Here is a 72089-nt window from a genome sequence, read left to right as displayed (position 1 = left end):
TTTCTGACACAAACATGAGTGATACTGATCATTTTTACTTTTTCTCCTCTTATGGTGCGTGGTCTCAAATATATGTGGCGGATCTCATGAAGATTTAAAATGTTATTTTTTAAATTACACTCCCCACTATATAGACCCATCGTTTTCCTGTAACCTTAAGATGGGCGAAAGTAAAAACAATCCTTATCTCTCCCTCGAATGCTCTCAATCAACTCTTCTAGATGATATGATTCTCGAAGAATTATTTCAAATGGAAGAAGTGATTCTCCAATTGATAAGAGAACTTGAGATGGAAACAAGTTATCCATCGCAAGACGACGATCAAGGAGAATTATTGAGATCGCATTCGGAATATAACAACATCGTTGCTCCCAAAAGCACCTCTAACTATTGTGAGGACTTGAGCGATACTCGTCCCTGTGTCGATTGTGCCGTGAAGGACTCTCCATCGGTCTCCGCCGATGCATACATAGACCTGAGCGATTCGACATATACCTTCTTTAATGAGAGCCCGGATAAGGGAAATAAAGGTTGGTCTCGCCCACCGGTATTTAGCTTAGGATTCACCCTTCCCGATAACCTCTTGCGTTCTTGTCTAAAGCTAGGGCAATTAAGGTACCTCAGGCACTTCGGTGCTGTTCCGTCTAGTAAGGAACCGCCCAATCTGGATAAAATCCTTAAAAAGAGATAAAACTTCATAAAAACCTCTAGCCACAGGGCCGTGTCCAGGTCAACACGCCCCATTCCCACCTGAAGATTTGTGTCTTTGTCTGACCACGGGCCGTGGTCAGCGTGCTGTTTTTTTTACGTTTTCTATAAATGCAGCAAGATTCCTGCACACTTGGACTCATTCCAAAGACAAAGATCTGGTGGGATCTTCACATATACTCTATAAGGTATATTCTAAAGAAGGTTCTCAACAACCATCTTGTCTTTACTACTTTTGTCCATTGCCTTCTTCTTCACTAACTCCTCAAAACCTCCATTAAAGCTTGAAATCTCCATGTTTTCAAGCTTTATTATGATATTTGTTAGGTTTTTAATCAAGGAATCTTATCAAAAATAAGTTTTACAACACTGTTTTAAGTTATTTCTGCTCAGAAATGTTTCAAAAGCTAGAAAAATAATTTAAAACACTAAGATTCCTTGTTTCAAAAATCTGCAGATTAGTGGCCACGGGGCCGTGCTCAGCGAGCACGAGGCCGTGGGCGGTTTACTGTTTCATTAATTTGAAATTTTTTGACTTGTTTTCTTAGAATGTCAAGCCAGAATAGCGGAACCTCTTCAGCTCACTCAAGGAACAGTCGCAGAGAACGAAGGCCTTTGATCGAAGCAACCCTTGTGCGTTACGTAATGGCGCTAAGAGAGGCACTCGACGAGATGACATCCGTAGAAGAAGTCCTAATTGACCGTATCAACTATCTAACGGTGGGGCTAGAAAATAGCTTCCAAGAAATCAACCTTTTGCACCAAAGGTTGAACATTCTTGCGATGCCTCCTATGGAACCAATCTTCCCCCAAGAAGACTGGAACTTGGCACAAGAAGTTATTAATCCCACCGGATGGGATGACATCCCCTCGGAACCTCCTCTTGACACCTTACAAGAGGTTCCGGTGGAAGTTGCACCTTCTCCACATGAGGAAGCTAATGAGCCCAACTTCCTTCTCCTCCCGGGAGATAGAGGAATGGCTTAACGATGTGTGAGGGGCCCTTTCCGAAGAAGAAGTTCTACAAGCCTTTGCAACCGAAAGAATCATCTTTTCGGAAATTTTGATCTTATAATAAACATATCTAGGCTAGGACTTCTTTGTGGTTTAAGATTTCTTGCAATTCATGACCTACTTATCCAGTTTTAGTATGCACTTTTTATTTTCTAAGAAGTTATGTAATTCACTCTTAAATGAATGATGGTTTTTAAGTATTAAATGGTGTTTGGATGATGTTGTAATGGTTGAATACACTCGAAATGGTGGAGGTTACTAAGGGAACCTTGAACCCACACCCCATGCACAAATACAGAGCCTCCCAACGATTTTCCTTCATTACAACAAGTTCAGCACGGGGCCGTGCTCAGCCCAACACGCCCCTGTGCCCGAGGTTCTGCAGAAAATGCCCAGTACAGGTAACTGGACACGGGGCCGTGTTCACTAAATACGCCCCCGTGCCAAGCCTTCTGTTTAATTTGATACTAGCGATCTAAGCACGGGGCCGTGCCCGGACCAAAACGGGCCCGTGTCTAGACGCCCAGTAACATAAAACTTTGTTTTTAAACACCTTTTTACACATTCAGTCAACCTAAAAACTTATTTTTGGGACACATTGAGGACAATGTGTAATTTAAGTGTGGGGGATGCTAAAACCTTGAATTTTGCAAGTCCTAATAACAATCCTTACACAAAACTCTATTGGAACCGCTAATCACCCCAAATTTTTTCAAAAACTTTTTATTTTTTTTTACTTGTCTTGGTTCAATTTGGGAATAACAAGTTCTAAAAAGGTTATATTTTTACAAATTTACAACTGATAGCATCGTGATAAAAAGAACCAACATAAGAAAATTATGAAACGGCGTGACAAATTTAGTTAAAATTTGATTATATATACTTGATCACATTATAAACCCATTCCCACAATAAGTGAGTTTTGAGCCTTTATTGAGCATACAAGCATACATCTTTAAACTAAATCTCATTTTTCATTTCTTGTGTGAATAGCCGCTTGGTTCTTATGACTGTAGAACTTGCCACGACGATACATTCCCGGTCCTTACCAACTTAAACCCAAGTAAGTAAATGATGGAGGCATTAGGACTAACCCATTTTTCTTTCAACACCATTATTTTTCATTTTCTTTATCACCTACGCAAATTCCCCCTAGTTAACCCCTTTGAGCATAAACCTTTTCATTTCTAAACCCACAAAAACAAACACCCTTTACCCACCAAAACCTTTTTCTTTTTAACCCATTATTTTGGTAAAAAGCTCGGTCTTCTTGTGAAGTTTCTTTATAAAAAAAATGATGAATCTAGCAATAAACAAACAAAGTCCTCAAAGAAACGTTGTTTGAAAATGCTTAGTTTGAATAAAAGTCACAAAAACAAAAAGTTTTACGACGACCGACGCTTTTTACACTTTTAGCCCTTTTTACTAACCACCTACCTTTAACCCAAGCCTAACCCTTCCCCAAGTCCTCTTGATATTTACAAAGGTTTTTAGTTAAAAAGGAGGAAGATTGATTGCTTGGTAAGCATATGGTAGAAGTAACTTCCATATCGGTCTCGAGTGTTTCACAAAAATACATCTTCGGCGGAGTGTTGAGTGATCTCCCGTGTGGTATGTGAACTTGTGTATAAATGGAATTTTAAAAAGGCATGTTATGCCCAAATAAGCAATTTCTCTTATGAAAAGTTCTAAATAAATCATAACTAATAGGATTGTAAATAGTATAAAAATAAAACCCAATAAGGATCTTGGATTCCCGACACTCAAGACAAGCCCAAAACTTCTCTTCTACCCATTCCATTTGGGTGTGTAAGCCACATAATAAAGAGTTTTGCTTGAGGACAAGCAAAGATTCAAGTGTGGGGGTATTTGATGTGTGTAAAATGCAACATATAAATTACATCAAATAAGGCCTAAAACTAACCTTTTTAGTACTAATGTTGGAAAAGGTGTGCTTTTCTCTTCCTTTTGTATTTTCAAGACCAAACGAGCTTAAATGAACAAAAAGAACAAATATGCAGCAAAAACTAACATAAATACAAAGAAAAGGATTAAACGTGGCATGCCCGACCCCTCGACAGCATCTCCCCAAGCAAAAAAAAACAAGAAATAGAAGGCTGACCACGACCCGTGCCAAGTGGACACGAGGGCATGGTCAGGTGTCTGCAGAAATGGACAAAGCTATGGAAGCTTCTATTCCCAACACGGGGGCGTGTCCAGCTCAGCACGGGGCATGGTCAACGCTAAGATTCGCGGAATCTTGCAAATGTTGATAGTACAGATACGCTTCTGCACACGGGGCCGTGCCCAGCGAACACGGGGCCGTGTGGAGCCTAATGCAGACAATTGCAATTAATGAAGGAAGACAAAGAGGATGGCCACAGGGGGCGTGTCCAGCTTAGCACGGGGCATGGTCAACGCTAAGATTTGCAGAATCTTGCAAATCTTGATAGTACAGATACGCTTCTGCACACGGGGTCGTGCCCAGCGAACACGGGGCCGTGTGGAGCCTAATGCAGACAATTGCAATTAATGAAGGAAGACAAAGAGGATGGCCACGGGGGCGTGTCCAGCGGACATGGGGCCGTGGCCGGGCTTCTGTTCAGGCTATAAATAGGGGTGCTTGGCTCACTTTAAAGGCATCACTTGGCAAACCACCTCTCTCCCACTTTTCCACCACTCCACCACCACTACAACACCCACATCCACCACCATCATCCATCATCCACCTTAGAGTGTGTGTAGTAGTCTCGGGATCCAAGATTGATCGTAAGAGTTCTTGTCAATCAAAGGCCATGTTTGGCTAAGTCTCTTACATCACTTGGTGAAGACAAGCATTTAATGTATTACTTTTGATTTTTAATCTTTTCTCACTTTTTATTTGATTTTGTATTAATGACTTTAATAACTAGTTTCTTATGTTGAAGGTGAAACTTCCTTATCATTTGTCCGTGGTGTCTTGGCATTACTTTACTGTCTATATAAAGTAAAAGATTTTCACCATTCATATCTCTACGGTCTATATAGAGATATGTTGGCTACCTGGTCGGGGGTTAAGGGAATGGTTTGGTAAGGTTCTTGACTTGTTCAGTGTATAGATCCTGCAAGGACCTGGGTCAAGCTTACTAGGACCTCCTTCAATACCCACTGGTATTGGATGGCGGGGGTGCGAATGGCTTGATCCCCTCATATGTTAACTACTATTAATACATTAACCCGGCTACTTGGGATTGTATCCCTGCTGTCTCAAACCACTTAGCCGAGGGTAACGTCACCTTCAAAAGAGGGGCCTACCACTTTACGCATTAATAACTTAATTCATTGTCTTTCAATATTCCGACCCTTGGGATTGTATCCTTGCTGACTCAAACCACTGGGTTGAGGGTAACGTCACCTTCAAAAGAGGGGCCTACTACTATAACTAAGATAATCTCATAAAAAGTGCAAAAGTGTGGAAATCATCAAAGGATACATTAAAGGCGAGTCGGATGCAAGTGATTCATCTTGTATATCTGTTTTTATTTTTATTTTCAGCATTTTTCGTTTTTATTTTTCATGTTTAAAACCTTTTCTAAAAATTTTGATTTGATTAGACGTTGAGGATAAACCGGTACTAAAAGCTCTTGTGTCCTAGGACGACCTCGGTATCTTACCAACACTATACTACGCTCACGATGGGTGCACTTGCCCATGTGTGTGTTTAGTGTTAGTAGAATATCGTGTTTTATAAATTTAAAACTTGACTAATGTGTAAAATGGGCTTAAATTATCAATAAAAACATAACACACCTTACACACACCAAGACTCTTAACAAGAAAGCTGAAGAGATAGCATTGGAAAAGCAGAAGAAGCAAGATACAAAAGAAGCCAAGGCTTCCAGTTTGATAGATCAAGAAAAAGCTGAACAAATGAAAAAAAGAGGATCTTGGTACTTCAAAAAGAAGAAAGTCTTCAAGAAATGTTAGACATCCAATTTCCACCCCTCCTAAAACATTTGTTGAAGCTACAAAGGTTGTATCCCCTGCTAAACCTAAAACCACAGAACCTAAAGCCAAACCTTCACCACAAAAATTCCTCACCACAACAACCACTACAAAAGAACCAAAAAAAAGCTTCACCATCAGCATCACCAATTCACCCAACAGATGCTGATACAACAAATGTATCAGCAGATGTTAGCCAAACAGCTGCTGAGACACCAGTTGTTGTAGGATCGTTCTTCGACCTGTTTGAGTCGTTCAGAGAAGTTCGTATCCGAATTAAGAGGCGGAAACTAATAATTCGGTGCTATTGAAGCTGTATACACTTAAAACTTGCTGTTGTATTGATTTCAAACTCAGTTACAAGATCTGACAGCACTTCGGCAGCATACCGGAACAATACACCATCATCTATGTGTTGTGGATCGCTCCCCTATATATAGAGAATCTGGTCCGCTCATACGACATGTCCGTATGAGCGGTCCTACACTTTACCGTATAAGCGATCCATGTATATGACCTAATAAGCGATCCTAACAAACCATGACACATAAGCGATCCTAGACCTTGTACATATAAGCGATCCTATATAGACTACTATTTCTAGGATTCCGTGCCATGTCTAATCTGTTCAACTTCAAGACTCGATGTAAGACGTAGTCAGCAGACGTAGGTGCACTAACAGTTGTTTTAGCAGATTTTAGCCAAATCTCTGCGATGATCATTTTCACTACACCACCAACAATCCAACCACCTGCAACACCACAAAGATTTCCTACACATCCACATTCACCACCAAAACATCCTCCATCACCGCAAATCAAGTCCACATGCAAAAGAAAAACTCATGTTGTGTTAGAAGATGATGAGGAGATTAAATAACCAATCCCCTTATCATATGCACCCATTCAAGCCATACCACCCTCATCACTTCCACGCAAAAACCCACTTCATCCCTTCCAATTGCTACACAACCATCAATCATTCCCTTGGCAACTCAGTATCCTCTGGAGGTGCACACTGTTAAAGGTGAAACTGAATCATTCTTCACAACAGAGGATCCATCACAAAGATCCTTCCCATCTCTTTTTGGCTATAGACAGCCTAAAAATTTAGATGAGTATCTGAAACTAAAGGCAAAACAGGCTGAGTATATAGCAAAAGAGAATAGCAAAGGGTTGGATGATAGGAAGTATCAGAGCTTCTTATCACATGAGCTTAGCAAAGTCATAAAACTTGAAGACTTTGCTAAGGATCTGAGCAAATCCATGTCTGAGAAGCCAATAAATGTTGAACTTAACAAGGAATTAAGGGATGACTACATTGAACACATTATGGATCACAAACCATACAAGGCAACCAGAGCTCATTTCAAAGAATGGTCATCAGATACTCTCAGGGAAGAAATTGAAAGAATCACAAAAATGCTTAATGATCCTCTGGTGAAGCCAACTCCAACTGACTGGATGAAAGGCAAACAAGTGAATCCAGATAAGGCATTGAAGCTTAAAAGAATGAGAGCAGAGCTTGTGGCCTCTAGTTATGGTTCAGCTAGATCCATTGCCAGATGGTCTGAATCCAGCATAGTTGAGACCTACAAAAAGCTGGAACAGCTCAAAGCTAAAGATCCCAAAGTTCCTCAAAAGTCAGTCTATCCAACAACAGCTGCCATCTCTCAACAGACCCATACTCCAAAAAAGCTTCTCTCAGCATCCGCTTTATCTGCAAATGCCTTAAGCCAAGTAAAAAGGCAAAAGCAGACTGATGAGGAAGATGAGCAGAAGTATGAAGAAATCCGAAAAGAAGGGATTAAATGTCAGCTTGATTTCCACATAGATCCGGCTGCTGACCAACTTGCTGCTCAACTGAAAGAAACTCTTGCAAGGATGTTCAGCATGCCTCATTCACCAAACTCATCATTAATAAGTCTTGTCCCAAGAAAACCAACTGATCCAAAAATACTAAAGTGGAAGTCATCCTCAGACACCCACGTATTGACTTTGCTCAGATCAGATGGTAGTGTTGAGAAGCTTAAAATGGAGAGTGCATATGGTCTGGATGCATGTGATCTCCTAGATCTTTTGAACCTCGACTTAGAAAGGGATATTGATGACATGATCTCCTTGGACTTTGAACTACAATTCAAAGGGAAAATCCAGGAGATGTTGATGAGAAATAAAGATCAACAATAAAGATAGGTTTTGGGATCATCTGTTCTAAGGGGAGATCGTTGACTCATGTGGACCCCGTCAAAAGAACAGATGATAGAAAGCCAAAATGATCTGAAAACATCTGATCATCAATAATAGTGTTTGAAGATCATACTCCTCCCAATGGAAAAGGCATCAACATCTGCTACAACCAAAGGCCTGCTACAACTAAAGTCTGTTGAAGAACAAAGTCTGCTGGTTCACAAGGTCTGCCAAAGTAAACCACTAATGAAGATTAAAGTCTGTTGAAAGCAAAGGTCTGATCACCCTTTCATTGAAGAAGATAAAGTCTGATGAAGAAGGTCTGCTAAGGCTCAACAGAGGATAAGGCTCATCAGATGTTGAATCAACAGATGCAGTATAACAGAGTTTTTCAATTTAACAGTGTTTTAGTATTAGTAGATGTTAGAGGTTGTTAGATGTCATTGTCTAGGTGATGTCAGCTTATATTCCTCAGAGGTTTGCATTGTATCATAAATAGAACATTGTGTTGATGCATGGAATGTCTGTTGACTTCGTCTGCATTAAGTCTTAGGTCAAGATAGGTCAAGATAGGAGCTAGAAAGTCAAAATTAGGTTATTATGTTGTAGTTTCGCTTATATGTACATAGGTTATAAGTAGTTTCGCTTTTGTGTACATATGGTTCCGCTCATAGGGTATCAGGATGGTTCCGCTTATATGTCAACTTAGTAGTTCCGCTCATATTGCAGTCCATATGAGCGAAACCTGCTAGGCTATAAATACCTGATCAGTTCATTTGTATAGTGACGTTGAAGCGGAACTTGTGGATTGCTTTTGTAACGAAACTCTGTCAAATTTGTATTAGAAAGCAATAAAAGAAAAGGAATTGAATAGGAAAAGCTGTGTAACTTCATTTACGTTGATTCCGCCTTCATATGTGAAGATGAACGTTCTCAACAGACTGTTTAGGGTCGAAACACGGTCCAACAAGTGGTATCAGAGCTCAGCACGAGGAGTTCATACTACTACAGCTTGATTCTACCAAATTCTCTGATTTCTACTCACTTTCTCTTATACTTTTTCAAATTGAACTAGTTCCTACGGGTGAAATGGCCTGATTTTTGAGTATAACGTGCGAAACATAGTAATAACAAACCCTAGAAAGAATCGGATTAAAACACGGCTTAAAATGGTAAAATTTGGGTAAAAACATAGTTCCGCTTTTACGAACATCGAAGGTTTCGCTCGTAATACATTGGTTTCGCTCAAAAACAACCAGTGGTTTCGCTCATACGGGCTATAGTTGTTTTGCTTTTACAGACGTTCCGCTCGAACGGACAATTGACTTTCGCTCGAACGAACAATTGACTTTCGCTCATACGGACTTGAGAGTTTCGATCATACGAACAAGTTCTAGTTTCGCTTATTTGGACACTACTGGTTTCGCTTATCTGTCACAATAGTTGATAGTTTCGCTCATTTGTCACATTTTTAAAAAATTTCGAAAATTTTTCTAAGTGTTGGCTAATTTTGCAGGTATACTCAAGATGGATGATATATTCTTGAACCCGTTCAGTGATATGTACGCGTTTGCTGGAAATTCCGGAAATGATGATACTTCTTCAAGCAATACGAATGAGAATCTGCCAAATGCAAAGAAAAAGTTAACGGAAGCTTGGGAATCAGAAAGTGCCTTCGGAACATTCAATAAACCTCTAAAGCTAATAGCTATCGAGGAATACAGTCGGTGGTCAAGAAAGTTTGAAGATTGGTTTATGGCATTTGCATTTGCTAGCTGGAAGAGTCTGAAAAACGGTTATGAACATGGAAACAAAATGGTGAAACTTTAACATCCGCTGATGAGATTGAATCGTTTGTAGCTAAACAAAAATGCGTGGCTTTGTTATTTCAGTCTGTCCGGGAGGATATTATTTCTTTGATCGATTATTCGAACGCAAAAGATCTCTAGAAAAAGCTAGAAACGAAATGTCTAGGAAGTGCTAAAATTGTAAAAAGTAAAAAGAAACTTCTTAGGAAAGAATTTGATATGTTTAGCTGTTTAAAGAATGAGTCAATCTGTAAAATGATAGAAAGGTTTGGTCATCTAAAGCTAGAATTAGCAAGACATGATATCAGATTTCCTGATGAAGAGCTTATCGACAAACTGTTCGATTCATTACCTGACGAGATGGATTGGAGATATTATGCGCTGATGCTGAAAAACACTATCGAGCCTGCAAAGTTGACTGTGGATTTGGTGATTGAGAGACTTGAAAGTCACGAGCTGGAACTGAAAAAGACATACAAAGTCAATCACTCATCCTACCAGCAAAATTTGGATTTGTATTATCCAAAAAGCATGATGCCAAAAGCAACTTCTCCCAAAACTGCTTTTTCTGCTGAAAATGTGTCTACTTCAAGCAAAGAAAGTCAAAGTGGTCAAAACAGTAGAAATCACAGTGGTTATCATAGTGGATCTTCATCATCTGCAAGTCATTCTGATGCAAAGAATCGTTTTCAATGCAACATTGCAATAGATTTGAAGAATGCTCAGAATTTTGATGAGGAGTCGGCCAAACAGCAGATGATCTTCCTAGCATCGGTGTTGGAATCGTATGAAGGGTTAGTAGCTGGGAAGATAGGCAATACCAACTTAACAAAGGAAGATTATGATCAGATAGATCCTGAAGAAATGGAGCTGATCGATATTCGTTGGGCTATGGCCAGTGCTGTTCGTCGAGCACAGCGTTTTATGGAAATTACCGGCAGGAAGACAATTGGTGTTCCATCTACCAAGCTGGGGTTCGATAAATCCAAAGTGACATGCTTCAAGTGTAAGCAGAAAGGTCACTTCAAGCGTGAATGCAGAAACGCATATGCTGATGAGTCGGAGAACCCTTTTAGAGATGATTACTACAAGAAGGCGATTTATCACCAGAATAAATCTGAGCCACCTAGATTGAAGCAGGTTGAAGACAACAAAGAGAAGTCTAGAGCTCTTGCGGTTATTTATGATGATGAGGGGTATGATTGGAGTCAAGAGGTTCTACTAGAGAAAGATGCGGTTGGTTACGCATTTATGGCGAAAACTGAACCTATTCCGTGGAAAGATACTCGTACTGAAGAGCAGAAGTATAGATACAGAAAAATGATTGCTGAGAACAGAATCATTAGAATTTCTGGTATCTATCTGGAAGCGAGGAGAGCGAGAAGATGGGATCCGGACAGGGAGTGTTATCTTGATCAGGATGGAAGTATTGCGATCGATGACAAAACGCTTGATATCGAAGCCATAATCAAGGAGTTAAAGGAAGAAGATGAGTATTGGCAGAATAAATGGTGGGGAACTGGAGACGAGAAAGAGAAAGAAGAGAAAGAGAAAAAGGAGAAAGAAGAGATGGAAAAATCAAAGAAGATTGATACTGGAGTTATTGATACAACACAGGAGTTGACTGCTGAGAACCTGGGAAAAATGGCTGACAAAGTGCTAGCTGCTAAGGCACTTGAGGTAGACTCTAACTCCGTGTCTGAGTCAAAAAGCCAGGTCAGTTCAAACTTGTCAACAAATGCGTCAGGTAAACAAATTGACGAAAATGTTGATTGCAAAAATTGCAACAAAGAGTGCAAATTTTGTAATACAGTCACGTATCTCAACGGTAAGAAAGTTGAAGATCTGACAGCAAAGGTCAGAAGCGTTGAGAATCAAATTCTTGATCATGCCAAAACAGTTAAAGCTTCAACTGAACGGATAAGAGAATTAACTAGTCAAATTGAAAAAGATAAAATTGATCATGAAAAAGTTAAAAATGAAAATGAAAATGAAAAGTTAATTCTTGAAAACCGTCAGATTTCTGAAAAGTTTGAAAAACTCAAAAGCACAATGAAAGATTGTGATGATCGAAATGGTAAAACTCATAAAGAAAACGTTCATTTAAAAGCAGTGCTGAGAGTAAAAGGAGAATCAATCAACAAACAACTGGATGAAATCGCTAATCTGAAACTTAAATTTCAAGAGGCTGAAATTGAAAACGAGCGAATCCAGTTGAAGCTTAATAGTTACAGCTCCGCAAGCTTTGTTTTGCAACACATTGTTCCCAAACCCATCGGGAAAAACAAAGCTGGCGAAGACGTGTATTCTGATGGAACCGGGGTGGGTTTTCACAGAGTTCCACTGCCGATTTTGGATAATTACACGAAAAAGCAATCAGGGTTGGTTGAAATTGAGGAAGAAAGTGAAATTAAACTTCCGGAGAACATTGATATGATGTTCACATCTTCCAATGACGATAGTGTCCAAAATGATATTGTAAAAAGTGTTGTTGAAAATGTGCTAAAAACGGATAATGACACTACTGAGGAAGATGGATGTTTCTTGGACAAATACATTCCGAAACAAAAATCCAAGAACAACTCAGATGATGAACCTACTCTTGTCATGTACAAGATGTCGGGATCTGATAAGTTGTTTTCGGATTCAGAGTTTCCGATTGAGAATGTTAACATGAACAAATTAACAAATGTTTTCAAATTAGTTGAAGTTGACTTGTCAGAAGTGAACAATCTGAGTCAAAAGAAAAGTAAAATGAGGTTTGAGAAAGAAAAAGTTTACAACAAGAAATCTGTTAATCCACCGCGTGTTTATAATAACAACCGAAATAATTGGTCAGGTGGTTATCAGGGGGTAAGCCGTATCAGAAAAGAAATGTTCCAAAGAAGAGGTTTGTCGAGAAGAAAATGTTTGTGAACAGTTCGAGTTCACTTGCTGATGAAGAGAAAGAAATTTTTACAAAATCAAACAAAGAGTCCTTTGAGAAAAGAGCTTCTCAGGCTCAGTCTGAAGGCACAAGTCGAGTGGCTGATACTCGAACATGCTTCAGATGTAATCAAGTTGGTCACATTGCACGAAAGTGTACCAACGTGAAGCCTAAGACTGAACCTGTGAAGACTCAACAGAAGAAAGTTGATGTGAAGGGTAAAGCACCAATCGTTGTTGAGAAAAAGAGTGTGAAAAATGATAACATCAAAGTGAAAAATGAACCCGTAAAGAAGTCGGTAACTAAAAATGACAAATTTTACAAAAGGGTTGCATTATCTCAACAAGTTTGGAAACCGAAAACAGAGAAAAAGGTTTCACCTTTTGAGGATTCAATTCAAGTTGATTATGATGCGAATTTTCCACCTCTGAAGGCTGAAAACTTTAAAATTCAAGTTGTGAGAGTTAAAACGGTCAAGGTTACACCTAAGGCTGATGAGGCCTGGGTGGACACCATGTTTGACTAAGCAGTTTGAATTGCCGGAGCTTCCTTGATCGCGAAGCATGAATCGGCATCTTTATTGAAGTTGGTTAAGTCAAAGTTTGTTATGTGCAGGATCTTCCAAAACTTGTATCCAGATGGATCATGGATAGTGGAGCTTCAAGACATATGACAGGAAAGACTGCGTTGCTGTATGATGTCAGAAACATAAATGGAGCATACGTAGGTTTTGCGGGTAATCAAGGAGGAAGGATTATTGGTGAAGGAACGTTATCCAACGGGATTGTGACGTTTGAGAGAGTTAACTACATTGCTGAGCTCTAGAACAATCTGCTGAGTATCTCGCAGATCTGTGACAGGATGTATACCACTCACTTCACTGATAAAGAATGTTTGATCTTGAAACCAGGATTTGTTATCCCTGAGGAATGGATTATCATGAGGGCACCGAGAGTTAATGATCTGTATGTGTTGGATATGAGCGTAGCTACTACAACCACGGGTCAAGCTCACTGTTTCGTGTCCAGAGCAACTGAAAAAGAATCGAGATTGTGGCACCGGAAGATGGGGCATATACATCTTAGAAAAATGAATCATTTGGTGCATAACAATTTGGTTACAGGATTTCATGTCAAAGGTTTTCATCTGGAAGGGAGTGCATTAGTTGTGTTAAAGGCAAGCAGAAGAAAAAGTCACACCCTACAAAGCAAGTCAATTCAGTCTCAAGACCTCTGGAGAGACTTCACATGGATTTGTTTGGTCCGGTGAATGTCAAGAGTATTACGCGAGATAAATATTGTCTTGTGGTTACTGATGATTATTCCAGATTTTCATGGGTTTCTTTCTTGAAGACAAAAGACGAAACATTTGACAGTTTAATGGCATTGTTTAAGAAGATTGAGAATCTGTACCAAAGGCGTATCAAAAGAATTCGAAGTGATAATGGTACTGAATTCAAGAACGGCAGAATGGAAGAATTTTGTGATGAAAGAGGTATATTGCATGAGTTTAGTGCTCCGTACACTCCGCAGCAAAATGGAGTCGCAGAACGTAAAAACCGGACGCTAATCGAGACGGCTAGAACTATGCTCGCAGATTCAAAGTTACCAATTAATTTTTGGGCTGAAGCTATTTCCGCTGCATGCTATACGCTCAACAGAGTTCTCACTGTCAAGAAATTCAACAAAACATGCTTTGAGCTGATCAATAATCGCAAACCGAATTTGAAGTATCTAGAACCGTTCGGGTCACCCTGTACAGTTATAGAGCCTTATGGAAAGTTTGGTCCGAAGTGCATTGAGGGTATATTTGTTGGATATTCAAGTCCTACACGCCGTGTTTTCGTTCCAAGTGAGAAGCGGATTATTGAAGCTGCAAATGTTGAATGTCAAGGTTATACTATGCCACCACAAAGTCCAGGAGATTCATGGCGATATCATTACGACAAGTTGTGGGAATTGTTTGACATGATGGAAGAAGAAGAAGAAGATTTCTTTGATGAGTTGGATATTTTGCGTGAATACGAGTCATAGCAAAGGTTCCCAGCTGAGTATTCAAGACGACCTCGGGAAACTTCGAATGACAATGAAGCAGGTCCGAGTAATGCTGGTGAACACGATGATGTCCAACAGAATGAAGTTGCTCGAGATAATCAGTCAGATCAGAATTATAATCAAGAATCAGAGAACATGCCGATCTTTGATCATGGAGATTCAGATTCTGAGGGGGAGCAGATTCAGGTTTCAAGTCAAATAAACCAAGTTGGTGAACAAAGTGCAAATCAAAATGTGACTAATCTGGAAAGTGATGTAGATGTTCTAAGCGAAGTGATGCCGCGAACTCTTTCTTATCATCCAGAGGAGTTGATCATAGGAGAATTGCATTCAGGCGTTCGCACAAGATGTCAAATAGACCAGGGCTTAACATGTTTTTATTCTACAATAGCACCTTTACAAACTGAATTTTCATTAAGTTGTTTTATCTCGCAGATCGAACCGAGAACGTATAAAGAGGCGCTTACTGAAGACTCTTGGGTCATTGCAATGCAAGAAGAGTTGAGTCAGTTTGAAAAGTTGGGAGTGTGGAAGTTAGTGGATTTACCGGATGGTCAAAGGAAAATCAATACAAAATGAGTATTTAAGTGTAAGAGAGACGACAGAGGAGTTGTTGTAAGGAACAAAGCTCGACTCATTGTTCAGGGCTTTAGTCAACAGGAAGGGATTGATTTTACAGAAGTCTATGTTCCTGTGGCACGACTAGAGGCAATCAGAATTTTCCTAGCATTTGCGTCTTGGAAGAACTTCAAAGTTTATCAGTTGGATGTAAAATCGGCGTTTCTTTATGGGAAGTGTTGGGATTGAACCCTATCAGAGGAACAGATAATTAAAGCCAAAACTGGATCAGAACAGTGGATTCTGAATAAGCAGATGCTGATATACAAATCTCTCCCCTTGAAAGTGATTACAACTACTGATGACCTCCTATCTGCTGATCTTACCAAACTGCTGACTCATAACTGCTGCTCAACTAAAGATCTGATGGAAGACTAAAGTCCTGCTGATTCAATCTACTGCCTTGAGTCAAGCACTGCTGATCCGGACAAGTGCTGCTGGGTTCACAGCAGTAGAAGGTTGCAGCAGCTGTTCTAAAGTCTATTTTGTAATAGAATGTATTAGCAATAGTTAAAACAAGCAGTGTCTGTATAGATCAAAGGTTAGAGTTTGTTAGGAGGTTAGATGTCACTTTCATGGTGACGTCAGCAAAGATGCTCAGTAGTTTGCAAGTGCCTATAAATAGTTCAGTACTTTGTACTGTTCTATTAGCTCTTCACATCATTCGTCTTCTTTGCATGAACAAACTACTGAGCTCGGGCTGAGGGGGAGTTTGCATTCATACATCTATCTTTGTAATCGTTGTTGAAATTAAATTCAATCATTCGGTTCATTGTGTAAAAGATGTTTGATTAAAGTATTACTCTCATTTGATTGTATGCAAAGTTTGTTTTCATTTTAATTCCGCTGCACAACTCATCCATTTTCATCTTAACTTCAAACACAAAATACATTCAAAAAGAAACTCAGATCCAACAATTGGTATCAGAGCTTGGACAATCAAATTTGATTTAACAATCATTTTGACGTAAATAGTTCAGCTCAAAACAGTTGATACTGATCGTTTGTTCGTCGTTGAAAAACAGAGTAAGGATTAATCACCACTAAAGTTGATTTCTCAGTACCTGTAAAACAACAAGAATGACGTCACAATCTCAGGACGATAAAAACAACATTGGTTCTCTCTTTAAACCACTTATGCTAAAAAGAAATGAGTACAACATCTGGCAGAGGAGGATGGGTCACATCCTCGCTCAACAAAGCACAGGTTGTTGGAAGTCTGTCATCTTTGGTCCTCATGTTCCTACAGTGCCAAGCGCTGAAGATGCTAAAAAACAAGTTCCAAAACCTATTGAAAATTATACTGAAACGGATTATCAAAAGTTTGAACTAGATGCTAAAGCATTTAGTATCATAGCATCAGCGCTGCCCAACGAAATATATGCTGGATTGTTACATTGTGACAATGCCAAAGAGTTGTGGGACGCGCTTAAGGAACAGTTTGGAGGTACCGAAGAGGTCATAGAAAACAATAGGGAAATCCTGAACCAACAGTATGAAACATTTTGTCATGTTAAAGGTGAATCACTGACGCAACAATTTGAGCGGTTCAGTTGTCTCATCAGTGAACTGAGGCTTGTTAAAACCACTTTTACAAACTCAACTCAAAGCAGCAGGTTCCTCAGGTCACTGCCAGATAAATGGGACACAATAGCGTTTGTCACCCGAAATTCACCTGAGTTCAAGGATCTGACCTTGACCCAACTCCATGGTCGACTCCTGACCTACGAAAGGGAATTGAACCAGAAAAGGAAGTTACAAGAGTCAGGGAAAACCGTTGATGATTATTCATTCGGTAACACTGCTCTTTTGGGTCAAGAAGAATCTGGTGGTAGTGGTAAGGATCAGGGTTATGATCACTTCATTGACATAACTGCTGGTGCAAATTTTATCAACCCTGATCCTCACTCTACAGGTTATGCATTCACTGCAAATGAAAACCAGATGTCAGACAATTTAAGCTTTGAACTAAATGATTTACAGCATTTTGACCCCACTGATCTAGTGGAAATGGACATCTTGCATCAACTGGCCTTGCTAAGTGTTAGAACTAGCAAGTTTTATAATAGAACAGGGCGAAAATTCCCAGGGTTGCATGGGAATCTAAGGGTTGGGTTGGATAAATCAAAAATCAAGTGCTATAAGTGTAACAGGTTAGGACATTTTGCTAGAGAGTGTAGGAGTCAAACAACTGGTCCCATAATCACTCACCCTAGTTCAAATCCTAGACCTCAAAATCAAAACATTGTGCACTATGCCCAATATGCCCCAGCAGCACATGTGAACACTGCTCACTATGTTGTTGCTCCTGTGCCAGTGCATTATGTCCAAACAGCTGCTCCACAGATTCAATATGTTCAAACCCCTGCTCCCCAGGCACAAGTGCAACCTGCACCACAAACCACTGCTCCAGTAGCAACACAACCAGATCAACAAAGTTTCTTTACTCAATAGTTTGTTGACTGGAGCAGTATGCGTGAAAACCTTAGTGATGAAAACTTTGCACTCTATGCTTGTAATGTTTCTTCTCATGATGAATTTTGTTTGATGGCATTAGAGTCAATACAGGAGGGTGTTGAATCTGAAGAGAAACAGCTGGTCTCTGAAACAGTGGATGAGGTGATTGAAGCAGTGGTTACTGCTGTGGCTAATGAAGTACTGTTGGAAGAAAGTTCAGGTACCCTGATTGAACCACTGACAGATCTATGGTCTGAAGAAGATAAGAAAGAAGAAAAGGCAGGTGAAAAAGAAGAGAGAGCTGGTGATGAAGAGAATACTCAGTGTGATTGTGCAATGATGGTTGCTGCCAAGGTATCACCTCAAGTTCTAGAAAAACTATGTTCTGACAATTGCATTATTGCTTTTGCTAACATCAAAGAGGTGAATGAAAACCTTAGGAACAAAATCTTAACTGATGAAGTCAAATTTGAAAGATCTTTAAAAGAACTTAAAAACAAATTGGCTGAAAAAGAGAAAGAGATTAGCAGCATGAAAGAAGAGCAAAGCATAACCAAAACCCACTCCAAACTATGGTAGAAAAATACCAAGTTTGCAAAAAGGAGTTAGAATCCACCCAGATCACATGTGAGAAATGGGTGGAATCATGCAAAGGGTATGAGGTTATGCTTGAGAAACAGATAAAAAGCAATGTGAAATTTGGGGTTGGTTATAGAAAACATGATGATGATAACACTTCTTTTGAAAAATCTGTTTCAACCACTGATGTAACTGCTGAGTACATCCCCACAAACAAGAATGGCCAAGAAGTGAAAATCACTGACAAAGTTGGTAACAAAATCACACTTGACAGACCAATGGGCCCCTCTGTTTTTGAGGAGATTGAAAATCATCAATTTAAACCAAAATGGTCTGATGAGTGTGATATTCTTGAAAATTTCAAGCCAATGGACTTTACATCAACTGATGGTGTTAAAGCTCCAAAAGCTAAAGTCATTCCTCTTAAGGACATCCCAGCAGTGGTTAAAACCTCTGCTACAAAGGAGTCTGAAAAGAGGAAGAAGAAAGAAAAAATTGATAACTTGTTTTGTGAATTTTGTGAGAAAAGGAACCATCTAACAAAAGATTGTTTCCACTTAAAAGCTTATGATATAAACAAAACAAGTGTCATAGTTTCAGCTGAAAGCTGCATTGTTTGTGGTAAAACAAACCACAAAACTCAAGCATGTGTGTATCTCAAAAACTTTGACATCAAAAAGAATGAGTACCTTGCTAAAACATCCTTGAGTCCATCAGCATCACCATCTGTCAAATTCACAAAGAAACAACCACTGTTTGTGCCAGTTCAAACAGCTGTCACAAAACAGCTGAACCAAACATCTGTTAAAAGATATGTTCAGGTTACTGATGCACCTCCTGCCAATCAGTTCAGAAAAGGCAAGGAAAAACAGTCCTACCAAAGGATTCCACACGTTTATGAGGTCTACAAAAAGCCCTCTAAACCCAGAGTGAATAGGCATCCTTTCGGTTACCAGCAGGTGATTGGGCAAGACCCTCAACAGTGGTTAGCAAGGAACAGTACTAAAACTGTCCAAACCCCTGACTTAACCACTGTCCATCACACTGCATCCATACCAGACACTGTTGAGACTCCATCCAAAGCCCTGTTGGCTTTGGAGTCCTTAATGAACTAATCCTTTTACTTCATGTGCAGGGAGCTTCTGCATGCTTTGATAGTCTTTGGTATGTAGATACTGGAGGCTCCAGGCACATGACAGGATGTAAAGCCCTCCTCAAAGACTTTAAAATCCATGGTGGGGGTGATATATCCTTTGGAAATAATAGTAAAGGAAAGGTTCTGGGGTCTGGAACAGTGCAATCTGGCAATGTAAAATTTGAAAATGTCAATCTAATAGACAATCTAAAATTCAACCTTCTGAGTGTATCTCAAATGAGTGACAAAGGGTTTGGGTCATTCTTCACAAAAGATTGTTGTAGGATTGTTGGACCAGAAATGGTCAAAAATATTGAAGCAATAATCAAAAATTGTCAAACTAAACTTGTTGCTCAAAGAAGTGGCAATGTTTATGTTGTTGACATGTCAAAAGAGTGTCCCAAAGCTGATGCCTATCTTTTCTCAGCTGCCTCTAACAAAGAGACAGAACTTTGGCACAAAAGACTGGGGCACACAAATCTTAAGACAATAACAGAAATTTCAAAAAATGGTTTGGTGAGAGGCCTACCACAAAAATTGTTTTCATGTCCTGAACATTGCGTTTCCTGTTTAAAAGGAAAACAGCATAAAAGTTCCTACAAGTCCATTGAAGAGTCCAAAACAACCCAGTGTTTGCAAATGCTACACATGGATTTGTTTGGCCCAGTTCAAGTCATGAGCCTTAAAAAGAAAAGATATTGTTTGGTTATAGTTGATGACTTTTCTAGGTTTACATGGACTTTCTTTTTGCACTCTAAAGATGAAACTGCAGGCATTTTGCAAGACTTTGTGACACAGGTTGAAAAGCAATTTGACCTTCCAGTGAAAAGCTTTAGGAGTGACAATGGCACAGAATTTAAAAATAGGGAGTTGGATGCCTTCTGTGTGAAGAAAGGGATTGTAAGGCAGTACAGCATCCCTAGAACACCAGAGCAAAATGGGGTTGTTGAAAGAAAGAACAGAACTTTGATTGAGGCTGCCAGAACCATGCTTGCAGATTCAGGTTTGCCATTAACTTTCTGGGCAGAGGCAGTAAACACTGCTTGCTATGTCCAGAACAGAGTTTTAATAAACCCCAGGCACAAAAAGACTGCCTATGAAATTCTGTATAAAATCAAACCACTGATCTCATACTTCAAAGTGTTTGGCTGCACAAGCTTTTATGGATTTAATGATAAGTCTCCTAAAATAATCATAATTTTTCTTATCCGTTTAGTATTATAAATAAAATCCACAAACCGGCTGAAAATCTGATGTTGAGTTGAAACTGCTGAAAGTTTGTGTTAATATGCAAGAGCGTATCTAATTGGTTTTGCAAAGTGTCCTTGGAATGTATAACCTGAATAAATGTCATTGAACATATATATGTGAATATATGAAATGTGTATACATGAAACTTGCTCTTCATCTTGTTGTAGAATAATTTGTATGGTAGCATACGTGTGTAACATGAAAACTGGTTTAAGTGTGTACCTGCGTGTGATATAAACACCTACATCAAACCACATCGTTAAATCCTTATAACTTAACTAAAAACAACATGGTAAACATATATTGATGTGTTTGACCCATAACTTCTCTTAGCTATTTTACTATTACCGAGCAAATCTATGGTGAGTGTCACTCCTTTCCTAAAGCATGTATCCCTACTTTGGGACTACATTTATTCCTGGGAGGAATACTTTTTCTCTTAATGCCTTAGTTGAATTTCATGTCTATAGTGGACTAAACAAACATCAATCTTGAAAGTCCCTACTTTATACCAAATTAGTTGCCGGGGGCAAACAGAGTATTAGTTGATAGCGCTATTAGGTTTGACGAACCTCACACTGTGCTGGGAGCCGGTTGTGAACTTTTGACTCTTTCTTTACATCAATGTTGAGATACAATGATGTGGGGCAAAGCACTTAATCAATCAGTTTTCAGAACTTCATGTTTAGTCTCTTAACTGTGGGTTAGCTACCCATGACATGCTTTTATAACTTTTGCCTTTACATGTACTTTCGGTAAATTAAACTAGTGAATTTGTCAACTTTGTGTTGATACTTTTAAGCATGCTTTTTGCAGGTCGCTAGGTATATGGTACGTTAGGGCATGCATTTGGAGTTGCACGATTAAATGTTTAGACCATGCACTTACTGTAAGACCCTTAGTATTAAATAACGATTTTCGTATAAATTACGAAAATAAACTTGTGATTATATGCACATATTGTTGAGTAAAACGGGTAAATTAAAACTTTTACAATTTGAAAATAATACAATATAATATGTACGGATTCGTCGTTTAAAATGACGATGAAACTACATGCGGAAGCTTCATCTTGATGTGTTCGGTTCTCGTACGTTGCTTGATCTTCATCCGGAAACTCTTGACATTCACCTATGACTAAAACCAACTTAAAAGTTAGTTTTGATGGTTAAATAACAAATTCAAACAAGTTATATGGGTCGAACAAACCAAATAAAACATAATGCCAGCTTTTACAGCTCTCGCGGGCCGCGAGAGCTTACTCCATGATTGGTCGCGGGCCGCGAATCTTATCGCATGACGCGATGGTTTTAAGCGTTTGCTGTCTCGCGACGTGACAACCCATTTTCGACAGAAAGGTTACCTGGCTGATGCTGCACATGCCCAGCTCCCATTTTTTACCATTAATCAAACTTAAAACATACATAACTTTCGATTTACAACTCCATTTTACACCATTCTTTTTCCTATGCGTTCGTAATTTAATTCTCCATCGTATAGAGTTATGACCCGACATCTGATCTCATAAGGTATTGGATTTCAAGCCCTCGGGCTTGAAATTACTTTATAAAAACTTTTGACCCGCTCAAGTTTAAAACCACCAACTTGTTACTAAATAATCATATTACATACACCTATGTATTTAACTCAAAGTCCTTAGCTCGGGTTTGAAATTTTATTATGCATTACGTGTCTAGTACACAAGCAATGCGCATAAATCCATTTTGACCCGTTTAAGGGATTTTTATACTTTTAAGCATCCACTCACTCTTCCCATATCTAAATAACTACTTGTAATCCACCCCAACTATTTTTGTGGTGGATTATCATAATGAACCCATTACCCCAAAATTTACCCCGCGACTAGTCATTTTTCGTAAATGACCATTTTTTTGGCATTGCCTAAAACTTTTAAATGTATCTAAGGATTTCAAGATCAATATACAAGTTCCTATACAACCTCTAAGGGTCGTTTATCCGGTTCACCCATCAAGGGCTTTTTTGTAAACTTTTAGTCCCTCATTTTACTACGAAGGACTCACTGATTATTTGACCAAAAAACTCACTCTTAACTATAATCCTATTTATGCGTACCTGGCTCGGGTCACACTGTTGAGCCGTTTTAATACCTTGCTTTAATAAATTGCTACTTAATAGCAAATGCAAAATTCCATACGCTAATCATTCCTGTGAGCATAAAACTCGACAAGCTTTTGTTAGTCGTTATTGTCAAATGGTGTTAAGTTCACCGTTTGACCCGTTTAGACGAAATGACCAAATATTTCGCATTTATAGTAGAATGGTATTTATTTACCATTTCACTCAATTTACTTACCTCAGACTTCCACCATAAGGTCATATTTCCTTAAATCTTTTTCATACTTATTTAACCCATCTTGGCTTACGCCGTAGGGTATCTTTTAAACTTTAACTTACGTTTTTCGACACATGACTAGATTACCATTTTACCCCTATCCTTATGAGTTACCTCATAAGGTAACATTTCAAAAACCCATAGTATGTTCGTCATTGTCACACCCCGATATTTCCACATATTACCGGTGGGCCCAGTGGGGAGTATCGTGACGTAGTTGATATCATCTTAGTCAAACAACACAATTTAAATGCACAGCGGAAGCAAAAGATGAATCACATTACAAACCGAATAAAAAGTAATATCAAAGTATTACGAACGGACTGTAAAGGATCCATAGGCGAATCAAAAGATAAAAAGATCATTGTTCAACAGACTTTAACATCTTAAGCTTGCAAGACTCTTTAGTGATGCTAGGAGTAGCCAGCCTATTCCGTATAGTACCTGCACTTAGCCTTTTTGGAAAATACGTCAGTTTACACTAGTAAATACAATTAACTGACTCATTTTGAAAAGAGTTTAAGAAAATTGATTTGAATGCATAAGGCACAAAAGTTCTTTTTATAACTTGGGATAATTATTTATATATAAACTTGTAAAAGAATTACATGTTTGTTATGCGTTCAGTAGCCCGGGCTGAATACCGGCTTAAAGATTAATAGACACACCACATGATATAGTCCCGAGGCGAGTTATTCTCAAACCGGCGGTTATACCTTTTTGTATATATATATGCACTGGCAGGTGTATGCCTACACCCCGTGCTTAAGACGTGGCCATTTTATTATAATGATGTCAAGGATATCCGGGACATGGTCGTTAACCCCCCAAAGGCTTTAAGCAAACAAAACAATTTAAACGGGTCATCTCAATGAATTAACCTTATCATGATTAACAGTTCAATGCCCGACCAAGTGGTATTTTATATACCGTACCCCAAGCCCGTATAAGGGAAAATAAGTTAAAAGTATTTACCTGAGCAAATATTCAATTTATCTCAACCGTATTCAATTAGCAAGTGCAGATAGCTTTTACTAGGCTTCTAAATCTGGAACGAAGGTTTTTATAACCTATTAGATTCCTAACGGGTCTTAATTAAGCCTAGACTTAGACCGGTTAGTTTTAAAAAGAAGATACGGTTCAATACGCACGATTAAGCGAAAACCGGAATAGAATGTGATTTAGACCCGACAAGTTTGAAGACTTGTATAATATGGGTGAACTAATCACATTCTGGATTCTGAGATAAAAATGATAAGGTTTGACCCGTTTCGGTCAATTTATGCAAACTAGTTACATAAACCGAACCGAACGCGAAAAATGCATAACGGGTAACCATAAGAGTCATATACAGGTCTCCTAAGTTAATATGCCTTAAATATGTTGTGATATCAGTAGGATACCTTCCATTATGCCCAAAATGAATTTAAACTCAAATTATGCCCCGTAGGGGTATTTTGGTCATTTTAAAGCTTATAAAAGAGTTTAATTATCAATCTGAGTTTTAGGTCTGATATAATCAGAAAAAATATTTATTTTTAGAAATCATAATAGTAGGGTATTGCATATATGTGAAATTTATCATTTATAACCAAACTATGCACCTTAGGGGCATTTTGGTAATTTCACATAAGCTTAAAAGGTCAAATCTGGAAATCTGAATTTAAAACTTTTGTTCACTGTTAAAGTATAAAAATTTATTAAAAATATCAGTAGGTATTAAGTCTTATGTGATGAAAATGGTGTTAACTTATACTATGCGTTAAAAACGCGTAAAAGTCGGTTTTAAGCGATTTTTGGGTTAAAACAGGAAATCTGAGTTTTTGGTTAGTTTATAAAGTTCAAAATATTTTATTTATCATATAAAATCAGTAGCAAAAGGTTTGGTATCAAAATGTTATGTAAAACTCATTTTATAGGCCAAAAGGGCAAAACCGGCAATTACCGAATCAAATCTAGAACCCTATGTTATGCTCAGCCTAAAAATAAATAAAAATCTTCAAAAATCCCAAAATATCATTTTACATCAGTAGGTAAAAAGTTTGGTATCAAAAATTGGGTTTAGATAGGCTTTATGCTAATTACGCCGTTTAATTAATAAAAAGCTTTCTAATTACGCTATTGAGCATAACTCCTAATCTAGACCTCAAACTGATTTCAAAATTTAAGGACAAGTTTATAAATCAGTAATAAAGATTATTGTCCTCTCACATTTTCAAAATTCTTGTTTTAAGGTCAAAAGGACATAATGGTCAACAATTAAGCATATAACGGAAACATGCAAATGAATCGGATAACTAAAGAACCAAGTTATATAATCACAGAGGGTTATACTAACATGTAACCTGGTCCTAATAAAGCTCTAAGGCATTTCTAAACTATGCTCTAATGGGTCAGAACTGAAAGTCAAAGCAAAAGTCTACTTTTGCGACTTTCGGTTACGAACCGAGCTTAAACTGAAAATTGTCGTGTTGAACATGTTTAGACATGTTCTTACATTAATTACCAAGTTATACAAGTGATAAAATAGGTTTCATGGCTGCTACATCGTTAATTATATGTTTATTTGAAAAATAGTTTTTTGTTGACTTTTTCTAATCAAGTTTGACCCGACAATTAACCTAGTTAGAGTGGGAATCAGAGGGTGCCCTTTTAAGGGTTTATTACCCACATAATTACCAACTCAAAACTACTCTTAATTCGAGAATTGACTGGACCATTAGTGATTAATCTGTAGGATCGTTTTGTAACCTATATGAGTCGTTCAGAGTCAAATTTAAGTCGTTATAGAGGCGGAAACACTATAACAACTGAGAATCGGTGATAGAAAGGTGCAGAAACAGAGATTTATACTTAAAACAGGTTTCTCATTGATATTCAATTTCAATACACGGAGAGAAACTGGCAGCACCTCGTTACACACTTCTCTATTTCGTACCAAATGAAAAACTAACACCTCCTATTTATAGGAGAACTGATTTCGCACGAAATGGTAACAAACCATTTCGTACGAAATGACAAAGCTTCATTTCGTACGAAATGGCTAAATACTATTTCGTGCGAAATGAATACATAACATACATAACTTTACATTTCGACACTTTTAACCCTATTACAGTACCGACATGACCTAGACTGTTGACGTAGGCTATAGACATTATGCACCAACAAACTCCCCCTTGGATATTGCCGGAGTCTTCAGTCAGGTCTTCAGCACAATCTCTACAGGGACTTGAACTTTTCTTCCCTCTGCTTAGGCTTTTTCAGTAACCGTTTCCTAAGCTTTTCATTTTCTTCGACCGCTCGCTTTTCTTCCTCAGCCATCCTTTGCACAAGAGTATGTCTTAACATGTTGTTTTTTTCTTCACGTGCCTTTCGTTCTTTCTCAGCCTTCCGGGCTTCCTCTTTCTCAATCTTCCTCCACTTAGACGACCATGTGTTTTCAGAGTTAATTCCTTTCTGAAAACAAATAGTTACAACCTTCTGAAACTACATTTCCTGCTCTTTGTCTTTAGCTTTGAAACAGATCTTGTTAACAAACAAACATTCTATGTCTTTCGCTGAGCAATTTACCAACCACAATGGATCATACACATATATGTGTCTAACTTCATTTTCCATTTTATAGGTGATCACAGCTTCAGTTGACAAACAGTTGTATACCCAACATAAAAACCCTTTATGGAAATCTTGCTCCATTTTCGGCACAGGAATGTTCTTTATAACTCTGGGCTTCTTTATCTGTAAGATTGTCTCTTCAACACCAGTGACTGGATCCAGTCTCTTCACTTTCTTTGGATAATGAGGTTTCCAGTGTTTGAAATCTTTGAAAGCTTCATACTTCATTAGACTCCAAATAGGCACATCATTTTTTTCTGACAGGATAACCCAACGTTCTGACTTTTGGAAGTTCTTCAACGTCCCACCATGGTAAGGACATGATATCCTGGATATAAGCAAAATACTGAACACCATACTCTCGACGAATTGCATAGGCGTTCACTTGCGGCAAAAATCCCCAACTTATAATATCACCCAAGGACACTTCCCTGTCTCTCTTGTAAAACTTCAATGGCCTTTTAAACTTTCTTTCAGTATTTTTTCTAAACCACTTCTTGCGTTCTTCGCCTCGTTCATCTTTCGATGTCCCATCAAAATTCTTATTCTTTAAACATTCTTCAACTTTTCTTCTCAATTCATCAATGTTCTCTTGACTGAAAAATTCAACCAGTGTTTGAAAGTTTAAAGTATCAACATTCGCAGACGATTCTTCATCACTTCAATCTTTAACTTCAACCCTATCATAGATATCAGCTTCCTCCACATACTTGTACTGATAATCGGGCTGTTGATATATATCAAACTAATTCAATTCTTCTTCAAAATCGAACTTGAAGTTAATATCATCAATATGCGTCATCTTGATAATCTCATCCATCGTATAAGTATGCCTGATTTCACCTTCCTCAACATCAGGTTCAAGACGCAGAATCAATCTCTTACTATCATCAACATTATGATCATCAACATTCTCCCCCTCACCTTCAGCATTATCAGGCTCTTCATTGGCATCGTCATGAAGATAATCATCGACATTCTCTTCGGTTGACGCTTCAGTAATCTTGATACCTGAAGTACCTTGATCATTGTCATCATTACCATCATCGTCATCATGACTATTAGCAGAAAATACATCATCTGCATCATCTTTTTCAACTTCATCATCTTCTTCTTCTTCATCATCTTCCTCAACATCTTCCTCATCATCATTAACATCATCAATTAACACATCTTCTTCAAATATACCAGAAACAGCAGAGATAGGACGAGGATTTTGAACAAGTGACTCAAGTACATTTGATGGAATGATTGCTCTCTCAGTAACTTCAGAAACACCTTCAACATTTTTACCCTTATTCTTCATCTCAGCATCAATCGTAGCTTGACGACGAGCTCTCACCTCTGCAACTTGAATTTCTTCAAACTTTTGTTCAACAGATTTTCCAAGCAAATTCTCTAACACTTCGTTCATCATATACATCTCGTGTTCTTTCTTTGCATTGGCAGCCTCTAACTCTTTGTTCTTTAACTTGAAATACTCGTTTTGCTCATCTCTGCGAGCCTTTTCTTCTTCCAACTCAGCAATTCTAACTTTGAGAATATCAATGTCAGTCTGATCAGCTTCAACTCTCTTCAACAATGACGAGTTTTCAGCTTCAACTGTTTTGACACGCTTTTCAAGTTTCTTTTCACGATCTACCAACTTTTTTGTTCTCAACTAACACTTCCTCTACCTTCTTTTCCAACTTCTTCAACTGCTCATCATTCACGAAACCAAAATCTCCAATATCATCAAGAGCAATATTCTCCAGAACACGTGGAAATTCTTTGAATCCAGAAGAACCGGGAGTTGTTTGTACTTGTGGTTGGGTGGATGGAGGTGTTTGTAGAATATGTTGTGAGGTGATAACAGGTTGTTCTTGAATTGGTGATTGATGTGGTGATGATAGATGTGGTGATGATAGATGTGGTGGTGTAGGCTGTTTTGGTGGTGATGAAATAGGATCAGGTTGTTGTGGTGGTGGTGATTGATGTAGTGGTGATTGATGTGGTGGTGATTGATGTGGTGATGGTTGTTGTTGTGGTTCAGGTGGTGGTGAAGGTGGTTTACTTGGTTCCTGGATTGGTTTATTCTTCAGCAAGATCTTTAATTTTCGAGCTGTAGGAGTTTTAACATGTTTCCTTGCATTGGATTTCTTTCTACCTCCGGATGATGGTGGTGTTTGAGCATCCTGAACATGTTCTGGAGATGGAATATACAAAGTATCATGTTTTTCCTCCCTAGTTTTTCTCTTTAACTGTTTTTCTTTTTCTACTTCAGCTCTAATTCTTTTCAATCGTTCAGATTCATCAATCTCTGATTCAGATGAGCTTGATGAACTTTTCTCTTCATTGCCACCTTCTTCACCAGCTGCCTTCTCTGTTTCCAACCCATAATCAATATCTTTCAACACTTGTTCAATATCAGAAGATACTGGATCTTGTTATTTTTCAGCAACAGTTTCTGGATCTTCTTCCTCTGATTCATCTACCAACATTGTCTCGACAACCTTCTTTTGACGTTTCTTCTTTGGTTGTGAAGATGAACCCTCTTCTGCTTGATCTTTAGGAGTTCTCTTGCCTCCTCTTTTCTTCTTTTCTTTTTCTTCCTTCAAGAACCATTCATTTCTTGTGTTTTTGAATTCTGCCAACTTTTTAAGTTCATCAGCTGCACTTGTTTCCTTCATCTCTTTATCATTCCCCCACTTGAGATGATCAACTGGATCTGGATCTTGATAATCTTTATCCTTGATAAAGCCAAAGAATTCTGTCTTTGTTGTTGATTCTGGATGTTTTTTGTGATACCTGGCTAATACCTTTAAAGTTTCATTATCCATGTGGAACAACACCAACAAATCATTATTTTCATCTTTCTCAAGATCTGGATAAGCATGATCCAATATCATCTGTACAAATCTTGGATAGATCCATGTTTCGCTTTTTGATATAATGTTCTCCTTCATGTAATGAAAAATAATTCTCAAAAAATTATACTTCTTGTTTAACACAAGTGCCGTCACCATGTTCATCTGATAATCGTGCATCACGTCATAACCACCCTTCCTGTGACTCAATGCATGAACAATTGAATGAATAAAGAACTTGTAAGGCTTTGAAAAATTTGCTTTCAAGTAGTTAGCACTATTCAGTGGTCCACTATATCGCATCATTAGCATACAACCCTTCACCATCCTTTCTGGAAACTTTGTTGGAGAGTTTTCATCGTCAGGAAAGTCCAACACTTCTCGAACAAGTTGTTCTGTAATGATGATCGGTTTATCTTTACCATTCAAACTCACAATCGAAGTTATTGTTTTGCTTTCTTCGTCATATTTTGCATTCTTCCAGAAATGCTCAATGTGTAACTCAAAAACAAGATGTTGATTTGTTAAGGCCTTCTGAATAGGTAACCTCTTTATGAATTCCAAAATCCCCTTGAATGCGTCCATCTTTGGAAGTTTCTCATCGTACACACAACAGATGTTGTGTAATGGATCAAACTGTACGTTCGAAGCCTGAAAAATACAACATACATTCAAGTTAAACACTTAGAATAATTTTCAAAACAAACATCATTCAAACGAAATGAACATTTCATGCGAAATGTCATTTCAAACGAAATAGTCAGTTCAAATGAAATGATGTTATCAAATGAAATGTCCAATCAAGCGAAATAGCCATTTGAAACGAAATGACTATTTGATGTGAAATGACTGTTTGAAGCGAAATGGCCATTTGACACGAAATACCTATTTCATGCGAAATACATCATCATTTCGTTTGAAATTCCAGTTCATGAACAAATTTCATGAAATCTTGTCTGATGATGAAATTGAAACCCTTAGTTTGTTCTATGATGGACTCCGAGTTCAGGGGTGTGATTTATTCTCATTTTAACCCACAAAATCGACCTAGATCTATGTTCAAAGTTCAGTTCATATGGGTTCAATCGATTCAAGACTATCTAGTGTAAAATTGAAACCCTAAATCTAAACAATAACATATTCCGAACACACTGGTATGATTTTTGTTGATTTTTGTCCAATATAAAACCCTAGATCTAAGTTTCAACAAACTGGTCATCGACGTTCATCAAATCTGGGTTAATCCAACAACATCCTTACCTTTCCCATGATTATAAGTTGAGTAAACCAACTTAAAATTAGATTATGATCAACAAACGGGCAAGAGTTTGGCTAGAAATCGATGAAACTATGTGTTTCATTTTTCAAGCGCTTGAGACAAGACTTTGAAGCGAAATGACAATAATGAACCGTTCAAGCGAAATGTCGTCCCTATTTATAGACGAGCTCATTTCGTTCGAAATGAGCTTTTGACATTTTCAAGCGAAATCATCAGTAGAAACGAAATGGCTATTTCGTGCGAAATAGTCATTTCGTTTGAAATTACAACTTTTCAAACTTTTTCAAATTTTTAACTTTTTGACATTTTACCATCACACCCAGTTAACCATGTCCAAGTTAATGACCCTGGTCAACTGTTTAGCCTGCCAAGTCCAAGTTAATGACCTTGGCTGACCAATTTATGAAGCTGCTGATTTTCTGAAACAGATTGAAGTTCAAATTAATGAACTTTTAAACTTTCAATCAATTACCAACACCTTTTCATATCTTTTGCTTATCCAACCCTCATGATCCAAACTTGTTCAGCACTTTGAGACTTTGATCATCAGATCCCCAACGTCCGTTGTCGAAAATAAGATGAAAATCAAATCTTTTTGGATTTTTGATAAACAATAAACTGTACACACAATATTTTTGGTGAGCGTGTAAGGGGATCATATCAGCTGCTGACAAGATACAAATACCGTTAAGCTTTGATTTCATACTAAGCATTAAACAATTCGCGTTGATTGCCGATATACTAATCCTCTTAAATTTTCACACAAATTTCAATCTGTTCGGGATACAGATTTAGTGTTTTAAGGTCTTAACTTTTACGCATGTACCACCTCAGAATATACTCCCGTATCCAGATCATAATATTCAGTCTTACAGGTGAGTGTACACTAATGATATCTGTATTAGGTGAATGCGAGACCATGAGAGCTCAGGCTAGAACTTCCGTTCAATCAGAGAGATGATGGCTCGACTTTCGGTGGGTTCCCTTTGGGAATCTTTTTTTACAACAGCACATGACTTAGCATTTTGCAATGTTTCATCATTTTTTATGCTGAGGGGAGGCTTTATGAATAAAGCTGTGCGGAGTATTATACGAGGACTTGGCTATTGCTTCCGCAAAATCAGAAGTCCTGGTATAATACCCCAGATATCATCACGCACAAAGACCTATTATGTCAAAAATAGGATCTTTCAAACGAAATTTCAGGGGTTACCTATATATCCGAGAGATGTTCCCCACGTAAAAGTAAGTTATGATTTTATGTTTATATCCCAAACAAATCTACTAAATGTGTAAAAACGTATCGACACATCATCAACGAGACTGTTTAACGCATTTTTTACTATACATATCTTTAGCGTACTGTACCTGTCTAGCTGATGTACTATCATATCCCCTTTTTACACAAACTCTTTTTTCATTTTTCAATGTTTTTGGAACCATTTAATTATAAAAGATAGTTAAATCTCGTTCTATCAAACGGTTTTGTGTAAAAATCAGCCCTCTGATCATCGGTGTGTATTTGTTCAATTCGAATCAATTTCTTCTCGTGACAATCACGGATGAAATGATGTCGAATTTCAATATATTTCGTTTTAGAGTGGTGTACCGGGTTTTAGTTATGTTTATTGCTGCCTCATTATCCACATATATGGGTGTGTCCAAGAACTGCAAACCAAAGTCCCTCATCTGCTGCTGGATCTAGAGGATCTATGAGCAACAGCTGGAGGCCGAAACGTATTCAACCTCGCACGTAGAGAGAGCGATTGAGGTTTGTTTCTTGCACTGCCGGGTGACCAGTCGAGTTCCAAAAAACTAACAGCCTGCAGTGGTGGACTTTGCATTTTGCTTGCAGCTTCCAAAATCAGAATCAGCATAACCGGTAAGATAAAATCCACCAAACTTAGGATACCATAAGTCGGTGCTTGGGCAGCTTTTAAGATACCGTAAGATTCGTTTCACAATCGTCAGGTGTGACTGTCTTGGGCTGGACTGATATCTGGCGCATAAACAAGTCGGATACATGATGTCCGGTCTGGACACAATCAGATACATCAAAGATCCAATGATTGACCGGTAATACTTCTCGTCCACTTTTTCACCGGTTCCGTCTGGACATATCCCATGATTCTGAGCCAGGGGGTTGATGTTGGAGTAGATTCAGACATGTTGAACTTTTCCAGAACATCGATCACGTATTTTATTTGGTTAATGAAGATTCCTTCGGGCATTTGCTCCACCTGAAGCCCTAGGAAGAACTTCATCTCCCCCATCGAACACATCTCAAACTTTTTCTTCATAACCTTCTCAAACTCTTTGCACAATTCATCATTTATCGATCCGAAGATTATGTCATCAACGTAAATCTGCACGATTAATAGATGCCCTGCAACCTCTTTTGTAAACAAAGTGCTATCGACCGTCCCTCTAATGAACCCGTTGGCCACCAGATGTTGGGAAAGCGTCTTATACCAGGCTCTCGGGGCCTGGTGTAGTCTGTAAAGCGCTTTGTCGAGAAGATAGACTTTGTTTTTGTGCACTGGATCTGTAATCCCTGCGGTTGTCCAACGTACACTTCTTCTTTGATTTTGCCATAAAGGAATGCAGACTTCACATCTAATTGGCAGACTTTTAATCCTTTCCAAGACGCAAATGCCAAGAAGATTCTAATTGCCTCGTGTCTAGCAACAGGCGCATACACTTCGGTAAAATCAATGCCTTCTTGCTGACTGAAACCCTGTACTACCAAACGTGCTTTATTTCTCACAATCACCCCTCTATCATCCCACTTACACTTGAATACCCATTTGGTTTTGATCAGTTTTTGATTTTCTCGGAGATCCACCAATCTCCATACTCCCAACTTCTCAAACTACTGCAGCTCTTCCTGCATAGCATTAACCCAGCTTTCTTCAGTTAAAGCTTCTTTATAAGTTCTTGGTTCAACCTGCGAGATGAAACATTTTAGTGAGAAATCAACTTGTAAAGGAGCAACAGACGAATAAAAACATGTAAGAGCTTTGTTGATTTGCTCTCACGTTTTCACTCCACTATGAAGATCGCCAATTATTTGTTCCGAAGGATGATAAGACAAGGTTCTCGGCATGACAATGTCAGGCACGCTCACTTCCGATTGCAAGTTTGTGATGTCCTGATCACCGGTGTGATCAACAGCTTCTGTCGTTCCAATATTTGGTTCCTCGTCAAAAATCGGACCATCTTCCGATTCTGAGTCGTTGGAGTTATCAAATACTGGAGCTGGTTCTACTGGGGTTTCGTGTACTGTTCCACTTGGACCTGCGTCGTGATCGTTTGCACCCTTGGTGGGTGGAGAAACTACCAACAGTCTTGGCACTTGATCTTGTGTCATAGATTGCTGATGTTGGTATAAGTAAGCTAGTTCCTCTTCACTTGGCTCAGTCGGCAATTGGAAAGACTCCCAGAGTTTGTCATAATGGAACAGCAATCTTTTTCCGGGAAGTTGAGGTGGAGCAGTATGCTTCTGACAATCAACATGCTGAACTTGAATAATCTACCCCAGGCATGGAACGAATACCCTCTTCAGTGGACTCGCATAACCTACAAAGAAACCTTCATTACTTTTTGCACCAAACTTACCATCAGGATCAATAAAAGTACAAGGTGATCCAAATGGTTCTAAAAATATCAAATTTGGCTTATAACGATGAAGAAGTTCAAAGCAGGTTTTCTTGTATTTCTTCACTGTGAGAACACGATTCAACGTATAACATGCTACTGCAACTGCTTCACTCCAGAAGAATATCGGCAATTTGGAATCAGCTAGCATCGTTCGAGCTGTTTCAATTAGTGTGCGATTCTTTCCTTCTGCTACACCATTTTGTTGTGGAGTGTACGGTGCACTAAATTCATGAAGAATGCCTTTCTCATTGCAATACTCGAGCATGCGATTGTTCTTAAACTCCGTTCCGTTGTCGCTCCAAATTCTTCTGATCGGCAATTTGTACAGTGTCTCCATTTTCTTGAATAGAATCATCAATGAATCAAATGTTTGATCTTTTCTTTCCAAACACATCACCCATGTAAATCTAGTGAAGTCGTCAGTGACCACCAGACAGTACAAATCTCCACTAACACTCTGCACATTAACTGGTCCAAAGAGATCCATGTGGAGTCTCTCGAGCGGTGGGTGTGTCTTCTTTGTTTGCTTTCCCTTCTTGCATTCTACACAATCATCATTCAAATGAAAATTTTTCAGATTTACTCCTTCAACAAGATCATTGTGTACAAGGAAATTCATTTTTCTCACATGAATGTGGCCCATCTTACGATGCCACATTCTTGACTCTTTTTCAGTTGCTTTTGTTTTTGTAACAAAACATTATTTCTTTTGATTTGTTGTTGTTGCGATGCTCATATCAAGGACATACAAATCGTTTTCCCCCGGAGCTCGCATCAACACCATATCCTCTGGTATTTTAAAACCAGGTTTAATTATCAAACATTCATTTTTCGTAAAGTGAACCGTGAAAGATTTGTCACAAATCTGTGATATACTCAAAAGATTGTTTTCAAGTTCAATGATATAGTTCACTTTATCAAGCGTTACTACTCCATTTGTCAGAGTTCCTTCGCCAACTATTCTTCCTCCCTGATTTCCTGCAAATCCAACATATCCTCCGCTGATTGATTTGACATCATAGAGCAAAGCTAACATTCCGGTCATATGCCTTGAGGTGCCGCTGTCCATTATCCACTTGGAAATTATCGACCTCGGAAGCCCCTGCATACATCACAAACATTTTAGTTGAACAATGATGCCCACGATTTCTTCACATTCGGAACACTTCCAAAAACTAGATCACAAGACACATCAACTTTCGAAATGTTAAAGATAACATTTGGAACAACGAGTTTTGGTTTTGATTTAAGATCTTCCTTCTTAATTGGTGGAAATTCCTCAATCAGTTTGTCTAATTCAAATTCAAATTTCTCAACATTGTTTGCAAAAACTTTTGTTTCAGATTTTAACTCATTCTCCATTTTCTTTTCTTCAACTGATTGTTTTGGTTTTGCCACCCATGATTGATTTTGCAAAATTTTTGTCTTCGGATAAATCTTTGAAGTCTTTTGAGTTTTCGAAGATTCACCAATTTCAAATGTTGATTTCAGCTTGTCCTCGGACTTGAAAGATTCTCCTCTTTTCAAAATACGAATGGGGGAAATCACTGGTGTTTTACCCTTAACATCAGTTGAAGTTTTAGGTTTGGATTTATGGAAAACAGGTTTTTCAATCTTTTTCACACACTGCTTGGCCATGTGACCAATTTCGTTGCAGCGATAACAGATTTTTTTTTTCATACTAGACAAAAGTTGATCTGTTGGTCTCTTCTCTCAACTTTTTAGCTGCATTGAAATCGTCAACAGCTTTTTGACTGAAGATATAATCCTTTTCATCAACTATGTTCTTACCCGCAACAAACACATCACACAACTTTTCCTTTGGCTTAACCTCCTTTTTAGCCATTTTCTTTTCAAAACCGACACCCTGCTTTTTAAAGTTGTTACCATGTCTTTTGTTGTGACCGTTGTTACCCACCCATTCTTTCTTCCCTGGGTTGTTTGGTTGCTGTTTTACAAAAGACTTTTTCGATTTTGACAAAAATGCATTGTTGTTAACCTCAAAAATGTCAATTTCTACAAGTTTGAACACTTTTTCAACATTTTCCAATCTGGCATTTTGAATTGGATACTCAAAATCAGAATAGAGTTTGTCAGTTCCGGTCATTGTGTAAACCACAATGATCGAATCCTCATTCACAACTTTATCTGATTTTGGTATGAACTTGTCCAAAAAGTTACCATCATCTTCAGAATCAGAATTTGAATTCTCCAAATGAGTTTTCACTGTACCAAAATCTGAGTTATCACTTTCTTCATCTAACACTTGGTCAACAACAGTTTTAAAAAACTTGTGAATCGTTGTCAGTGTTGTATAGAGAAAATGTAACATCGATGTCCTCCGGTAATTCATTTTCCACAGTTCTCAACTTGAGATTCAAAGCAACTTCCACCCCATCTGGATACTTTTGTGTATAGTGATTCCACATTGGGGGTGGAACACTTTTGAAGACAGGTTTATCATCAGGTTGTTATGGAACAATTTGATCAATGACATAAGATGAAGCAACATAACTGATCAATTTTTTATCAATTCTTTCATTTTCAATTCTCATTAATTCAAGTTCCTTTTTTAATGATGCAATTTTGTCCAAAAGGATGTTAATTTCCATTTGCTTATCCATGACTGTAGATTTTAGCAAAAGTGTAGCTTTATCATTTTCAAAACTTTCCTTTTGAATCATTTTGATTGATCTTGCTAAAGTGTCATATTCTTCTTTTACTTCACTGAGATCATATTTCACTTCATCGGTATATTTCTTCAATTCTTGAAATTGTTTGTCTTTTTCAAGACAATCCATGCAGGGTTTTGAACAGTTTTTGCATGGAGTTTCAGGAATTGAATCATCTTTTTCAGAAACCTTTTCATCATTATCAGTTTTAAGATCCTTTTTACCAAACCCGTCAGACTCAGACTCTGACTTTTCTCTTGATTTAATCTCCTCATTTTCTGATTTCTCGTTAGACTCCTTTTCAACTGACTCCGTTTTGACAGACACAGTTTCAACTGACTATGTTTCGACAGACTCCATTTCAATAGATTCTGTTTCTACCTCTTTCAGCTTGCCCATCAATGCCTTGTCAGCAATCTCTGTTAGAGTCTCTTCATTCTTAGTAGTTAATATTAGTTTTATTAATAGTAATAATATATTAGTGGTAGTAGTGTTAGTATTATTTTTAGGTACTAGGGTTATTGTCAGGGGCGGGTATTGGGTAGCCTAGCCTTAGTTAGGCATGGACTGATCAACCATGCTTAAACAAGGTAGGGTTAACCAATATCCAACCAAGATAATGACTAGTTAGGTGTACCATTACCTAACTTAGGATTATGTAAATTGTGTCAGGACCTTGAGATAGTACCTGATCATACTAGCAATTGTATCAACGGTTAGCTACTAGCAAGAGGTGAGTTTTATGAATGCTTTTCAAATGTGAACATGCTTGTCCTAAACTGTAATAATATGGCATGACTGTTGTACGCATGTATATAACCTGAGCATGACATACACATGATATTTGTGGTCCCTTATACGTGCCGCTACGGCGGGATTTGTCGGTACTACATCTGTGGTGTAGTGGGCATTAACTGTATGGTTATGTAAGTTATGTGGTAACGTTGGGTTAGGATAACATGGGCGGGTACAAGTCATGATTAAATAATGTGAATTGTAAATTATGTATATTCATAAACTCACCAGTGTAATATCTGACGTCTTTTAAGCATGTGTCACAGGAAATGATGGTTAGTCTTGGGCGGGTTGTTTATCTCGGATAGACGTGACTAGTGAAATAAAGTATCTCAAACTTTCTTATCTGGTGGAAATTTTGCGTGATCAGCTAATAGTAGTTTGACCAATCTTTGTACCTTTAAGTTTCCAACTTTTGTACATTACCGTTTGTATCAATAACGTAAGTGTTTACTGGTAAGTTGGTATCAATTGTGTATGGTGCATCCTTATCTGGGTGTGGTGTCACAGTTGGTATCAGAGCCAAAGGTTTTAGCGAATTAGGTATTTGGTATGGATACATAGGCTTCAACCTAAGAGAACACGCCAGCTTATGTAATTTTTAGGATGCTCTGGCTGACTTTGAAATACGAATAATAGATAAATCCGGGTATGAACTTACTAAGGATATAGAGTCATTAGAAAATACCCATAGTAATAATTACAACCTATAAATCCTCATTTCGTTACCACTTTGTACACACTGCCCTTAACAATAATTACTCGTAAATCTTGTCTTCTTTACTCGTTAGGAGAAAATAATAGTAATAATAATAATAATAATAATAATAATAATAATAATAATAATAATAATAATAATAATAATAAAATCTAAAAGATAAAATGTAATACGTATATGTTGTATACATGAAGTGCATATATATAATGATACTTGTGTATTATTTGAGTAAGTAATATTTCTTCTCAATCAAGTATCATAGAGTAAAAAAAAAAATATGAAGGCGGCCAATAGCGTAGGTCATTGTTAATATAAATAGATGTCAACCTCCTTCATACAAATCATACACAACCTTCTCTCGCACATAAAGCACATGAGCAGAAAATGTCGGCAGAACCTTCGGTTAACAACAATCGTCAACCTAAGCCATCAGTTAATCCTGCTCGTCATAGCGAACCTGTAAACTTAGGAGATGACATGATCGATCGGATTGCCGTCCGAGTTGCGCAAATCCTTGCCAACGCACAGGGACGCGAACGTCAGAATACAGAACGATCAGGGCAATCTGAGGGAAGCACTGCACCTACACCTACACCAACTCCACGAGAAGAACCTCGCCCGGAAAAGAAGGTAGATGATACGAAAGTATCTAAAGCTATAGAAACAGAAATCTCTAAAGAATGTAATTACAAGACTTTCATTTCATGTAATCCTCCTTCATTCGACGGGAAGAAAGGTGCTATTGAGGCACATGAATGGCTAAGTGAGGTAGAAGCCATTCTAGACGTCAGTGATTGCCATGAAAGAAATGTTAGGTTTGCTGTTCATTTGTTTAAATCCGAAGCCTTATTTTGGTGGAGGATACAAAAGCAAACTAGAGGTGATGATCTGGCACATCGCCTGAGTTGGAAGGAGTTTTCAGAACTGTTTACAAATTACTTCTGTCCACCAAGCGAAACTGACAGAATAGAAAAGGAATTTTTGCATCTTGAACTCGGGAATAAGACATACCGGGAATATGTCACCAAATTCAATGAAATGTCTCGAATAGTGTCTTACTTGGTGAACCATGAAGAAAATCGTATTCGAAGATTCATGTGGCGACTCCCCACAGAATATCGCATGTTTATCAAGTCTACCAAACCAACTACCTATCATGATGCGGTAGAGGCTGGGGCAACTATCGCCACTGAGATCCAACAAAAGAAAACCCCAGAAACTATCCCGAAAAGGAAATTGGAAAACTACCAGAACAAAAGAAACCCAATTACAGAGATTTCAAGAGGCAACGAGGACCCCCACCTAGGTGCCCAACTTGTGGAAAAGGACATTCCGATCCATGTAACCAGTTAGTCTGTAGAAACTGTAAGAAACCTGGACACAACTATCGTGATTGTAGAGAGCCACGTAAGTGTTTTAAATGTGGAGAGACGGGCCACTATAGTGATAGCTGTCCTAAGAGGAATGAGGAACCTAATAAAGCAAGAGGGAGAGTTTTTGTTCTGAATACTGAAGAGGCTCGTAGGAACCCTAATGTCATAACAGGTACATTTCTCCTTAACAACTTTTATGCTAAAATACTATTTGATACTGGTGCTGATAGAAGTTTTATATCTGAGCACTTTAGAGTTTTGATTAATCAGACTCCTTGTAAGCTAGATAAGCCATTTATAGTAGAACTAGCATATGGGAGGGAAGAAGAAATTGTGAGTGTGGTAAAGGATTGTACCATCCAGATTAGTAAGACCCCAATATCCATAGACTTACTACCACTGAAACTTGGAGAGTTCGACGTAATAATAGGAATGGATTGGTTATCTAGTCACCAAGCTCAAATATTGTGTGATAAGAAGCAAATTCAAATTAAGGACCCAAAAGGGGGAACTGTAACAATTGATGGGGAAAGACCTAGTAAACCCATAAGTTTTATTTCCATGATAAAAGTATCCAAGTGTATTCAAAAGGGTCATTTAGCTTACCTAGTATATGCACTAGAGGCAAAGGAAGAAAAGAAACTAGAAGAGGTAGCAGTAGTGGCTGAATTCCCTGAAGTATTCCCTGAAGATCTTCCCGGATTACCACCTGACAGACAAATTGAGTTTAGAATCGACTTGATCCCAGGAGCAACCCCTATTGTCAAAGCCCCGTACCGCCTTGCCCCGACTGAAATGAAAGAGTTGAGAAACCAACTCCAGGAGTTACTGGACAAAGGATTCATACGTCCTAGCACGTCACCATGGGGAGTGTCGATTCTCTTTGTCAAGAAGAAAGATGGCTCAATGAAGATGTGTATTGATTATAGAGACCTGAATAAGATCACTATAAAGAATCGATCCCACTCCCAAGAATCGATGATCTTTTTGATCAATTACAAGGCGCAAGGTACTTCTCGAAGATAGACCTAAGATCTGGGTATCATCAACTAAAGGTTAGAGAAGAAGATATACCCAAGACTGCCTTTAGGACAAGGTATGGTCACTACGAGTTCCTAGTGATGCCTTTCGGCCTCACTAATGCACCAGCTGCCTTCATGGACCTTATGAACCAAGTCTGCAAACCATACTTGGATCAATTTGTAATCGTCTTCATAGATGGTATCCTAATCTACTCTAAGAGTAGAGAAACACACGAGGGTCATCTCCGTGCCATTCTTAAGTTACTAAAAGAAGAAAAGCATTATGCCAAGTTCAGTAAGTGTGAATTCTGGACTAGGGAAGTCCAATTTTTAGGACATGTTGTTAATGAAAAAGGCATATAAGTGGACCCTACAAAGATTGAAGTAGTTAAGAATTGGGAGGCACCAAGAAATCCCACAGAAATTCGACGTTTCCTAGGGCTAGCAGGGTATTATAGAAGGTTCATTCAAGATTTCTCTAAGATAGCGATGCCTCTAACGACACTGACTCAGAAAAATACCCCATTTGTCTGGGGCAGCCAACAAGAAGAAGCTTTTAATCGTTTGAAAACAAAGTTATCCAGTGCCCCAGTACTTGCATTACCTGAGGGTACCGAAGATTTTGTAGTATATTGTGATGCTTCTCATTATGGACTAGGGTGTGCGTTGATGCAAATAGGCAAAGTTATCGCCTATGCATCTCGACAGTTAAAGATACATGAAAGAAATTACACCACCCATGATCTAGAACTCGGAGCAGTAGTATTTGCCCTCAAGATATGGAGGCATTACTTATATGGAACTAAGTGTGTGATCTACACTGATCACCAAAGCCTAAAGTATATATTTGAGCAAAAGATGATGAACATGAGACAGAGGAGATGGATGGAGTTGTTGAATGACTATGATTGTGAAATTCGTTACCATCCAGGAAAAGCTAATGTAGTAGCAGATGCCCTTAGTCGGAAGGACAAAGTTAAACCTTTAAGAATACGTGCATCTAGAATTTAAGTGAAAATAGGTTTACTAGAACGAATTAAGGATGCACAGACACATGCCCTGAAAGTTGAGCAGATTAACAAAGAAAGGATGGTGGGAAAACAAGAACTACTTGTTAAAGGAGAAGATGGAATACTAAGACTCCACAATAGGATTTGGATACCTATTGTGGGAGGACTCAGGGATATGGTGATGGAAGAAGCACATAGATCAAAGTATACAATGCATCCTGGCAGTACGAAGATGTACAAGAATATTCGAGATGAATATTGGTGGCCAGGGATGAAGCAATCAATCAATGAATATGTGGAAAAATGCATGACGTGTTCACAGGTCAAAACAGAACATCAGAAGCCTGCAGGATGTTTATTCCAACCCGAGATCCCTGAATGGAAATGGGAGATGATAACCGTGGATTTCATTACTAAACTTCCACGAACTAAGAATGGTCACGATACTATTTGGGTTATAGTAGATCGTTTAACTAAGTCTGCTCATTTCTTGCCAATACGAGAAGATTATAAAATGGATAAATTAGCAAGAATTTATGTCAAAGAAATTGTCACCCGTCATGGAGTACCTATCTCCATTATATCAGATAGAGATAGCCGTTTTACGTCCAGATTTTGGCAAAGCTTCCAAAAGGAATTGGGAACAAAAGTAAATTTAAGTACGGCTTATCACCCACAGACAGATGGCAAAAGTGAAAGAACCATACAAACACTGGAAGACATGCTTAGGGCATGTGTGATAGACTTTGGAGGAAACTGGGATGAGCATTTACCTCTAATAGAGTTTGCATACAATAACAGTTATCACGCAAGCATCAAGGCGGCTCCGTTTGAAGCACTATATGGAAGGAAGTGTCGTACCCCAGTTTGTTGGACTGAGATTGGTAGAAATCCATTAGCTGTACCCGAAATTATTGAAGAAACTACCAATAAAATCATACAAATCCGAGAAAGAATGAAGACTGCTAGAGATAGACAGAAAAGTTATGCCGACAGACGAAGAAGACCCTTAGAATTTCAAGTTGGCGACAAGGTATTACTTAAGGTCTCGCCTTGGAAAGGTATTATTCGTTTCAGGAAGAAAGGAAAACTAAGTCCGCGCTATATTGGACCATTTGAGATAATCGAAAGAGTTGGTCCTGTAGCATATAGGTTAAAATTGCCAACAGAATTACAAGGAATTCATGACACGTTTCACGTGTCAAATTTAAGAAAGTGTCTAGCGGACGAGTCACTTAAGATACCCTGGCAGGAGATCCAGATCAATGACAAGTTGAACTTCACAGAGCGCCCCATTCAGATCATAGATCGACGCATAAAGAAATTAAGAAACAGGGAGTTTCCTCTAGTACGAGTCAAATGGGATGCAAGGAGAGGACCTGAAGAGACATGGGAAAAAGAAGACGAGATGAAACAAAAATATCCACATCTCTTTGCTTAAATTTCGCGGACGAAATTTCTATAAGGTGGGGAGAGATGTAACATCCTGTTTTGTGAACCAACAAAATTATATTTAAAATTTATAATTTATATATTGTTGAACGACTAAGTAACGAGTAAAATGGTTAGTTGAAATATGAGATATCTGTACAAGCCCTGGCTATTATAAGAGACCGTTTAATATTAATAATTAAATATATTATTTTATTTACCTTACTCCGTTTTTAATGAAACTTAGGTTAAAACGTAGATAAAAATATGCTCGTTCTAATGACATATTCGTCGTTTTATAAAACGTCATATTTTAAAAGTTATACAAGAAAAACGAGTGAAGCAGCTGAATTAATATAACTAAGCTAGCTAGCTAGCACGTCAAGCTAGCTAGCAAGCACGTCAATGTCCCACATGAAAGGAATTGAGGTGCCTGCTTGCTTCATATATATATAGGAGTTAAATTGTAGGATTTTAGATACACCAAAATTTTAACGGGAACGCTCTAGTATTGAGAATCCCGCGTATACGATACCTCGTTGGGGTGTTGTTAGTAGTCGTTTTTGGAGCACGAGTAGGAGCAAAACTCTACATCAACGTGCCGTAGATAGTCTTGAGGTATACTCTCGTTTAAGTTTATGTTTAGTTATTTATTATCTATTTTTAGTAGTTAATATTAGTTTTATTATTAGTAATAATATATTAGTGGTAGTAGTGTTAGTATTATTTTTAGGTACTAGGGTTATTGTCAGAGGCGGGTATTGTGTAGCCTAGCCTTAGTTAGGCATGGACTGATCAACCATGCTTAAACAAGGTAGGGTTAACCAATATCCAACCATGATAATGACTAGTTAGGTGTACCATTACCTAACTTAGGATTATGTAAATTGTGTCAGGACCTTGAGATAGTACCTGATCATACTAGCAATTGTATCAACGGTTAGCCACTAGCAAGAGGTGAGTTTTATGAATGCTTTTCAAATGTGAACATGCTTGTCCTAAACTGTAATAATATGGCATGACTGTTGTACGCATGTATATAACCTGAGCATGACATACACATGATATTTGTGGTCCCTTATACGTGCCGCTACGGCGGGATTTGTCGGTACTACATCTGTGGTGTAGTGGGCATTAACTGTATGGTTATGTAAGTTACGTGGTAACGTTGGGTTATGATAACATGGGCGGGTACAAGTCATGATTAAATAATGTGAATTGTAAATTGTGTATATTCGTAAACTCACCAGTGTAATATCTGACGTCTTTTAAGCATGTGTCACAGGAAATGATGGTTAGTCTTGGGCGGGTTGTTTATCTCGGATAGGCGTGACTAGTGAAATAAAGTATCTCAAACTTTCTTATCTGGTGGAAATTTTGCGTGATCAGCTAATAGTAGTTTGACCAAACTTTGTACCTTTAAGTTTCCAACTTTTGTACATTACTGTTTGTATCAATAACGTAAGTGTTTACTGGTAAGTTGGTATCAATTGTGTATGGTGCATCCTTATCTGGGTGTGGTGTCACACCTAACGAGTCAATCTGAGTAGTTCAGCATCAAATACAAAGGAGGAATGAATGTAAATGATGTCAAACAACTTGTTTTCCTTTAATTTTCTCCTTATGTTGATTTCCTAAGCTTTTACAAACAATTCTGACAAAAATTCGGCAGCACCTCAGCTTTCACACCCACTAATTCCGTATGAAATGAATCAGGGGCATCAGGTATTTATAGGCAACATAATTCCGCACAAAACTTGTTCACCCGAAATTACAATTTCATGCGGTATTACTAATTTCGTGCGGAATTAGTAATCTCGTGTGAAATGTCTATTTCCGTGCGAAATTACATTAGTGTAATTTCGTGCGGAATTACCCTAAAACACAGTTTCTCGATTTCCGTGCCCTGATCTATCTAGAACAATACAAGACTCAATAAAGACGAAGTTAACAGACATCAGTGCACTAACAGACTCCCCCTTGGATGTTGACGAAGTCTTTAGCATCCTGTCTTCAGTCTTTAGTCTTTAGTCTTGTTCTATAGTTCTCTGCCCTAAATTGTCTTGAACTTGTAAAGCATTCTTCAATCTACTATCTTCAAACTCTTACCTTCAATCTCCCCTTTAAATGTTGATCCAGAATTCTGACTCCCCCTTTCACAAACTCCCCCTCTCGATCAGCTGGGACTTGAATTCTGGTTCAAACTTTGACATTTTTGTTGCCATGGGGATTTTGATTCCTGTTACTCAAACATATAACAATACAATCAATTCAATCTAAAACACCCTTTAAATGTTCATCAGTTTAAAAATCCACTCAAGTATTCAGGTCCAAGTTAATGACCCTGATTACTCAATTTATCTACCAAGTCCAACTTAATGACCTTGGTTGATCTGTGACAAAAACAAACTGATTTTTGTTCAACATTTTCAAACTTTTTCTGAAAATTTACAAGTGTCAATTTAATGAACTTGTTTTGACTTTCCATTTCCTCAATTATCATATTAAGCTCCCAACTCATCATCCAGCTCAGAATCTTTCTGCATCTGCTCCAACCTTCTGAATCTGAAGATCAACTCTCCACTTTGGTTTGTCGGAAAATAAAGCAGAAATGAAAAATCTTTTTGGATTTTTAATAAAGAAGTTTCTAAACTAAAAAATGAATTATAGGAATTAAAATGCAGAATGTAAACTATTTACAAACATATTTTTGATGAGCGTGTTAGGGAATCATATCAGCTAATGACAAATTACTAGTACCATTAAGCTTGATAACATACTAAGCCTTAAACAATTCACTTAGATTGTCAATATGCTGATCCTCTTAAATTTTCATACAAACTTCAATCTGTTCAGGATACGATTTAGGTGAACTAAATACTTAAACTTATATGTGTGTCCCACCTTTTGAATATACTCCCGTATCCAGATCCCAATATTCAGTCTTACAGGTGAGTATACCTAGATGATATCTGTAAAAGGGTTAAATGCAAAACTGTGAGAGCTCAGGTCAGAACTTCCGTTCAGCAAAGAGATGACGGTTCGACTTTGGGTGTGTTCCCTTTCGAGAATCTTTTCTTCAACAGCACATGATTAACATTTTTCAATGTTTCATCATTTTTTGTACTGAGGGCGATGCTGTATTTCAAGCAATGCAGAAAGTATTATTCGGGGACTAGGCCATTGCTTCCGCAAAATCAGAAGTCCCAGGATAATACCCCAGATATCACTAAGTATAAAGACCTAGTATCTCAGAAAAAGGGACATTTCAAACAATATTTCAGGGGTTACCTATATATCCAAGATTTGTTCCCCACAAAATAAGCAAGTTTGAATTTAAGGTTTATATCCCAAACAAGATTTACTGAATGTATAAAAACCTATCGTCATATCATCAGCGAGACTGTTTAACGCTTTATTCATTACAAATCTTTAGCGTACTGTAACTGTCAAGCCAATGTACTATCATTTACCCTTTTTACACAAGCTCTTTTTCAGTTTTCTATTGTTTTTGGATTTTAAAATTTTCTCATGTTTTGGATTTTTGAATTTTTTACTGTTTTTGTATTTTCTGAAAATACCCCCTAAATACCAAAACATGTAAAAAATCGACAAACCATTACAGATTGTTTCTCAACATCATCATCAACAATGTTATCCTCATCAACGCCAATAATTCCATCCGACACCGATAGAAGCTTCATACCGTTCAGTTTTAAAAGATATTTAAAACGAGTTTTGTCAAAAGCTTTGGTATGTAAATCAGCTTTCTGTTCGTCAGTGTGGATTTTCTCAATTCGTATCAACTTCTTCTCGAAGCAATCTCGGATGAAGTGATGACGAATTTCGATATGTTTCATTTTAGCATGATGTACTGGATTTTTCGTAATATTATTCGCTGCCTCATTATCAACAAAGATAGGGGTGTTAAGAAATTGCAAACCATAGTCGCGCATCTGTTGCTGGATCCACAAGATCTGAGAGCAGCAACTGCTAGCAGAAACATACTCAGCTTCACATGTGGATAGAGCCACAGAGGTCTGCTTCTTACATTGCCAGGTGACCAAACGTGATCCAAAGAACTGACAACCCGCTGTTGTTGATTTTGCGTTAACTTTGCAGCTTCCGTAGTCGGAATCAGAATACCATTCGAGCGTGAAATCGCCTATTTTTGGATACCACAACCCCAATGATGGAGTTCCTTTCAGGTAGCGTAATATCCGTTTCACAATCACCATATGTGAAGCTCTAGGGCTTGACTGAAACCGTGCTGCAAGGCACGTTGGATACATGATATCGGGTCTTGAAGCAGTTAAGTACATCAACGATCCGATCATGGAACGATATGTCGTTTCATCGACCCTGTCTCCGGTGAGATCTGGGTTTATCCCATGATTCGTCGTTAAAGGGGTTGACGCTGGAGTAGATCCAGACATCCTAAATTTCTCTAAGATATCATGAACATACTTCGTCTGGTGTATGAAAATTCCCTCAGGTAGTTGTTCAACTTGAAGTCCCAAGAAGAATTTCATCTCCCCCATCGATGACATTTCAAACTTTTGCTTCATAACTGATTCAAAACCTTTGCACAAGCATTCATTTGTTGACCCAAATATGATGTCGTCCACTATATCTGAACTATCAGAAGATGTCCGTCGACCTCTTTGGTGAAGAGAGTGGAATCCACTTTCCCACGGATGAAGCTGTTGGCTAGAAGGTGTTGAGACAATGTCTCGTACCAAGCTCTCGGGGCCTGGTGTAAACCATACAGCGCTTTATCCAGTAAGTAGACCTTGTCTTTGTGGATTGGGTCGGTGAAGCCCGGTGACTGTCTGACATATACCTCCTCTTTTACCTTCCCGTAGAGAAACGCCGATTTAACATCCAACTGAAAAACTTTAAATCCCTTCCATGATGCAAATGCCAGAAAGATTCTAATTGCTTCTAGTCGAGCCACAAGAGCATATACTTTGGTGAAATCTATACCCTCATGCTGACTAAAGCCCTGGACTACGAGTCGAGCTTTGTTTCGTATAATATGTAACACCCCGTGTTTTCCCAAAAGTCAAAGTCAAAGTCAAGAGTCGACTGTTATTGGAATTAAAGATCAATAAAGATTAATTCTATTTTAGTTTCATTGTGATTTTCATATTATGTGGAGTAAGTGTTGTATAATCAAACTAATCGGCCGATAATCGAACTGTGAATCAACGACCGACTGTGAATGATAGGAAGTAACAATGCAATAAAGCTAGTCAATCAATAATCAAGCTAATCAAATCAATCATCGAACTCAAGTGTGGATAATTTTAATGCTTTTATACGTGTGTGTGTGTCTTACGTGTTACTTGTGCATGCTTACTTTATGTTAAATTGTGTGGTGAATCAATCAAAATCAATCAAGAATCGAAGGATAATCAAACTCAATCGAAACCGACTTTGAAAATAGATTGTAAGGATGCTTGTATGTTGGATATAGTAGTTGGGACTGAAAGTAATTTGAATAGAAACTCTATCCTACTCTACTCCTCAACTATCGAACTCGAAATATCAAAAATCGTCGCGAAACACTCAAAACCAGGCAAGCCGATCGAACAGGGCAACCGGATCGAACAGGCTTGCCGATCGAACAGGCTGTTCGATCGGGCAGCCGCTCGATCAGGGATGCTGTTCGATCAGCCAACCCTTTCCACTTTTGGAAGCCTATAAATAGGGCTGTCCTTGTCAAGCTTTCCACTTTTGGAAAGGCTCTGACCGACCAGCCTTCTATTCTCGCCATTTCTCAGATTTCTCTCAAACCTGTAAGTATTTCACTCCAATCTTTGTACAATCTTGTTCATTAATCGATTCTCCATCTTTCTATCTTTCAAAATCTGAATTCCAACCGTGAAATCACCAAGATCTAGGTGTTCTTGGGTGATGTCATCATGGTGTTCTTCAAGAACACTAAGTTTGGCATCATTCCACCATGAATAACTTAGATCTAACCGATTTCCACATGAACAACCTAAAATCTACCAAAGATCTTAACGTTTCACGGTGGAAAAGGATTGGAAGATGGGTTTTCATCTATCTTTCAACTCTTTTACACTCAAAACGGTGAAAACGAGACTTGAACCGATTTATAAATCAATCTAAACAAACACATGGTTCAAGATTCGGGTTCTACCGAGGGATATACCGATTTCGGGTTAAACGTTAAACTTAGGTTCCAAACCGTCTCTGACCGAGTTTGGGTGATTCCTGCTCGAGTCAGTGGGCTAAGTGGGGACTTCAGTTTTGTGGTTCAACTCGTAGTCAAACTATCTCCAAATCACACCAAGTAACGGGAATAACCAAGTGTTAAGAGATAGGCTAACCAGGTCAGAATGCTGGCCGAACGGTTAGGCTGTCCGATCGGACAGCTCAACCAATCGAGCAACACCAGCCGATCGACCGGGCTAACCGATCGACTAGCACTTAGACCCACCAACACACAAAAGTGTAGTATTGACGAGGTACTGTTCGATCGACTACGCCACTCGATTGAACATTACTGCTCGAATCATGAGATACTATACTTCAACACTTAACCTTTTCGAAACATTGGAATGTCACCCGATCGAGCATGCCACCCGATCGAGTGACACTTTGCCAAACCTCAGCTGCTAACCGATCGGTTGGACCAACCGATCGAACAGCCCGTTCGATCGGCCAACTTGAAAGGTAATGCTGCAAAAACTTCAAAAATACAAACCATCATACACAAACACATCCTTCTCATTAAAGGAAGAAACAATCCACTTGAAAGAACCAGCCGATCGAGCCAGCCGGCCGATCGAACGGGACGTTCGAACGGACTTTAACCCAATCGAACAGCCCACTCGATCGAACAGCCGTCCGATCGAATGGTCTATCCGATCCAGTTTCCACTGTTCACTTTTCCGCATTACTCATTGTATTGTTATCGAACCATTCAGGCTAACCTATTCTCAGTGCTCCTTTCAATCCACAACCAACCACTGTGAGTATACTCGATCCCTTTTTGCTTTCAGCACTTTTGGGTGTTACATACGAAATCTATCAAATTCACAAACGACACAAACTATTTGAACGCTAACCTACTTGCATGTAATACTTGACTAAATGATTGCTGTTTATTATGTTTACACGTGGAGTGCTATCTGCCTGCTTTAGCAACGTAGTACTATAGTTTGGACTCAGCACCCGTTCACACGGGGGTTGCTAAGGACAATTACTTGCATGGATTACAGTGGTAATCATGTATTGCGAACTGTCTCGGACAGTCAACTCGAAGTCGTTGGTATCGATGGTCCCATGTTGATAATTTACATGCATCGTTTGCCCTTGTGTACGTGCTTGGTTATGCGTAAACTTTTCGAACTTTATATGCTATATCAAACTTGTGTACTCACCTTTACATTATATGTATTGACTTTTATTTTAACGTATGTGACAGGTGTTTAAGCTACTAGCGTGCTAGGGAAGCGAGGCAATAATAAGCTTCTAGGAGCCTGTGACCTTAGAACAGTGTCCACATACCTGCTCCAGGGCCATAGTTCTCTGTAGATCTTGTATTGGCACCTGTAGTCAGTAAGATCTACCGTTAGCCGTCTAGAAGTCTTAAAACAATATTTAAATTCGGTCTGTAATAATTAAGAATCTGAGTTGTCGGAACAGTTCCCATATTGTTTAGTTGATTTCTATGATAACTTGTTATTGTTTGGGACACGGTATGGGACGTGTTATATAACTGAATTGTATGATAGTTGTTGTGGAAACTTCTGAACAATCTGTTTCGCTCAGTGCCGCGCCCCGATGATTCCGCCATCGGTTGGGGTGTGACAGATTGGTATCAGAGCCATAACTATAGGGAATTAGGTTAGACACGATCTAGTCCGGATCGCTGTCTTAGAGACCTAGACTATAGCTAGAAACCAAGAGACCAAGTTTATGTGCTTATTTTATGTTGTTTCCTTCTATTCTATCATTACATCCGAACTCCGAGCCAAATTTCGTAATTTGGACGGGATTAGGAGTGAAACCCGCGAATTCCTGCCTAAATTACAAATTTTTGCCAATTATTTTGTGCGATTTTCTATCAACAAACGGGGGAGAATTGTACCAAATCAGGGCTGAAACCCGTAATTTGATGAAAACTTTCCTCTAAATTTTCTTAAAACAAGGAAGAAATTTCTGAGCTAGGGGTGAAACCCTAACCTTGGCAGTTATTCCGACTTTATTTTATCTCGCCAAGGCAATTGACGGACTCCAACGACCTGAACTCACGAGTATGGCCTAGAATGCGCATGCATAATGCCCAAGAATCGAGGCAGAAACATGTCCCCTAGAGTCGAAAGTGACGACAAGTCAACTGTGAATAGTTAAATTGCCATGGTTAGTCAAAGTCTAGTAGCCGCAGACAATCCATTTTCCGATTTTGAGTGTTGCTTCATTGATTTTATATGATCTACCTGTTTACGTGTTTTAAGATTTGTTGGTTACTCCATTTGTTATCAATCTGCGTGACCTTGTTGCTATCCTATCTCGATTCAAATCCCCGTTGATGTGATCTAAACGAAACCAGTGTGCTATGCTACGCTATACGACTAAGTTAGACGCTACAATGTGATGCTATCCGATATGCAAAACGAACGACACTCGACTTGTGGTTATAGGTTTCTGTTTTCTGACAGCCTCTGTGATAAAAGTGCGTACGTGTTTAGGAAATTAAGTGCTCTATTTGCTTAATTGCTTATGTGCCTCTATGATTATGTGCTTATGTGATTATATGTGCTACGTGACGTAAGATGTGACGTGATTCTAAGCTTTAGTAAACTAAGACGAGTGAGATTCGAATTCGTTGTGTTGAGCCCTATGGCGATGTCTATTGCAGACCATGTCGTCATCATCAAGAACTCGCCAAAACCTTTCCCGTCAGGAAAAGAGAGACCGACGTCTCGCCAAGCTCATCTCAAGGTCTGTAGCGAAAGCTGTCAGTGAGGTGTACGAAAACACCAGCAAGTCGTCGGAAGAATCCCGAACCCTCACTGAATCCAGCAAAGCTCCGTTCAGTTTCAAGCAATTTAAGGCGTGTGGACCGAAGGAGTTCACCGGTGAAGAGGGCCCTACAGGCTTATTTCACTGGTTTGACTCTGTGGAAGTTACCCTTCGTCAAAGCGGATGCCCGGATCATCTTCGAACTCTCAATGCTACCGGTGTCTTCCAGTCGCGGGCATTGGACTGGTGGACAGCCGAAAGGAATAAGCGCGGGAACGACGCTGCCTACGAGCTGACGTGGGAGGAACTGAAGGCTATCATGCTGGACGAGTTCTGTCCTCCCCACGAACGCCAAAAGTTGGAGGATGAGTTCTGGACCATCAAGCAGAAGGAGGGCGACAACGCTGGTCTCACCGCCCGTTTCAAACAACTGAGCATTATCTGTCCAGACCAGGTCAAGACTCCCGAGATGACCATCAAGAAATACATCCGTGCTCTTCCGGATTGTGTTGCAGATTTCGTGTTCGCCGCCAAACCCGCATCAATCGAAGAAACCTACCTACTCGCTGCCGAGATTAACGACAAGCGAGTTAAGGCTGGTGTCTAGGATAAGCCATCCAAGTCGTTGCATCAAGTGACTGCCGCATCAACCGACAACCCTACTGCTCAAGCCTCCAAGTCCTCGAGAAGAAGAAAGAAGAACAAGAGTTGCGCCGCCGCAACCAATGCTGCTCCTCTTCAGTCAGTACCGCCACAACAGCAACAACCACAGCGCACTGCGCCAGTGATCAATGCGCCGCCGGCTAAGCGTGCGTACACCGGCCCCCACCCACTCTGTGCTACATGTTCTTATCATCACCCGGTGGGTGTGGCCTGCCGTTACTGTGCCCACTGCAACGTTTACGGGCATTTCACTGCGAATTGCCGCTATGGTCCTCGTCAAACGCAAGCTCAAGCCGCTGTTAACCAAGCCCTGCTACCTGCTCCTCAAGCTCCTCAAGCTGCACAGGCCCCGGCAAACAATGTTCGGACCTGCTTTGCATGTGGTGACCCTAACCACTTCGCAAACCGGTGCCCGAACAGAGTGGTGAAACAAGAAGCCCAACAACCCCAGCAACAACAACAGCAGCCTCAACAACAAGCCGCTCACGCCAGAACTTTCAACATCAACGCACGCCAGGCTCAAGCTGATAACAACGTGGTCAATGGTACGTTCCTTGTGAATGGTATATATGCATCATGTTTGTTTGATACTGGAGCCGATAACTGCTTTGTGTCATTTGAATTTGAGAAGCTTCTTAGACGTAAGCGCTCTTATCTTTCGTCACCCTTCGAAGTAGAAGTCGCTACCGGAAGAACCATTGCTGTCAATTCTGTGCTCCGTGATTGTACTCTCGAGCTCAACAACCATATATTCCCGATTAATCTCATTCCAATGCAGCTCGGAAGTTTCGATGTCATAGTAGGCATGGACTTTCTTCGTGAAAACCATGCTGAAGTTGTGTGCTCCGATAAGATGATTCGTTTTGTGCTAGCTAGTGGTGATATTCTATGTGTTTATGGTGAAACTACTGCAAAAGATCTCAAGCTCATGTCATGTCTTCAAGCTCGCAAATATCTCCGCAAGGAATATCGAGCCTTCTTGGCCAACATTGTTGTAGCAGAGACGGACAAGAAAAGGAAAGTTGAAGTCAAGGATGTTCCCGTTGTCCGAGAATTTCCTCAGGTGTTCCCTGATGATCTTCCTGGATTACCTCCAAGTCGTGATATCGACTTTCGAATCGACCTTATTCCAGGAGCCAACCCAGTGGCCAAAGCTCCGTACCGACTCGCTCCATCTGAGATGCGAGAACTCTCAAACCAACTCCAAGAGTTACTTGAAAAAGGCTTCATTCGCCCGAGCACTTCCCCATGGGGTGCACCAGTCCTTTTCGTCAAAAAGAAGGACGGGTCGTTCCGAATGTGCATCGATTACCGGGAATTGAACAAGCTGACCATCAAGAACCGATACCCCTTACCAAGAATCGATGATCTGTTTGACCAATTACAAGGTGCTCAGTGTTTCTCCAAGATTGATCTACGTTCAGGCTACCATCAGTTGCGGATTCAAGAGGAAGACATACCCAAAACCGCTTTTCGAACCCGATACGGCCACTACGAATTTGTTGTCATGCCTTTTGGTTTGACCAACGCACCCGCGGTCTTCATGGATCTGATGAATCGCGTGTGTAAACCGTTCTTAGACCGTTTCGTCATTGTATTTATCGACGATGTCCTGATCTATTCCAGATCGAGGGCCGAACATGCACAGCATTTGCGATTGGTTCTCGAGTTGCTTCAGGGAAACCAACTCTACGCCAAGTTCTCCAAGTGTGAGTTCTGGTTGGAGGAGGTTCAATTTCTGGGTCACATTGTGAATAGTCGGGGTATACACGTTGATCCTGCAAAGATTGAGGCAGTCAAGGGATGGGTTACGCCAGGGAATCCGTCAGAAGTTCGCTCTTTTCTCGGATTAGCTGGTTACTACCGGCGATTCATCGAAGGGTTCTCAAAGATTGCTGTACCGCTTACCTCCCTTACTCATAAAGACAAGCCTTTTGTGTGGGGAACCGCGCAGGAGACTGCTTTCCGAACCCTCAAACACATGCTGTGCCATGCACCAGTTCTTACACTGCCGAACGGAAGCGATGACTTCGTTGTCTATTGTGATGCTTCAAACCTTGGACTTGGCTGTGTTCTCATGCAACGAGACAAGGTTATAGCTTACGCATCTCGACAGCTCAAAATCCACGAGAAGAACTATACAACCCATGACCTTGAGCTAGGCGCAGTTGTCTTTGCCTTAAAGATTTGGCGACACTACCTGTATGGTACAAGGTGTACGATCTTCACCGATCACAAGAGCCTACAACATATCTTTAACCAGAGAGAACTCAATATGCGTCAACGCCGATGGGTAGAACTTCTCAACGATTACGACTGTGAGATCCGTTATCACCCAGGCAAGGCGAATGTAGTTGCAGACGCCCTCAGCAGAAAGAATTACGTGATAGGTGTTCGAAACATCCAGGCTCAGTATAACCTCGAAGCTCTCATCCGCGAAGCACAACACGCTTGCTTTAACGAGCGTACGTTGAAGAAAGAACGAATCTATCACGATGGAACTCAGCTCGTGAGCAAAGCCAACGGGATATTCTATTATCTGGACCGAATCTGGGTTCCGAGGAGGACAGATTTGCGAAAGATCATCATGAACGAAGCCCACAAATCCCGATATTCCATTCATCCCGGTGCGGACAAAATGTACCAGGACCTTCGCTACAAGTACTGGTGGCCTGGGATGAAAAGGGATATTGCTCTATATGTTGGTAGCTGTTTGACTTGTGCAAGAGTCAAGGCTGAACACCAAAGACCTTCAGGCTTACTCGAACAACCGCTGATACCCGTATGGAAGTGGGAAAGCATAGCTATGGATTTCATAACTAAGCTTCCGACCACGCCATCAGGTCACGACAGTATTTGGGTTATAGTCGACCGTCTAACCAAATCAGCCCACTTTCTGCCAATACGAGAAGACTATAAGGTGGCCAAGTTAGCCCAAATCTACACCGACGAGATCATTAAGAATCATGGTACGCCTCGAGACATTATTTCTGATCGCGATGCTCGGTTTACATCGAGATTGTGGGAAACTTTTCAAGCAGCTCTTGGTACGACGCTGAATTTGAGTACCGCATTCCACCCGCAAACCGACGGGCAGACTGAAAGAACGATTCGTACTATTGAAGACATGCTCCGTGCGTGTGTTATCGATTTTGGTGGTAGTTGGAGCAAACACCTACCATTGGTCGAATTTTCGTACAATAATAGCTATCACTCCAGCATCGAAATGGCACCTTTCGAAGCCTTGTATGGTAGGAGATGTCGCTCGCCTATTGTATGGCACGAGGTCGGTCATTCACAATTGACTGGGCCCGAGATTCTGCAAGAAACGACTGACAAGATCCACCAGATAAGGGAAAACTTGGTGAAGGCCCGGGACAGACAAAAGATGTACGCCGATAAACGACGCAAGCCCCGTGAATTTGCAGTTGGCGACTACGTACTCCTAAAGGTATCACCTTGGAAGGGAGTAGTCCGATTCGGCAAAAGAGGGAAACTTGCGCCTCGATTTGTTGGACCTTTTAAGATTCTGGAAAGGATCGGTAAAGTTGCCTACAAACTCGAATTACCGGAAGAACTCAGCAATGTTCACCCGACCTTCCATATTTCAAACCTTCGAAAATGCGTAGCCGACCACGACGCAATAATACCACTCGACGATCTTCAGGTCAATGAGACGCTACACTTCGTGGAAAAGCCTGTCGAGATCATGGACCGACAGACCAAGCAACTCAGACGCTCTCGCATTCCTATTGTAAAAGTACGATGGGAAGGCAAACGAGGCGCGGAGTTCACTTGGGAACTCGAAAGTGACATGAAGGCCAAGTACCCGCAGTTGTTCAGATAGATCTGAAGCATCAAATTGGTAAAAGCACACGGCGATGTACGGTTCTCGGCCTAATTTCGGGACGAAATTCCCTAAAGGAGGGGAGACTGTAACACCCCGTGTTTTCCCAAAAGTCAAAGTCAAAGTCAAGAGTCGACTGTTATTGGAATTAAAGATCAATAAAGATTAATTCTATTTTAGTTTCATTGTGATTTTCATATTATGTGGAGTAAGTGTTGTATAATCAAACTAATCGGCCGATAATCGAACTGTGAATCAACGACCGACTGTGAATGATAGGAAGTAACAATGCAATAAAGCTAGTCAATCAATAATCAAGCTAATCAAATCAATCATCGAACTCAAGTGTGGATAATTTTAATGCTTTTATACGTGTGTGTGTGTCTTACGTGTTACTTGTGCATGCTTACTTTATGTTAAATTGTGTGGTGAATCAATCAAAATCAATCAAGAATCGAAGGATAATCAAACTCAATCGAAACCGACTTTGAAAATAGATTGTAAGGATGCTTGTATGTTGGATATAGTAGTTGGGACTGAAAGTAATTTGAATAGAAACTCTATCCTACTCTACTCCTCAACTATCGAACTCGAAATATCAAAAATCGTCGCGAAACACTCAAAACCAGGCAAGCCGATCGAACAGGGCAACCGGATCGAACAGGCTAGCCGATCGAACAGGCTGTTCGATCGGGCAGCCGCTCGATCAGGGATGCTGTTCGATCAGCCAACCCTTTCCACTTTTGGAAGCCTATAAATAGGGCTGTCCTTGTCAAGCTTTCCACTTTTGGAAAGGCTCTGACCGACCAGCCTTCTATTCTCGCCATTTCTCAGATTTCTCTCAAACCTGTAAGTATTTCACTCCAATCTTTGTACAATCTTGTTCATTAATCGATTCTCCATCTTTCTATCTTTCAAAATCTGAATTCCAACCGTGAAATCACCAAGATCTAGGTGTTCTTGGGTGATGTCATCATGGTGTTCTTCAAGAACACTAAGTTTGGCATCATTCCACCATGAATAACTTAGATCTAACCGATTTCCACATGAACAACCTAAAATCTACCAAAGATCTTAACGTTTCACGGTGGAAAAGGATTGGAAGATGGGTTTTCATCTATCTTTCAACTCTTTTACACTCAAAACGGTGAAAACGAGACTTGAACCGATTTATAAATCAATCTAAACAAACACATGGTTCAAGATTCGGGTTCTACCGAGGGATATACCGATTTCGGGTTAAACGTTAAACTTAGGTTCCAAACCGTCTCTGACCGAGTTTGGGTGATTCCTGCTCGAGTCAGTGGGCTAAGTGGGGACTTCAGTTTTGTGGTTCAACTCGTAGTCAAACTATCTCCAAATCACACCAAGTAACGGGAATAACCAAGTGTTAAGAGATAGGCTAACCAGGTCAGAATGCTGGCCGAACGGTTAGGCTGTCCGATCGGACAGCTCAACCAATCGAGCAACACCAGCCGATCGACCGGGCTAACCGATCGACTAGCACTTAGACCCACCAACACACAAAAGTGTAGTATTGACGAGGTACTGTTCGATCGACTACGCCACTCGATTGAACATTACTGCTCGAATCATGAGATACTATACTTCAACACTTAACCTTTTCGAAACATTGGAATGTCACCCGATCGAGCATGCCACCCGATCGAGTGACACTTTGCCAAACCTCAGCTGCTAACCGATCGGTTGGACCAACCGATCGAACAGCCCGTTCGATCGGCCAACTTGAAAGGTAATGCTGCAAAAACTTCAAAAATACAAACCATCATACACAAACACATCCTTCTCATTAAAGGAAGAAACAATCCACTTGAAAGAACCAGCCGATCGAGCCAGCCGGCCGATCGAACGGGACGTTCGAACGGACTTTAACCCAATCGAACAGCCCACTCGATCGAACAGCCGTCCGATCGAATGGTCTATCCGATCCAGTTTCCACTGTTCACTTTTCCGCATTACTCATTGTATTGTTATCGAACCATTCAGGCTAACCTATTCTCAGTGCTCCTTTCAATCCACAACCAACCACTGTGAGTATACTCGATCCCTTTTTGCTTTCAGCACTTTTGGGTGTTACATACGAAATCTATCAAATTCACAAACGACACAAACTATTTGAACGCTAACCTACTTGCATGTAATACTTGACTAAATGATTGCTGTTTATTATGTTTACACGTGGAGTGCTATCTGCCTGCTTTAGCAACGTAGTACTATAGTTTGGACTCAGCACCCGTTCACACGGGGGTTGCTAAGGACAATTACTTGCATGGATTACAGTGGTAATCATGTATTGCGAACTGTCTCGGACAGTCAACTCGAAGTCGTTGGTATCGATGGTCCCATGTTGATAATTTACATGCATCGTTTGCCCTTGTGTACGTGCTTGGTTATGCGTAAACTTTTCGAACTTTATATGCTATATCAAACTTGTGTACTCACCTTTACATTATATGTATTGACTTTTATTTTAACGTATGTGACAGGTGTTTAAGCTACTAGCGTGCTAGGGAAGCGAGGCAATAATAAGCTTCTAGGAGCCTGTGACCTTAGAACAGTGTCCACATACCTGCTCCAGGGCCATAGTTCTCTGTAGATCTTGTATTGGCACCTGTAGTCAGTAAGATCTACCGTTAGCCGTCTAGAAGTCTTAAAACAATATTTAAATTCGGTCTGTAATAATTAAGAATCTGAGTTGTCGGAACAGTTCCCATATTGTTTAGTTGATTTCTATGATAACTTGTTATTGTTTGGGACACGGTATGGGACGTGTTATATAACTGAATTGTATGATAGTTGTTGTGGAAACTTCTGAACAATCTGTTTCGCTCAGTGCCGCGCCCCGATGATTCCGCCATCGGTTGGGGTGTGACATAATAACCCCTCGATCATCTCTCTTGCATTTAAACACCCATTTTGTGTTAATTTTCCTGTGACCATCAGGCAAATCTACTAACTTCCACATTCCTAACTTCTCAAACTGACTCAACACTTCTTGCATAGCATTGACCCAAGAATCTTCAGTAAGCGCCTCTTTATAAGTCCTCGGTTCAATCTGCGAGATAAAACAACTTAGTGAAAACTCAGTTTGTAAAGGTGCTACTGTAGAATAAAAACAAGTAAGGCCTTGGTCAATTTGTCGTCTTGTGCGGACGCCTGATTGTAATTCTCCAATAATTAGCTCCTCTGGATGGTATGAAAGAGTTCTTGGCATCACCTCGCCTGGAACATCTACCTCGCCTTCCAGATTTGTAATATTCTGATTTGCGCCTTGTTGACTGACTGGAATAGTTTGACTTGAAATCTTGATTTGCTCCCCCTCTGAATCTGAATGACCACGATCAAATACTGGTCTGTTCTCAGATTCTTGATTATCATTCTCTACCGTCTGATTATCATGAGCAACTTCATTTTGTTGAATATCATCATGTTCTCCAGCACTGCTTGGACCTGCTTCATCGTCATTTAAAGTTTGTTGTGGTCGCCTTGAATACTCAACTGGGAACCTTTCCTGAGATGATTCGTACTCTCTCAGAATATCCAACTCGTCAAAGAAATCTTCTTCTTCTTCCTTTTCTTCTTCCATGTCAAACGAATCCCAGAAAGTGTCATAGTGAAAACGCCATGTGTGACAACCCGAACTTTTAAGGTTAGTGTCGTCTAACCTCGTAACTCTTAATCTGGTATTATTCCTGTTACACTACATTTTTACCATATGTTACGATAATTGCTTGCTATTGTAATTTGTTAAACCTTAATGTAATCGGGAATCACTGTTCGTATGTTTGGGCCTTAGCTTATTTCGGCCGCACTTGTTACACTCCCCTTCGGCCCACGCACACACACAAGTTATTCTAGGTCAAGTTACACGAGCCGAAGCCCAAACCAAGCATAATTGTACACCGGGTCAATGTTTGGGCCTAGTAGAGCCCAAGTGTGAGTTAGCTTGGGGCCGGCTTATTATTTCAGTATATATACACGCATGATATGCACATAACAAACTATTGCCAACATATTCAAACCCTAGTTTCTTCTTCCTCCTATCTGGACTCGACTGCAACTTCTTTTTACGAAACCCTTTTCGCGAAACTCTTGTTCCTTCTCGTAAATCCTTACTTTCGGGTACGTTTAAACGTCATGTTTTGGATTTATCATTACATGATCATGATTACGTGCTAATGTGTGTGGTGTTACATAGCTTGATCGAATATGTGTAGTTTTGTTATAAATCTTGATTGATGCTAGGATTAGAGGTATCAAAGTGATCAGATTATTGAAACAGGTTGTATGGTTGATTAAATTGATATATGTTGTCATCGAACTGGTTGATGTTATTTGCATTAAATATGTTGCATCTATGTGGTCATCTGCCGATTGTGTTTATGTACGATACTAGTGGGCTAGATAACAAAAAAAAAACTGGTTGTTAAGGAATTAATGGATTTTAGCGATGGTTTGTTGATTATGTGGGTTATTAGTTGCATGATAATAGGTCTGGTATTTATACGAAAATCATATGATGTTAATCGAGCACATGTTTACTTGGCCGAAGACATGCTTGCTGATTGTGTTTTAATATGTGACAAGAAATTGCATGATAAAAGTTTCATGGTCATGATCAGATCCAATTAATTACATGATTTTCTTGATGATGAGGATTGTGATGAAAATCTGTTAATAGTTGTATTGTTTCAACAAATAGGGATTATTGCATGATTGATATTATTATTATTAAATATTGATGTGAAGTGGTTTTAAAGGTCCAATAGAATGATGTTAACTAGCTTTAAGGGTCCAATAGAATTGTGGATATCTAATTTGATAAGTTTAGATGGCATCATGATCCTAGGGATTATAATGAGGGAATTAATGTCTTGCACAAGATGACAGAGCATGAGTAAGGTCACGTGAAGCATCAAAAGGTTGTAAACAATTCTAATTGTAATCATCTGATCATGTGCTTGTAGAAGTCGAGATAGTGGGTCGGCTATTATGAATTAGGGATTGAGTCTTATGATGTCAATAATGATGTCTGATATGATAAATGGAACCAATGAATTATGTGTATTAACATTACAAATAAATGAAATATTGAGCAGGTTTAGTAACTTTATCATTAATTGCTGCATGATGCTTCATAGGAAACAGAGAAGTTAGATATAATATGTAACAATCGGATATGTTCAGTGGGCTTTGATAACTAGCGGGCTGTTTAGGGTATTGGGCCACTCACTTCTTGTTTTGGGCTGTGTGTAAGATATGGGCTGCACTTGTTTAACACTAGGGTCCGGGTAAACACAACAGGCCATACCCATGGATTGAGAATCAATGGGTTTTGGGTCGGGTACTTTAGTGGGTCTCGTACGTTGGGTCTGCGGACCACGAGTGGTACATGAACTCACACATTCTTTTATATGTTTGAAATAAGATGTTATTTGAATATGGAAACGTGGTATGCGACATACTTTAAATGATGGAATTCGTGCGCGATTAAGTGATATATCATGTTGTTGATGAATGTATTCTGCGTGTGTAAATATGAACAACGTATTAGCGAAGTTAAAACTGATTGTTGATGATAAATCATGTTAGGACGTGCTTGATCAATTGGTATTAGAGTAACTAATCTTACCGAGCAAATCAAGGTGAGTTCACACAGCCAAGGCATGGGGTTCCCAGGGTGGGAATGGGTTTTGGGTTATTTATTCGTACTTACTCAGATGATAGAATTTAATGATATGGTCCTCAGGGTGAGGAAGGGTAAAGGTGAGATACGACTAGACTAGTATACTAATTGAACTGATCTTCGCACACACGCCAGGGGTTGGCCGCGATATTAGGACTATCATTCGCACACATGCCTTGGAAAAGGCCGCGAACTATATACTAAAACTTCGCACACATGCCAGGGTGGCCGCGATACAAATATACATAGTCTAGAAATACTTGAGAACTTTCCCTAATTTTCGCATACATGCCTAGAGGGCTGCGATACGAACTAATACGATACATGACTTAATGAACGAATGCAATACTTACTATACCATTACTATTACTGAACTAGTAACTGTGAACTCGCTCAACTAGTTGTTGACTCTCTGCTGCATGCCTTGCAGGACCTTAGGTACATATGGAGCTTGCACAAGGAGGAGCAGGTCGTTGTGGGCACGGATCGTGAATGTTTCTTTAAAACACTTTATGACATCTCATACTTTATTATGTTGGGTTTTATTTATACGCTTCCGCTAAACAGAGATAACTTACTTTTATTTTGAACACCTTTCATATTGGTGGTTGAATGGCATTTACTTTTACGTATTAATTACATGTTCAATATGATTGGTGGCTTGATCCTGGTCATGTCACGCCTCCCAGCGGTGATACTCCGCGTGTGGATTTTGGGGGTGTGACAGATTGGTATCTGAGCCATTGGTTATAGTGAACTTGGTTTTAATAAGGGGAAAAAGTTTTGTTAAAACCAGACTATAACCTGTACAGTGCTCAACGATCCACAACGACGCTTCGCTCCACGTGCAAGACTCAACACTTTAGATGGTATGGTCTATGTTTATGTTACCTACTTGTTAGTTACATTTGCATGGTGAGTTGTTTATGGTATGCTTAGTTAACGTAGTAGCATGATTGCCCTTATTAGCCCTAGTGTGCTTGCTTTGACACTCAACTGTTTACTTTAAACTTGACAAGTAGTGATCAAATTCTTTTCCTGTTTTCTCCTCACCCCAATACGACAACTATTTTATGCATTCTATTTATCCGTACGACTGTCTCGACATGACGTCGCCATCTGACCCTCCGTACATTCGGTTTGCACGTCAACATTCATGAAGACCAGACCTGGCTCAAACGAACTTGGGTTTAGGAGAACTACACATACGCATCCCGGTTGACGAACCCTATCACCTTCGCCTGTCTTCGTCACCAGAAACGAAGCAGCCACAGTTACACGCATTCGTCGTTTTGCAACTCGCAACCTTACCCACCAAACTCTGTTTTGGACAAATGATACACTCGCACGACCGCGATGCAACGAACTTCCCTTTTGTGCTATGCCGCCATGCGCCACTATTGGAAATTATTTCTAGATAACAGATTTTTCGGTAATTTCTTTATTATTATTGTTGAACCCCTGTTTTTGCACGACTCTTCGCATGAACCTCATTAATTCCCTGCTTCTCCGATTGAAAACCGATTTAACGAAACACCAACAACCATACCACGATCTTTCACCAAGCACAAAACTACCTTATTACCCTGTTGGGTGATTTAATTTTTATATTGCTTGATTAGCTCTCTTGTATACCCAACATAGCGAGTGAATGCCATTACTGGTGAAATAGTCTTCAGGACATTTAGAGACGGAGATATGGATCATTCAACCCATCGGCGAACCTGATAATTTACACGTTTACCTGACCCATCTTACACTACAAGAGAGGTACTTAAGTATGCGGAATATTTGCACTAGCTTTTGTACCGACACATGATTGTTGATTTATGTTATGTCTTATTTCTACCATTTGCTTAGACCAAACCGTCATTCTCTTACCACAGTGACATTTCGTTCTCGCTTCTCCATGCAAAGACACCGAAACGAACACCCTCTAGCATAGAGAGTTTGTAAGGCTCGACTCTTGATCCTTGGTGATCACTCCTTGAAACCTTGAGGATGATGATGTGTTGTTGATACGATCATACTCTCTTGAACATGTTTTCGCATCCTTTCCTTGGAACCTCACGACTACACAGACGAATTTTGGATCTATTTGCACGGCCTAAGGAACTACCCCGAATTTGGTTGCTTACCGACTCGATGAATCACAAACGCACCAGGATGCCCCTTGTTCGAGTTCATTGGAACTCCCGTCGTGGCCTAGAGTTTACCTGGGAACGAGAAAACCAAATGAAACACAAGTATAGAAAAGTACAACCACTACTGAGACTGAAGCTACTGCGAAATTTCGGGACGAAATCCCAAACCAACGGGGGAATGATGTGACACCCCAGGAGAACCAGGAAACCACGCAACCTATCTAGGTTCCTCAGTAACTACGTGCTAAATTTCGGGACGAAATTTCTTTCAAGTTGGGGATGATGTGACAACCCGAACTTTTAAGTTAGTGTCGTCTAACCTCGTAACTCTTAATCTGGTATTATTCTTGTTACACTACATTTTTACCATATGTTTCGATAATTGCTTGCTATTGTAATTCGTTAAACCTTAATGTAATCGGGAATCACTGTTCGTATGTTTGGGCCTTAGCTTATTTCGGCCGCACTTGTTACACTCCCCTTCGGCCCACGCACACACACAAGTTATTCTAGGTCAAGTTACACGAGCCGAAGCCCAAACCGAGCATAATTGTACACCGGGTCAATGTTTGGGCCTAGTAGAGCCCAAGTGTGAGTTAGCTTGGGGCCGGCTTATTATTTCAGTATATATACACGCATGATATGCACGTAACAAACTATTGCCAACATATTCAAACCCTAGTTTCTTCTTCCTCCTATCTGGACTCGACTGCAACTTCTTTTTACGAAACCCTTTTCGCGAAACTCTTGTTCCTTCTCGTAAATCCTTACTTTCGGGTATGTTTAAACGTCATGTTTTGGATTTATCGTTACATGATCATGATTACGTGCTAATGTGTGTGGTGTTACATAGCTTGATCGAATATGTGTAGTTTTGTTATAAATCTTGATTGATGCTAGGATTAGAGGTATCAAAGTGATCAGATTATTGAAACAGGTTGTATGGTTGATTAAATTGATATATGTTGTCATCGAACTGGTTGATGTTATTTGCATTAAATATGTTGCATCTATGTGGTCATCTGCCGATTGTGTTTATGTATGATACTAGTGGGCTAGATAACAAAAAAAAAACTGGTTGTTAAGGAATTAATGGATTTTAGCGATGGTTTGTTGATTATGTGGGTTATTAGTTGCATGATAATAGGTCTGGTATTTATACGAAAATCATATGATGTTAATCGAGCACATGTTTACTTGGCCGAAGACATGCTTGCTGATTGTGTTTTAATATGTGACAAGAAATTGCATGATAAAAGTTTCATGGTCATGATCAGATCCAATTAATTACATGATTTTCTTGATGATGAGGATTGTGATGAAAATCTGTTAATAGTTGTATTGTTTCAACAAATAGGGATTATTGCATGATTGATATTATTATTATTAAATATTGATGTGAAGTGGTTTTAAAGGTCCAATAGAATGATGTTAACTAGCTTTAAGGGTCCAATAGAATTGTGGATATCTAATTTGATAAGTTTAGATGGCATCATGATCCTAGGGATTATAATGAGGGAATTAATGTCTTGCACAAGATGACAGAGCATGAGTAAGGTCACGTGAAGCATCAAAAGGTTGTAAACAATTCTAATTGTAATCATCTGATCATGTGCTTGTAGAAGTCGAGATAGTGGGTCGGCTATTATGAATCAGGGATTGAGTCTTATGATGTCAATAATGATGTCTGATATGATAAATGGAACCAATGAATTATGTGTATTAACATTACAAATAAATGAAATATTGAGCAGGTTTAGTAACTTTATCATTAATTGCTGCATGATGCTTCATAGGAAACAGAGAAGTTAGATATAATATGTAACAATCGGATATGTTCAGTGGGCTTTGATAATAGCGGGCTGTTTAGGGTATTGGGCCACTCACTTCTTGTTTTGGGCTGTGTGTAAGATATGGGCTGCACTTGTTTAACACTAGGGTCCGGGTAAACACAACAGGCCATACCCATGGATTGAGAATCAATGGGTTTTGGGTCGGGTACTTTAGTGGGTCTCGTACGTTGGGTCTGCGGACCACGAGTGGTACATGAACTCACACATTCTTTTATATGTTTGAAATAAGATGTTATTTGAATATGGAAACGTGGTATGCGACATACTTTAAATGATGGAATTCGTGCGCGATTAAGTGATATATCATGTTGTTGATGAATGTATTCTGCGTGTGTAAATATGAACAACGTATTAGCGAAGTTAAAACTGATTGTTGATGATAAATCATGTTAGGACGTGCTTGATCAATTGGTATTAGAGTAACTAATCTTACCGAGCAAATCAACGTGAGTTCACACAGCCAAGGCATGGGGTTCCCAGGGTGGGAATGGGTTTTGGGTTATTTATTCGTACTTACTCAGATGATAGAATTTAATGATATGGTCCTCAGGGTGAGGAAGGGTAAAGGTGAGATACGACTAGACTAGTATACTAATTGAACTGATCTTCGCACACACGCCAGGGGTTGGCCGCGATATTAGGACTATCATTCACACACATGCCTTGGAAAAGGCCGCGAACTATATACTAAAACTTCGCACACATGCCAGGGTGGCCGCGATACAAATATACATAGTCTAGAAATACTTGAGAACTTTCCCTAATCTTCGCATACATGCCTAGAGGGCTGCGATACGAACTAATACGATACATGACTTAATGAACGGACACAATACTTACTATACCATTACTATTACTGAACTAGTAACTGTGAACTCGCTCAACTAGTTGTTGACTCTCTGCTGCATGCCTTGCAGGACCTTAGGTACATATGGAGCTTGCACAAGGAGGATCAGGTCGTTGTGGGCACGGATCGTGAATGTTTCGTTAAAACACTTTATGACATCTCATACTTTATTATGTTGGGTTTTATTTATACGCTTCCGCTAAACAGAGATAACTTACTTATATTTTGAACACCTTTCATATTGGTGGTTGAATGGCATTTACTTTTACGTATTAATTACATGTTCAATATGATTGGTGGCTTGATCCTGGTCATGTCACGCCTCCCAGCGGTGACACTCCGCGTGTGGATTTTGGGGGTGTGACAGATTGGTATCTGAGCCATTGGTTATAGTGAACTTGGTTTTAATAAGGGGAAAAAGTTTTGTTAAAACCAGACTATAAACTGTACAGTGCTCAACGATCCACAACGACGCTTCGCTCCACGTGCAAGACTCAACACTTTAGATGGTATGGTCTATGTTTATGTTACCTACTTGTTAGTTACATTTGCATGGTGAGTTGTTTATGGTATGCTTAGTTAACGTAGTAGCATGATTGCCCTTATTAGCCCTAGTGTGCTTGCTTTGACACTCAACTGTTTACTTTAAACTTGACAAGTAGTGATCAAATTCTTTTCCTGTTTTCTCCTCACCCCAATACGACAACTATTTTATGCGTTCTATTTATCCGTACGACTGTCTCGACATGACGTCGCCATCTGACCCTCCGTACATTCGGTTTGCACGTCAACATTCATGAAGACCAGACCTGGCTCAAACGAACTTGGGTTTAGGAGAACTACACATACGCATCCCGGTTGACGAACCCTATCACCTTCGCCTGTCTTCGTCACCAGAAACGAAGCAGCCACAGTTACACGCATTCGTCGTTTTGCAACTCGCAACCTTACCCACCAAACTCTGTTTTGGACAAATGATACACTCGCACGACCGCGATGCAACGAACTTCCCTTTTGTGCTATGCCGCCATGCGCTACTATTGGAAATTATTTCTAGATAACAGATTTTTCGGTAATTTCTTTATTATTATTGTTGAACCCCTGTTTTTGCACGACTCTTCGCATGAACCTCATTAATTCCCTGCTTCTCCGATTGAAAACCGATTTAACGAAACACCAACAACCATACCACGATCTTTCACCAAGCACAAAACTACCTTATTACCCTGTTGGGTGATTTAATTTTTATATTGCTTGATTAGCTCTCTTGTATACCCAACATAGCGAGTGAATGCCATTACTGGTGAAATAGTCTTCAGGACATTTAGAGACGGAGATATGGATCATTCAACCCATCGGCGAACCTGATAATTTACACGTTTACCTGACCCATCTTACACTACAAGAGAGGTACTTAAATATGCGGAATATTTGCACTAGCTTTTGTACCGACACATGATTGTTGATTTATGTTATGTCTTATTTCTACCATTTGCTTAGACCAAACCGTCATTCTCTTACCACAGTGACATTTCGTTCTCGCTTCTCCATGCAAAGACACCGAAACGAACACCCTCTAGCATATAGAGTTTGTAAGGCTCGACTCTTGATCCTTGGTGATCACTCCTTGAAACCTTGAGGATGATGATGTGTTGTTGATACGATCATACTCTCTTGAACATGTTTTCGCATCCTTTCCTTGGAACCTCACGACTACACAGACGAATTTTGGATCTATTCGCACGGCCTAAGGAACTACCCCGAATTTGGTTGCTTACCGACTCGATGAATCACAAACGCACCAGGATGCCCCTTGTTCGAGTTCATTGGAACTCCCGTCGTGGCCTAGAGTTTACCTGGGAACGAGAAAACCAAATGAAACACAAGTATAGAAAAGTACAACCACTACTGAGACTGAAGCTACTGCGGAATTTCGGGACGAAATCCCAAACCAACGGGGGAATGATGTGACACCCCAGGAGAACCAGGAAACCACGCAACCTATCTAGGTTCCTCAGTAACTACGTGCTAAATTTCGGGACGAAATTTCTTTCAAGTTGGGGATGATGTGACAACCCGAACTTTTAAGGTTAGTGTCGTCTAACCTCGTAACTCTTAATCTGGTATTATTCCTGTTACACTACATTTTTACCATATGTTACGATAATTGCTTGCTATTGTAATTCGTTAAACCTTAATGTAATCGGGAATCACTGTTCGTATGTTTGGGCCTTAGCTTATTTCGGCCGCACTTGTTACTCTCCCCTTCGGCCCACGCACACACACAAGTTATTCTAGGTCAAGTTACACGAGCCGAAGCCCAAACCGAGCATAATTGTACACCGGGTCAATGTTTGGGCCTAGTAGAGCCCAAGTGTGAGTTAGCTTGGGGCCGGCTTATTATTTCAGTATATATACACGCATGATATGCACGTAACAAACTATTGCCAACATATTCAAACCCTAGTTTCTTCTTCCTCCTATCTGGACTCGACTACAACTTCTTTTTACGAAACCCTTTTCGCGAAACTCTTGTTCCTTCTCGTAAATCCTTACTTTCGGGTACGTTTAAACGTCATGTTTTGGATTTATCGTTACATGATCATGATTACGTGCTAATGTGTGTGGTGTTACATAGCTTGATTGAATATGTGTAGTTTTGTTATAAATCTTGATTGATGCTAGGATTAGAGGTATCAAAGTGATCAGATTATTGAAACAGGTTGTATGGTTGATTAAATTGATATATGTTGTCATCGAACTGGTTGATGTTATTTGCATTAAATATGTTGCATCTATGTGGTCATCTGCCGATTGTGTTTATGTATGATACTAGTGGGCTAGATAACAAAAAAAAACTGGTTGTTAAGGAATTAATGGATTTTAGCGATGGTTTGTTGATTATGTGGGTTATTAGTTGCATGATAATAGGTTTGGTATTTATACGAAAATCATATGATGTTAATCGAGCACATGTTTACTTGGCCGAAGACATGCTTGCTGATTGTGTTTTAATATGTGACAAGAAATTGCATGATAAAAGTTTCATGGTCATGATCAGATCCAATGAATTACATGATTTTCTTGAAGATGAGGATTGTGATGAAAATCTGTTAATAGTTGTATTGTTTCATCAAATAGGAATTATTGCATGATTGATATTATTATTATTAAATATTGATGTGAAGTGGTTTTAAAGGTCCAATAGAATGATGTTAACTAGCTTTAAGGGTCCAATAGAATTGTGGATATCTAATTTGATAAGTTTAGATGGCATCATGATCCTAGGGATTATAATGAGGGAATTAATGTCTTGCACAAGATGACAGAGCATGAGTAAGGTCACGTGAAGCATCAAAAGGTTGTAAACAATTCTAATTGTAATCATCTGATCATGTGCTTGTAGAAGTCGAGATAGTGGGTCGGCTATTATGAATTAGGGATTGAGTCTTATGATGTCAATAATGATGTCTGATATGATAAATGGAACCAATGAATTATGTGTATTAACATTACAAATAAATGAAATATTGAGCAGGTTTGGTAACTTTATCATTAATTGCTGCATGATGCTTCATAGGAAACAGAGAAGTTAGATATAATATGTAACAATCGGATATGTTCAGTGGGCTTTGATAACTAGCGGGCTGTTTAGGGTATTGGGCCACTCACTTCTTGTTTTGGCCTGTGTGTAAGATATGGGCTGCACTTGTTTAACACTAGGGTCCGGGTAAACACAACAGGCCATACCCATGGATTGAGAATCAATGGGTTTTGGGTCGGGTACTTTAGTGGGTCTCGTACGTTGGGTCTGCGGACCACGAGTGGTACATGAACTCACACATTCTTTTATATGTTTGAAATAAGATGTTATTTGAATATGGAAACGTGGTATGCGACATACTTTAAATGATGGAATTCGTGCGCGATTAAGTGATATATCATGTTGTTGATGAATGTATTCTGCGTGTGTAAATATGAACAACGTATTAGCGAATTTAAAACTGATTGTTGATGATAAATCATGTTAGGACGTGCTTGATCAATTGGTATTAGAGTAACTAATCTTACCGAGCAAATCAAGGTGAGTTCACACAGCCAAGGCATGGGGTTCCCAGGGTGGGAATGGGTTTTAGGTTATTTATTCGTACTTACTCAGATGATAGAATTTAATGATATGGTCCTCAGGGTGAGGAAGGGTAAAGGTGAGATACGACTAGACTAGTATACTAATTGAACTAATCTTCGCACACACACCAAGGGTTGGCCGCGATATTAGGACTATCATTCGCACACATGCCTTGGAAAAGGCCGCGAACTATATACTAAAACTTCGCACACATGCCAGGGTGGCCGCGATATAAATATACATAGTCTAGAAATACTTGAGAACTTTCCCTAATCTTCGCATACATGCCTAGAGGGCTGCGATACGAACTAATACGATACATGACTTAATGAACGAACACAATACTTACTATACCATTACTATTACTGAACTAGTAAC

General features: G+C 39.4%; 1 protein-coding gene across 1 annotated transcript; it reads left to right on the top strand.

Annotated features, from left to right (window-relative positions):
• Window positions 1–39069: 39069 nt before the first annotated feature.
• On the top strand, window positions 39070–43531 carry LOC110875744. Its single transcript, XM_022123947.1, has 6 exons — window positions 39070–40026; window positions 40329–40804; window positions 41005–41318; window positions 41568–41848; window positions 41921–42055; window positions 42155–43531. Exons 1-6 carry the CDS (start codon window positions 39070–39072, stop codon window positions 43529–43531), a joined length of 3540 nt encoding a protein of 1179 aa, XP_021979639.1.
• Window positions 43532–72089: the final 28558 nt, after the last annotated feature.

This window comes from Helianthus annuus, chromosome 9 (genome assembly GCF_002127325.2).
Source record: "Helianthus annuus cultivar XRQ/B chromosome 9, HanXRQr2.0-SUNRISE, whole genome shotgun sequence".
NCBI classification, from domain to species: Eukaryota; Viridiplantae; Streptophyta; class Magnoliopsida; order Asterales; family Asteraceae; genus Helianthus; species Helianthus annuus.
This window is presented reverse-complemented; position numbering and strand designations above follow the sequence as displayed.

Coding starts and splice junctions, on each gene's coding strand:
- LOC110875744 (XM_022123947.1), top strand. CDS start 39,070: ATGTCGGCAGAACCTTCGGTTAACAACAATCGTCAACCTAAGCCATCA. Junction 40,027..40,328: donor AAAAGGACATTCCGATCCAT/GTAACCAGTTAG, acceptor TTGATTAATCAG/ACTCCTTGTAAGCTAGATAA. Junction 42,056..42,154: donor CCCTTAGTCGGAAGGACAAA/GTTAAACCTTTA, acceptor AAAGTTGAGCAG/ATTAACAAAGAAAGGATGGT.